The sequence below is a fragment of the Humulus lupulus genome, chromosome 3, assembly GCF_963169125.1.
Source record: "Humulus lupulus chromosome 3, drHumLupu1.1, whole genome shotgun sequence".
Lineage (NCBI taxonomy): Eukaryota > Viridiplantae > Streptophyta > Magnoliopsida > Rosales > Cannabaceae > Humulus > Humulus lupulus.
Window position 1 is genome coordinate 267,094,715 of NC_084795.1, and position 72,089 is coordinate 267,166,803.

At 38.2% G+C, this 72,089-nt stretch overlaps 2 protein-coding genes across 2 annotated transcripts; one reads left to right on the plus strand and one right to left on the minus strand.

The window, feature by feature from the left end:
* Positions 1-35,466: 35,466 nt before the first annotated feature.
* Positions 35,467-36,638, minus strand: LOC133825666 (protein ALP1-like). Its single transcript, XM_062258580.1, has 3 exons — positions 36,339-36,638; positions 36,027-36,258; positions 35,467-35,936 (listed from the first exon to the last, which is right to left on the minus strand). Exons 1-3 carry the CDS (start codon positions 36,636-36,638, stop codon positions 35,467-35,469), a joined length of 1,002 nt encoding a protein of 333 aa, XP_062114564.1.
* Positions 36,639-45,101: 8,463 nt separating this feature from the next.
* Positions 45,102-48,488, plus strand: LOC133824087 (probable serine/threonine-protein kinase PBL15). Its single transcript, XM_062256954.1, has 5 exons — positions 45,102-45,845; positions 46,383-46,518; positions 47,086-47,222; positions 47,327-47,450; positions 47,796-48,488. The coding sequence occupies exons 1-5, from the start codon at positions 45,366-45,368 to the stop codon at positions 48,251-48,253; spliced, it is 1,335 nt and encodes a 444-aa protein (XP_062112938.1). The 5' UTR covers positions 45,102-45,365; the 3' UTR covers positions 48,254-48,488.
* Positions 48,489-72,089: the final 23,601 nt, after the last annotated feature.

Sequence of the window (72,089 nt, forward strand, 5' to 3'; positions counted from 1 at the left end):
ATGTTCTATCTTTGTGAATTCAGCACGTGAACTTTTATCACTTGTGCATTATATATATATATATTTAAAAGATTCTGACGGAGTTCGCTCTTTGTGCAGCTATATTCTCGAGGACAGAGCGGTCTGTGACCCTCAGCGGTCAATACGAGACCTTGTCTAGTCTTCCTCCCGGGGAGAAAGACTATCGTTAGATTATGAACAACGCCACCATGGTGGCTTGCAAACTAATCAGCAAGGGCCAAACTTTAGCTGTGAGGACCCGAGTTCCTCTTCCCGTCATCCTCGAGCTCCCCACTTCTCAAGAGGCCTTGCCAGCCAACAAGGAAGCTGAGGAGGAAGAAAACGTGGCACTACTGGTGCGTAAAAGGCAAGCTCCTGAAGATCATCAATGGCTCGATCCTGAGCGAGCCGCGTCCAGGGCAGTAGCCGGCCCCTCCGGCCAAGGTAACCCATACCCTTACATAGAGTTAGATCGGGCTACTGCCAATTATAGGCTAATTCGATTCAACCTTAACCAGCTCATTAGTCATCATTCTACTAACCCGGACCTAAACATAACCCTCCTCCAGTGCGTAGATCATTTGGTGGTATGCTATGATCATAGCTACCCAAAAGAACCATCATAGTTGACAACGCTTTACATTTTAGATCCACCATTTTTTAGGAGTATGGAACAAACCTTAGGTCTTGGGCTTCCCTACTTCAGGGCATGTATGCCCCTAGTTTTAGGCAGTACGTAGATGAGTCCATCCCTGAGGAAGGACCTGAACACCCTAGAATCCAGGAGGTCATAGCTTTAGATTCTCCCATACCTCCGTTAATCCTAGAGTTAGAGGTTGTGCCTAGCTCGATCAATACCCCCGAGATGATCGTAATAGATTCCTCCCCTAGCTTGGAGGGTAGGATTCTTGCTCTTTTTCTTGTGTATAATATTTTTTTTTAATAATTACTTTTGTAAACTGAATCATCTTCTCGCTCTCTTTCAAGTGAAGAGATGGAACTTCCAGGAGCTCCAGATTTAAGGGGTGCTTTTAAAGTCGGTGGAACCGGAGCTGGTCCTGTGGTGAAAAGACCTAGGGTGGCCAAGAAAACAACTCTGAAGATGGGGGGTACCTCCAAATCTTCGTCTAAGGACAAGAGTGCCAGCACCGCCTAGGAGCAGCCACAAAGAGAACTTCCCCCAGCTCCAGGAACAACGGTTACTGTCCAACAAGCTCCTCCTCCTCGACACTACCTCCCTCAAATCCTTAAGTGATCCAAGGCGAGGCTCCTATTGTCCAAATCCTGATAGAGCCACACGACTTGGTCAAGATCCTCGAGGCCTTTCAGGGTATTGTGTATGAGATAGCAAGCCACACCTACAAAGCCAATGCAGGGATTTGAGGGCTATAGGGGAGCGCAGTCCTGAAGACGTCCTTGAATCTGCTATAGGGATGAACCTTATCGTGATTTCCTTTCACTCTCCTAACCTTTTCTTTTTCCTTAGTTTTTTTTTTTTTAAAAAAAATACTATTCTTAACATGCTTCATTCTTCTGCAATCTGTCTTGACCCAATATCGAAGCATAGCTCGTGTTAAAGCTAGGAACAAAAAACTCTGAGATACCCTGAGTGCCGCTCAAGAGAGCAAGCAGGACGCCAAAGCTACCCTGACTTCTTCTCAGGAGGGCGAGTGGTCTGCAAAGGCCGCCCTATCCGCCTCTTAGGCTCAGGTTGTGGAGGCAAGTCATTGCGCAGATCATTTTTAGGGTGAAACTGAAGAACTCAAGAAGAAGCTAATTGAGGTCAAGGCTAAGTCCAAGGAGGAAGTTGTTGGGCCTTCAACCAGGATGGGAACTTCTCTTTCATCCAGCCTGAGCTGTGGGATTCGTACCTTACTAGGTTCAAGATTCGGTTCTCACAAGAACCCTCAGAGACTAGCAAAGCTTCCGGAGGAGGTGACCTCATTGGAGCGTGTTGATGGAGCTCAGTGATTTTATTTCACCCTTCATATTATTATTTTTTATTTTTTTTAACAGTCCCTTGGGGCCAAAACAATTGCATTCGGGCTTCGTTTGAGGTTTTTTCTCCTTGAGATGACAATATACTTTTGAATATACACCTAACTTGTGATCTATTTGTGTTTCCCTCAGTTTATTATTTTCTCATGTTTATGAATCCTTAGACTCTTGTACATTCGAAATCTTAGGGATTGACATTTTGATCGAGATAGATTTTATCGATATCTTAGTTGTATCCAAGATTTTGCTTGCTTATTTGCGACATACCTATTAAGAATTAGGCCTCGGACCTGGTTATGTCCAGGGTTTTCAATAAACTTAATAGCATTATACCTATTAGAAATCAGACCTCGAACCTGGCTATATCTAGGGGTTTTAACAAACTTAATAGCATTAAACCTGTTAGAAATCAGGCCTTGGACCTGGTTATATCCAGGGTTTTAGTGATGTCTCAAACTTAGTTCGTGTTAGGTTTATTGAAAACTTGAGCTTTAAAAAGTCGTTGAATAATCAATTTCTCCAAACTCCTAAGTTTTTAATCATTATCCGAGTAAGCTTAAGTTTCTAAAAAATTCTCCTCGGTTATGTGCCCCCCAAGTAACCAAAACGTATAAACATTCTTGGTTGCTTTTACAATGTGAGGAATAAAACAAAGAAGTGGTTATTTAATAATCCAACTATTATTGAATTGAAATAGCTTTTATAAATAAGTCTTACATAAATGGTAACACTATTGATAATACTTTTTTAAATAAAGGGCATTTTAGGTCCATGAAACTATTTCCCCACTTAGCTAGGCTAGCCTGAAAGTTCCTTCGCGCAGGACCTCTACGATCTGATACGGTCCTTCCCAGTTCGGGCCTAACACACCATCCTTAGGATATTTATTCGCCAAAAAGACCCTTCGGAGAACCAGATTGCCTAATTCGAGTCTGCATCCCTTGACCTTTGAATTGAAATAATGAGTGATCATTTGTTGATAATGGGCGAGCTGTAACTTTCTTCGATCAGATTGAGGGATGCACTAAGCAGCTTTTTGTTATGATCTTGATCAAATTTCCTTTGTCTGTGAGTAGCCACCATTGCATTAATTGGAAGCATGACCTCGCTTCCGAAGGTTAGGGAAAAGGGGTATGTCTCGTGGAGGTTTTATGCGAGGTTCAGTAGGCCCAGAGTACTTGTGGGAGCTGCTCGGGCCATAATCCCTTGGCTTCATCTAATCTTTTCTTCAAGCTTTCCTTCAGGGTCTTATTTACAACCTCGACCTACCCATTGGCATGTGGGTATGCTACCAACGAGAAACTCTTGGTTATGCCATATTTTTCACAAAAGTTTGTGAAGAGATCAATATCAAACTGTGTTTCGTTGTCTGACACGATCTTTTTAGGGAGTCGAAATCGACATACGATATTCTTCACAATGAAATCCAAGATTCTCTTCGAGGTGATGGTTGCCAGAGGTTCAGCCTCTACCCACTTTGTGAATAATCGATTGTCACTACTGCATACCGAACCCCTCCTTTCCCCATGGGTAGGGAACCTATCAAGTCAATTCTCCATATTGTAAATGGCCAAGGGGATGAAATCATGGTTAGCTCGACTGGGGCAGCTCGGGCAACTATGGTGAAACGCTGGCATTTATCGCACTTTTGCACATATGAGATTGAGCCTTTCGTTAAAGTGGGCAAAAAATAGCCTTGTCTAAGTACCTTCAGTGCTAGGTTTTGCCCCCGGTGTGGTCTCCACTAAAGCCTTCGTGTATTTCTTGTAAAATAGTTTTTGCTTCCTCGGGCAGGACACATCGCATATGGGGCAACAAATGACCTCGATGATATAGGATTCCCTCAACTATTACATACCGTGGAGCTTGATAAAGTAGTTTTCTCGTGTCTTTTCTGTCATCAAGTAGCTTTCCAGTCGTGAGGTATTCCATTATAGGAGTCATCCAGGTTGGTCTTATTTCAATCATTTCGACCTCCACCATTTCTCCCGTTACACTCGGGCTTTCCAAGAACTCCACCAGAACTACATTCAATGTTTCAGCCTCTTTGGTTGTAGCAAGTCAAGCTAGAGCATCAGCGTTGGAATTCTGCTCGTGGGGTATCTGTTCAACAGAGCTAAACTCAAATTCATACAACTCGCCATTTACCTTAGCCAGGTAAGCTGCCATCTTGATGACTCGAGCTTGGTATTCTCCCAATATCTAATTTACTACGAGCTGGGAATCACTATAGCATTGGATGGCTTTCGCCTTCAGCTCTTTCGCCACCCTTGGCCCTACTAATAAGGCCTTAGACTCTGCTTCGTTGTTGGATGCTTCAAACCCAAACCCAAGAGTTGTATCGAACCGATGTCCTTCAGGTGAGATTAAGATTATCCTAGCTCTCGATCCGTTCTCATTTAACGATCCATCAACGAAGATTTTCCATAATTCCTGCACTGGCTCCCTTATCAGCTCGTTCTGAAAACTAGTGCACTCAGCCACAAAATCAGCAAGGGCTTGACTCTTGATTGATGTTCATGGCATGTATAATATCTCAAACTGGCTAAGTTTGATGGCCCATTTTAATAGACGCCCCGATGTTTCATGCTTTTACAATACCTGCCTTAAAGGTTGGTCAGTTAAGACATGAATACAATGGGACTGGAAATATGGTATGAGATTTTTGGAAGCCAAAATGAGACAAAATGCTAGCTTCTCTATCAGTGGGTACCATGATTCAGATTTGAGAAGCCTCTTGCTTACATAATATACGGGTTTCTGCGCCCATTTTTCTTCTCAACCTAACACGGCACTGACTGCATTCTCTGTCATGGTCAGGTAAAGAAACAGACCCTCTCCGGACGTCAGCTTTGATAGTATAAGGGGTTCAACTAGATGTGTTTTTAGATCGTGAACTGCCCGTTTTCATTCTTTGGTCCACTCAAATGTCTTGTTTCCCATGAGCAAGTTGTAGAATGGTAGACACTTCCCAGCGGATTTTGAAATGAAGCGGTTTATAGCTGCCACCCTTCCAGTTAGGCTTTGAACTTCCTTACGCGACCTGGGCGAAGGCATTTCTAACAACGACCTGATTTTTTCTAAATTCGCCTCTATCCCCCTTTTGTTGACTATGAACCCCAGAAACTTTCCAGATGCCACCCCAAAAGTGCATTTCTGGGGATTCAGCTTCATGTCGTACTTTCTCAAGATGCCAAAACATTCTTCCAAGTCAGATACATGATTATTGGCAGTCTTTGACCTGACGAGCATATCATCGACATACACCTCCATGTTTCTCCCAATCTGGTTAGCGAACGTCTTGTTGACCAATCGTTGGTATGTAGCCCCGATATTTTTCAGTCCGAATGGCATAACTTTGTAACAATATACGTTATGCTTGGTCATGAAACTGGCATGTTCTTGGTCTGCAAGGTTCATCGCGATCTGGTTATATCCAGAATACGCGTCCATGAAAGACATGAGCTCGTGACCTGCTGTGGCGTCTACCAACTGATCGATTCTTGGTAGTGAGAAACAGTCCTTGGGACAAGCCTTGTTGAGGTCGGAGAAATTGATACAGGTTCTCCACTTCCTGTTTGGCTTCGGGATCAGCTATGGGTTAGCAACCCAAATCAGGTATTTTGCTTCCCTGATAAAACCGCATTTCAGTAGGCCACTTTTTCTTCTAATGCTTCAGCTCGTACTGTCCCCAAAAGCCTCTGTTTTTAGGACTTTGCAGGCATGCTCTTGTCCAAGTTTAAGGTATGCATTACTATACTTAGACTTATTCCCACCATATCATCGTGCGACCAGGCAAAAACATCCAGATTTTTTCGTAAAAACTCGACCAGCTCCTTCTTCCTTTTGTCTTCAAGATTTTTTCCAATTTTTACAACCCTTGAAGGTTATTGGGTCGATGTTTACTTCCTCGAGCTCTTCAATTACTTGCAGCTCAGACCTGTCCTTGCCTACCCGCAGATCAAGACCATCTCATTGGGCAACCTCACCATCTTCTTCTCGAGGTTCTTCCATCCCACATGTGACTTCCACCCTCTAGGACTCCTCACCTCCATAATTTATGACCATTGTTTGTTGCCCGGGTTGTGATTTTCTCTTCATAGAAATGCTATAGCATTCTCTGGCGGCGAGCTGGTTTCCTCTTACGATGCATATCCCCGAGGTTGAGGGGAATTTCATTGCTAGGTGTCGAATTGAAGTGATGGCAACAAATGAAGTCAGTGCAGGTCGGCCCAAAATCGCGTTATATGCAGCCGGACAATCGCTTACCACGACTCGAGTATTTTGGAGACAGTTCGTGACTCTTCTCCCAATGTCACCACTAGTCCGATTGCCCCTATGGCCGCTACTCCTTCACCCGAAAACCCATACAGATTCATTGAAATCGCCTTCAAATTGGATACAGACAATCCCATCTTTTTTAGGGTGGACCTGAAAAGTAAATTTATGGAACATTCGTTATCCACCAGTATTCTCTGTACCCTTCAATTAGCGAGCTGAACGATTACCACCAGCAGATCATTGTGTGGGAATTGGACGTGGCTAGCATCCTCTTCCGTGAAAATGATTGGTTGTTTTTCCAACCGTTGTTGCTTCGATAACCGTTGCTCCAGGACAAACTCCACACTATTATGAGCCTTCAACTCATTGATATACCTCTTTTGGGCCTTGCTGCTCGTGCCCGCCAAATGTGGTCCTCCAGAAATAGTTGTTATATCTCCTCCTAATATTGGGGGAGGGTCCACCTGATTCGCCTGAGCTCCAGGTTGACCTATCGAAGCTTCTGGAATTGACTGAGGATTCTGCTCGACAGGTTGATTGGGAACTACCCGATTTCAGACGTACTGGGCCAATGGTCCAGCTTGAATGAGACTCTCAATTTCATCCTGTAGCTGCCGACAATCATCAATGTTATGATCGATGTCATTATGGAATCGGCAAAACTTTGAAAAATCTATCTTCGCTCTCTAGTGCCTTAAAGGCTCTGGATTTTCCATGGGAGGCGATTAGAATTAGCCAGGAAGATATGCTCTCGGGTGTCTGTTAGGTCGGTATAGGTAGACTTGTTCTTCTTCGTCCTGTTCTAGTCGCCCTCACCCTTCCCCTTCCTCTGGTTGTTTCCCCCTTGGTTATTTTGGGTAATGGGTTTATCCATAGCTGCAACATCCGTCATTGCTCCAATGGGTCGGAAAGGGGCCTAGCTGGTTCATGCGACAGAAGCTCGTGCCTCCTCCAGGTTTATCCACTCCTGAGCTCGGGCCAGAAATTCGTCTACGCTTTTAAATCCTTTTCTTTGGAGTTCTTGCCACAGGTTGCCTCCCACCAGGATTCCCATTCTCATTGCCATGAGCTTGGAGCTGTCATCAACATCCATAGTTCACGCAACAACATTGGAAAATCTGCTCAGGTATGCTTTCAGTGTCTCACCAGGTTGCTGCTTTACGTTGGCCAATGAATCGACTTCAACACGAGCTGCCTGTGAAGCTTGTAATGCTCTTCTAAACTCGGAGGAAAACTTCTTCCACAAATTTCAAGAAATTTCACACCATATACCAAAAATATGTAAGATATGAGAAAAAAAAACCAAAAACTAGCATATCTCTATTTCTTTAGGTTTTTAACTAATCTATGACATCTTTGTCCTGGTTGGCGAGAGTCAAAAATACCACTAGTTAAATAAAGTTGTAAACTTATTTAATAATGGACACCATCATTAACAGCCTACTATTCAATCAAAATAAGAAAACAAAATCTCTTATTTTATGAGCTAGACCCACAGTTTTGATAATCAATAGATTTAGTCCTAGTAGTCACCGTAGGGGTGAGTCTAGTAGAATTTGACCTGTAATTATCTATCTTTCGAAATCTAACCTTGTCAAAATAACTAATGAACACCTTCCACAGGGAGACAAATCAAAGCGTCTCGAGGCCCCATTAAGCTATTGACATTGTTAAACTAACGGTGGAGATCGAATATATTTATTAAAATAAGCTCATTATAAAAATAGTATTTTTTATTATTAATTTTCAAAAATTAATGACTATGGTTCTCCAAAATATTGTAAAATTAAAATTTTGAAACCAAAGTCCTATAATCTTCTATTAATTCTAAAGTGTCACATTGAAACAATTCTATTAAATTAGAATTAATTTGTTGCTAATCAATATTTAGGTTTAACTATCATAATGAACTTATACAATTAAGTCTAACTCAGGCAAATGGGTCTTAACAATTGGGCTTGCATGGAAGAGGGTTGGGTCCAGTATGTCGTTCCCACTACTAAGGTCCCCTATACTTCCATACAAGGTCCAAAAGACAGGAATTTAAACCTTCGTTTTATTAATTGTTATTAATTGATTAGGCCCACTATAGTCCGCAAAGCAAATAGGCCTTCACAAGTGGAACCACCCATAAGAGAGAAATTTAAACTTTATAGTTTCTAATGAGCCCAAATAAAACTTATCATTTTATGAATATTTTATTTGGCAAAATCCATATATTAAGCAAACATATGGTCCACTATATGCATCTAAGCCCAATTGCGAAAATACCACATATAGTGCAAACAGACATATTATAATTGGATGGGCCAAATCATGTTACTATATTTGCACGTCTATGAATTTTATGCAAAAATACCACAATTAATTTTCTAGAATTTATAAAAAAAAATCGAATTAATTAAATTTTTACAAAAATAAGTCAATTTAAATTAAATTTATCAACAATTAACAAAAGTTAATTTAAATTTCATTTATCAACAATCAACTTAGTTTAGGTTAATTTGAAAACTATTAATTAAATTTAAATAGGATTTATCAACAATTAACCACAGTTTTAAATCTCATTTATTAAATAAATATTTTATTAATTTGTTTGAAAAACGTAATATTTTAAAAATCTAACCAGTTATAAATTTTTAAAACAAATATCATCTGCTGTTTTAAAAAAAATATCTTAAACAGTTAAACAAATTCAAATATCTATAAAAATTATCTACTCAGCAAATTTTCAAATTTAAAATAATTTAAATATTAAAATCCATAGAATAATCAGATATTAATATCTTCAAATATCATATTTCAAAAAAAATATCCTAATATCTGATAACTTAAGTCTAATATTTTAATATATTAAAATATTTAAAATTAATTAGTTAACCTATTTTTAAATTTGAATTTGAATCTTTGTAGGAAATATCTATTTTTAAAAGATCAAACAACAAAAATATCGTATTTCAAAAAAGATATTTTTAAATAATAGAAAAGATTTGATATTTTTGTATTAACCTATTAAAAATACATTCAAAAATAAAATTTTAAGAAGAAACAAAATTAACGCAGGCTGCGGCCAAAAAAAGTTGGTGGCCGCAACCATAGGAGTATCTAGGAAAAAATTCGCGTGCTGGTCGCAGCTAGGGATTATGGTGGCCATGACCATTAGCGTCTGTCTCCCAGGGCGCTGCTAGTGAAAACTGGTGGCCGCGGCCACGGCCCAAGAAAAAAAAATTAATAAAATTTGTGTAATTTTTCAAGCCAAAAACATTTTCTAAATAATTTTTACCATGTTTTACATCAAATAAAACATTTATATAAAAATTATTTGCAAATAAAACACAACAAAATAACCCCAAATATGCTAATAATTACATAAAATTCAATATGCATCATAAAAACATGAAATCCACTCAATTACTTAACACATCAAATAATTCAATTTTACCATGTTCATGCATGAAAATAAAATTACCATAGGCTCGGAGGCCCATTGTTAGGAAAACTTATACAGGATTTTGTTTATTTTCATGTAAATCTTATATTAAACAAATTAATATAAGAAAATCTAGAACATGTTTCTAAAACTGAATTCATACAGAGATAATAATAAGAACACTTACATTATTGTGCAGCGGAATGATCGAATCATTCCTTCAGTTTCTCTAACCCTTGTACCCTTTTTGTCACACGGTATCACCAAGAAATTGAGCTGCTCTTCAATTTTCTTCACAACCTTCCAAAGTATCCTTAGAATCACCAAGACTAGAGTGGGCAATTCTCAACACACGAGATAGATACAATAAGAAGAAGAATAGAAGAGAAAAATTGAGGCTTAGAAAATGACTTATGTTGTAGAGAGCATCAAGACTAGATCTTCTGATTTTCTCAAAAACCAGTCTTTTCATCTTTCACTCAATATTCTTTTTATAGGCTCAATTAGGTCATTTATTTAATTAAAAAATCAATAAAATAATATCCAATAATCAACCCTAGGTTGAAATTATTATGGGCCATAAGCCCGTGAAATTTTCCTTTTAATTATAAGCCTGTTGGACTTAAAATCAATGACTGTATTATTTTCTATTGATTAATTATTAAATAATTATTTAAATCCTTTATCGAATTAATTATTTATAATTTGAACCTTGATTTAAACTTATTTATAAATTTAGATACCAATTTATATTAATTAATAAATCTGCCTTAATTTCTCTTTATTCTCTAAATTATATAACTTTGTGAAACTATCCAAAAATGACCTGGTAAACTTTGATAATTCTAATTGATAATTAAATCAATTAATTGAGACTATCTACATGATTTTATACAAGGTACAGTGGGGGCCATGGGCCTATGAAATCAAGCTCCAATAAGTTATCATAAATTTAACAAATAAATTTACTAACTTATTAATTCATCGTGACTCAACTAAAGACTCATAATTGCACTCTTGATTATCCATTGTTACAACCATAATTGTCACTCAATCATCTATAGACGATCTACAATGAGATGAGACTAAAATATCGTTTTATCCCTCATTGTATTTTATCCGTGAAACACTTAGTTCCTTGTAAATGATATTTCAGTAAACTAATATTAATTACCGAAATGAGATCTCTATCATTTAGAACCTTGAACCAAACTAAAAGGAAACCATTGTTGCACTTCTTCATTAGAAGCTATAGATGTTCATATCTATGATTAACACTCCCACTCAATTATACTACCGAGTTCCCAAGATGTAAGTATGGGCTAGTTCGTAGGGTAAGCTGGTAACGAACAAGTCAAAGAACTCAAATAATACAATCAATTAGAATACTAACCACTCAAAATTGAGATTGAATTGACCCATGGTCAACTATATGATATGACTAGAATAGATAATAACGATATGTTTACTTATCCTATCTACTGTCAATATTGGTCCAGTCCGAAGTAACAAATACATCCGATCTTATCTACTTTGCTAATGTTTTAGAAAGAACATAACACTGTGATGTGGAAGTAGATCATATCGTAGATTGGCAAGTCAATGTAAATCCGGTTCACTGAGTAATCTTAGGACTCACTTATTTTGAACATATAATCATATTTATATTCCACTGTGATTACGTCACTATAAATATGATTAGCTATATGTTCAGGATTTAATAGAACACTACAACAAATTTGATATACAATGACTCCCTACAATGTCTTACACCAATGGTGTAAGACATTAAAACTTATCAAGGGTTTTAAATGTCTAATGGTGTAAGACATTGAAAGTTTTTATTAATGGCTACAACTGGAAGACATTAAAAATGGTGGAAGACGTTGGAAATAGGCTGGAGAAATGGCCAGGGGTACATCCAACGTCTCCCACTGAGAGACGTGCCACGTGTCCCACGTCTCCAGTGGGAGACGTTGGATGTCCCCCTGGCCACTTTAAGCCCCTTTTCCTTCTTCTTCCCTCCTCATTCGAACATACAGCAAAAACTAGAGAGCAAAAACGAGAAGGGGCTGCGTTTTTAGGGTTTTAAAGGTAAGTTTTTTTTTTTTTAATTTTCTTGAATTTTAGTTAATTATTTGGGAAAAAAAAATCATAGGTTTAGCATTAGAATGAGTAATATACATGATTTGGTGTTAGTTTTATATTTTTATGCATTTTTTTCTATACATTGTATTTATTAGTTTTTTCATGAAGTTTTTTTAAAGATTTATGATTTCTTGGATTTTTTTTTTAATTTAACCTATCACATTGTATAAATTTCATTAGAGTATATATGTTCATGATTTTTTTTTAATTTTTATAATTTTTTATTTCAAAATTTAGATATATTTTTGTATATATATTTAAATTTTTTTTTAAATTGTAACTATTTTGTTATATATATAGTTATGTTAAAATAAATTTATTAAATAATTTTTAAAATATAAATATATGAAATTTTTTATGTTTTTGTTGATTATTAAGTTTTTAGGTTATGAAATTTTTTATTGATTTTTTGTTTAGGTTATAATTAGTGGCGCATTGGAGGTTTTTTTATTTGTTTACCAATCATTTACTATTATTAGATATTTAGTGATATTTGTTTAGTAATGTTTAACATATTAATTAATTTAATTTCATAGGTTGTGATTTTGGTGGTGAGATTTTAGAGAGTATTTTGCATCAAATTTCTATATCAATCACACATTTGAGGTAATTAAGTTTCTAAAATTACAATAATAAGTTATATATTGCTAGATATTTAGTGATATTTTATTTATTATTTATTAATTTAATTATATTGGTTTGTGGATTTAATAGCGAATTCGATGACTATGTGTAGTCATTTTGCTAGCTTTTGGATTATTAATTGCAAGAGGTAAATATATATTCTCTTACTTCTACTTTTAATATTATTAAACAAATGTTAGAGGAGTTTGAATATCTTAAATATTCATCCATAGTGAAGTAGGTTCTGAGATTAAAATTGTGTGCTGCGGTGATAACGGAAGGTTGAGAACTTGTGTGTTTTAGTGAAGTAGGTTATGAGAAATTTGGTTGTGTGCTGCAGAGCTATAAGGAAGAAACTTATTGTATGTTATTTGAATTGTTTGTTTTTCTATAAACATGCAGATGGTTAGATCACTATTATAGGGGAAATGTTGCCCGATTTTATCTAGGATAATAAACAATTAGTTTTATATAGACATCCTATAAGGAAGAAACTTATTGTATGTTGTTTGAATTATTTGTTTTGCTATTCACATGCAGATGGTTAGGTCACTATTATAGGGGAAATGCTACCCGATTTTATTTAGGATAATAAACGATTAGTTTTATATAGAGATCCAACTTTATCAAGTGCTTATTTAGTGTCGTTTCTTTTCTTTTTGATAGACATAGGAGAATATATGGATAAACAATGGATGTCAGCGAATAGGTTATCTGCGGAATATAGGAACAGGGTCGATTTGTTCTTAAGGTTTTGTTCAGAAAATGTGAAAGACCCAAATTTTACTTATTGTCCATGTCTTAAGTGTGGAAATGTTAAAAAGATGGATCTTAAAAAGATTAAAGAACACTTATATTTCAATGGGATCGACAAGAGTTACACAATTTGGTTTTACCATGGGGAGATAGCTCCTATTGCTCCAACTCTGCCAAGTAGACAAAAAGGAGTGAGGAGAAATATAGTAGAGGAGAACTGGGATCCATTAGATGAAATGATTGACGACGCACATTTTGGATCAGGAGTAGACCCAAATAAGTTTGAGACACTCCTTAATGATGCTGAGAAACCAATTTACCCTGGTTGTACAAGATTTACAAAATTATCTGCGCTTCTTAGGTTGTACAATCTAAAAGCTAAACATGCCTGGAGTGATAAAAGCATTACTGATTTATTTAGTTTTTTGAAGGAGTTATTGCCTGAAGATAATGAAATTTCAATTTCATTTTATGAGTCAAAGAAGACGTTATGCTCATTAGGCATGCAGTACGAAAAAATTCATGCATGTCCTAATGATTGCATATTATATCGAAATAGCTTTGCAGACGCAAAATCGTGTCCTACTTGTGGTGAGTCACGATGGCAAAAGAAAAGAAATGGTGACAATGTCAAGGAAGGAGTACCTGCCAAAGTTTTGTGGTACCTTCCGCCAATTCCTCGTTTCATCTGATTGTTTAGAACTGTCGAACATGCTAAAAGTTTGTCTTGGCATGCTAATGAAAGAATAAAGGATGGTAAATTAAGACATCCAGCTGACACCCTAGCTTGGAAAAGAGTTGATTTGAAGTGGCCTTCTTTTGGAAATGAATCTCATAATATTCGTCTAGGTCTTTCGACTGACGGGTATAATCCACACGCATCTCTTAGCAGTAAGTATAGTTGTTGGCCTGTTATGCTTGTTATTTACAATCTACCCCCATGGTTGTGTATGAAGAGAAATTTTACGCTTTTGACCTTGTTGATATCAGGACCTAAACAACCTGGTAATGACATTGACGTCATTCTAGCTCTTCTTATAGATGACTTGAAAACTTTGTGGGATGAAGGGGTTAAGGTTTATGATGCGTATAGGCAGGAAGAATTTAATCTTAGAACGGTCTTATTATGGACAATTAATGACTTTCCTGCTTATGGAAATTTATCTAGGTTTAATGTGAAAGGATATAAGGCTTCCCCCGTTTGTGAAGAAAAAACATGTTCTGAATACTTGAAACACTCTCGGAAAATATGTTATATGGAACATAGGAAGTTCTTGCCTAATACGCATAAACTTCGAACATGGAAGAAAGCATTCATTGGTAAACAAGAGTTTGAGGAGGCTCCTGAGCCATTGAATGGGATCCAAGTACTTGAGAAGATGTCTAAAATTGTGTTCAAGTTAGGGAAGCCTAAAATTCGTACACCTACAAAGATGAAATGTAGTCGTAAGGCTATGGTTGTGGAGGAGCCAAAAGGGTGTTATAAAAAGAAATATGTTTTCTTTGAACTTGAATATTGGCCTTTCTTACTTATACGCCATAATTTAGATGTTATGCACATAGAGAAAAATGTATGTGATAGTTTGATTGAAACTTTGTTGAATATTCCTGGGAAAACTAAGGATGAATTTAAGGCTAGACAAGACTTGGTTGCAATGGGTATAGGGGATGAATTAACTCCAAAACCAGATAAGAGACTAACATATTTATCTCTTGTTGCTTACACTCTTACTAAAGAGGAAAGAATGGAAATTTGCAGATGTTTGTTTAATATAAAAGTTCCAGAGGGATATTCCTCAAATATAAGGTCATTGGTCGACATGAAAAGTTGTATTCTGACTGGTATGAAATCTCATGATTGTCATATTCTAATGCAGCATTTAATACCAGTGGCCATTCGATCTGTGTTGCCTAGGAAGGTTCGAGATGTAATCACAAGGTTATGCTTGTTTTTCAAGTCATTGTGTTGTAAGGTGATTGATCCACTTAAGTTACCTAAGTTAAGAGATGAAATTGTTGAGGTCATTGTGTCATTGTTAATATAATGATCCATTTGACAATTCACTTGGTTAGAGAACTAAGATATTGTGGTCCCGTTTATTTAAGATGGATGTATCCATTTGAGCAATATATGAAGATTATTAAGGGGTATGTTAGGAATAGAAGTCGGCTAGAAGGATGCATTGTCGAATGCTATATTGTAGAAGAGGCAGTTGAATTTTGTTATGAATACCTGACTGGTGTACAAAGAATTGGGTTAAATGATGTTGAAAATGTTGAGATTCAGAGTCGTCGTGGTAGCGTTGCATGCACAGTAAGTCGAGATATACTAGATGAAGCGCATCGTCTTGTGTTGCAGAATATAAATGAAATTCAACCTTATATCGAGTGAGTTATATTCATATAATACTTTTAGTTTAAGTTGTGTAATTTTGTATGTTCACTTGTTTAACAACATATGTATAATTGAAGGGAACATTTTAATTGGATACAGACCAAATTTCCATCCAAGTCAAGGAACTCAAAATGGTTACAAGACGAACATTATCGAACTTTTAGTACTTGGATAAAACAAAAGGTAAATTGTGTTAATTATGGAAAGTTGTCATTAATTGGTAATTACAAGATGACATGGTTGGTTGTTTTTAGTGATTTGTTTTTGGTATGCTGATTTAATAGGTTGTGGCAGAATTACAAAACACATCAAATAAGGTTTCAAACATCGCTAAGTGGATTTCTCGAGGACCTTCTGTTAATGTCATCAAGTTTTCATCATACATGATTAATGGTACTCTATTTAACACTAGGGAGCGCGATAACAACAGAAACACACAAAACAGTGGTGTTAGCCTTGTTGCTAAAACTGTGCAAGTCTCTAGTGCAAAAGATAAAAATCCAGTTGAATGTGATATGACTTTTTATGGAGTAGTTAATGAAATTTGGGAGTTAGATTATATCACAACTCGAGTACCTGTTTTCTTTTGTGATTGGTTAAAAGTGACAGCGGCATAATATATGAAGATTATGGTTTCACATTAGTTAATCTAAAATGAATTGGGCACAAATCTGATAGATTTATATTAGCTTCACGAGCCAAACAAGTATTTTATGTGAATGATCCTTCAGACAACCAATGGTCAATTGTTCTTCCAACGCAAACAAGAGAATGGAACATTAAAGATGGTGATTTACATGATATACCTCTCGAAGAAGAACTTGTCACATTCACCGCTCTAGAAGATAATGATGAAGTTGATGATGATTGTATTTGTTTCTGTGAAAACGGTGAAGGATTATGGGTTGATGATAATGGGTCTTGAGGTACCATTTAAAGAGTTTGATATGTTTATGATATGTGAAATTTTTAGTTTCATATTTTTGTTTCATCTTTTTGTTTGATCTTTAATTTAAATGTTTGTATAACTTTTTTTTTTATGATTATGAGGTTCCAAAATTGTTATAATAATTATATTTATATTTTACAGATGAAGGGTGATCCTTTTGGTGGTAGTTCTGATGAGGGGAGCATCGCCCTCATTCTCAGCCAGTGGAACAAGAACAAAAAACTGTAAGAGGACGTACATGGATGTCTAAAAACACCAAAAAAAAGGAGTGAAGGACATCTTACACCTGTTGAATACAACGAGTATGGTCAAATAGTTGGTGAGACTAGAAGCAATGTTTCATCACAACTTGGAGCTATTGTTTGAGCCACCGTGTCCATCAACACTACCACTTGGAACGACATTAGTATGGTGGATAAAAATATAATATGGGATACAATGAAGGTATGATTTTATTAATTATAATTCACTTAATGTTTTTAAAATATATATTGTTTTGATAATATGATTCTTATTACTTTCAAACTTGCAGAAAACTTATGATTTGGACCACAAACATAAGAAACAAATGTTGATGGACGCGGGAAAGTACTTCTGAAATTGGAAGACTAATCTCACAAGGGTGCAATGTATGACGCTATGAAAAAATTCCCAAATGAGTTCCCGTCAGCTATTCCACTTGGATTTGAGAATGTCATAACTCCAAATGAATGGTTAAATTTTATGAACTCAAGATTAACTCCCGAGTGGCGTAGAAAGAGAGAAGAGATGCAAAATTATCGAGCATTGAATAAATACAATCACAACCTCTCTAGAGGAGGCTATGTGTGTATTGAAGAGATGTTAATGGAACAAAGTGGGAAAAGTCTGACTGAACTTGACAGGGCAGACTTGTGGAGCATAGGTCATCGGAATGCAAAAGGAGAGCTAGTTTGAGAGGCCTCTGAGATTCAAAAAAATATTTTAAGTGTTCATATTTAATAATGTTGATATATCAAATTATATATTAGCTTCTATATATAACTTTCTGTGAATATTATTTCACAGGATCATTACCGACAACTCCAAGCTGAGGGTAAATGGGCACCTGATGGCCCTGATGATGTGCTGACGAGGGCGTTGGGCATCCCTGAGCCCCAAGGACGTGTTAGGGCTGGAGGACACGGTGTGTCCCGCACAGTATACTGGAATACTCCAACACCTACCTCAAAGAAAAATAAATCGAAAGCCTCTTCTTCGAATGACGACATTAGAAAGGAGTTTGAAGAAAGATTTCGAAAACAAGAAGAAGAGCATCGTCAACAAGCACAACGTCTATAAGAGCGCCTTCAGAAACAAGATGAGCTCTTGAGAAAATTCATGGCCCAACAGAGTGGGTCGGGATCCAACGTTGGAGTCCCACCAGCACCACCATCATACTATGTGCCTGACCCACCAGTGCCACCAGCGCATGCATCCTACTATACTCCTGACCCACTAGTGCCTCAAGCAGAAGAAAAAATTATTGCACTACAACCGCTTTTGCAAGAGGTAATTAAACTTTCTTGAATATTTTGAAACCAAATAAATTTCTTTACTGTTTCAACATGCTTATTTGTATATAATATGTTTCTTGCGCAGGGCCGAGCATGCCAATTAGCAATTGGTTCGGTTTCAAACGTTGTTGCATCAGGTAAACTCATTGAAAGAGAGGCAGGCAACAACTACCAAGTTATGATTACTAGCGTTATTAAGCCAACTTGTCCTCTCCCTTTTGCATATCCTGATTTGGACATGTACATAGTTGCTCAAGCCATTGGGACGCCAATAGCGTGGCCTAAGGATTTGGTCATTATATCTGAAGATATATATCAGGAGGTGTTGACGCCGTTTTTCGTCAACAGTGAAAGAAGAGCACGTAAACAATAATCAGTAATGGCCAATAACAATATGATAATACAAACACGATTTTTTACGTGGTTCAGCAGTTAAAATCTGCCTTGTCCACGAGTCTTTCTTATTAAGACTTAAGAATATCTCTGAAAATCTTTCAAGGATGAAATCTCCAGAGTTTTCCTTAGGCTCCAAAAAATTTCGGTCCTTTACAATGGTACATGACCTCTCTATTTATAGAGAAGATTGCAGAATACTATCCCACATATTTCGGGTAGTTACTCTATATTTGCAAATAGATTAAATGGCATTAAATGCCTGCAATCCGATGTAAAAGGAAACGTCCCCTGAAGACCAGGGGGCGTATAACTAATCAAACAATATCCCTTGATTGTAGGGGATTTTCAGTAATAAATGTAGACTGCGTCTTGCTATTGATGACTCATTAGGATATTCAAAGTTATTATCCTATATCACCAAGGCCATATTCTCCCAGGTTTCTCACTGACTTTCGAGCTATGACACTTCCCGAGGCCACATGGCTTCGAGCTCGTATGCGCATCAGGCTCGGACCTCTTGATCCGAGGTCATCCCAGAGAGCAGATGCACCTCGGGGCCTATCCTTCGAGCTCGTGAGGATTTCGAGGCTACCATCTTCGAAGTCGTCTCTGCTTTGTAGGCTCGTTGTTTAGCTTTCGAACATATTCCAGACTTTACGAGTTCATTCATTATGAATCCAGCTTTCGAGGTCACAATCCTCATGGCTCGAAATCTTGGTATAACATCTTGCCCCCTCAAAAGTATTTGTTCGAATCCTATAAGAAGGAAACTTTTGAACTACCTTCTTCGAGAACCGTACCGTCACATACTTGAGAATGGACACGTGTCAGTCGGGTATTGCTTATTCAGGGTACTCGAGTACCTTGGAAATCTGCCCACGATCATTCGTCTGCCACCTTTTCGGTACCATCATGTCATCAATCCCTAACCGTTGGATTTTGTGAGGATTCTGGCCAATGGCTCAGATTAATCCTTTTTATCACTTTTTTCCCTCTATATATATAAGGTCTTCTTCTTCCTCTTATTTTACACGCATCAGAAGCAAAAGAAAAGGGACAAAACCAGAGGTCATCCCAGAGAACTTCTTGCTTGTGCATGTTCTCTCAGCCGAAAAAACAAAGGACCTCTAGTTTGTTCGAGACCGTGAGCTTATATCTGCAACCTCTCCTTCAGTCAACGATTTCTCTGCAATCGCCATTATTGTATAAGTGTCTGATATTTATATATATATATTTATCAGTTTCCGGGTTTAGCTGTTTTTGTTCCTGGGAATGCACTAGTTTATTTCACAGTTTGATATTCTAGGATGCTTCGGCCAATAGGTATTTAGATTTAGGTCTTCCCATTACTGGTTCTAAATCCAGTTTATATGTAGAACAAACCCAAACATGATCTTTTTTTTTTCTGGGTTTGCAAAATTTAAAAAACGTATCTTGCACACCAAGATATTTGGGTGAAAAATCTTGGTTTTAAAGAATGAACTATACCCAATGTTACCTTTTCTGAATAACCGCCACCTTTTTTCCCTGAAATTTCGAGATTTTCAATAAATTATGTCCACACTCCTCCTTTTTCCCGTAGAATACACGTTCTGACTCTTTAATAGGGTCTTAATATCAAGCTCGTTTTGTTCTTAAACTCCGAGCTTGCCATGTCAAGCTCGTAATTCTCAGACTCTTGCATGCGTGGCCCTCACCATTTTTTCTTTCTTGCTAGATGTCACAGACTCTGGAAAGACTGTGGGGGTCATTGCTGGCAATCCCTTACTCTCCCAAAACCCCGAGCCCAGAGTCGCTGTTTGCTCGGAATCAACATCTCATTCGCGAGTACGATCTCGAGCGCGAGCAGGAGGATATCCGAGCTCATTATCGCCGCCAAATTAACGAGGTCATAGAAAAGAAGAGGAGAACTCTTCGGGAGGCCCTTTATCCAGAGTCCAATTCAGGGCCTAGGCCAATCCCCCTCGACCCCGCATTAAAGGTCACCATCGCGTATAGTCTGGGAGAATTCCAATTTTCATTGATGGGGGAGCCTTCTTCCTCGCAGCCGAGGAGAGAATTTTTTGAGGCTGAGCACTACTGGAGCTCGGTCACCTCAATAATTCAGGTAACAGACATCCTGGCATTACATGGCCTTAGGTTGTCAAGCTCCTTGAGATGTCGAGCTCCAACATCTAGTGAACGAAGCTGCCATGCTCCAGGGACAGGAAACCCTGACAGTAGGCTGAGGTATGCGGCATGGAGCCAGGAACACATGAAGGCGGGAGCGCTACTGCCTTTGAAGTCTTTCTTCAAGGACTTCACGGACTTTGTTGGGTTGTCCCCGTTCCAGCTTAACACCAATTCTTACAGGGTCCTATCAGCCCTAAGGTCGTTATACCACGAGCTGAAATAGGAAGGACCTTCACCACAGGAGATTTTATATCTCTTTTGTCTGAAAAGCAACCCCTCCCAAGTTCGGGGAGGAGACGACTTCTATTATCTCTCAAGCTATCCCAAAGAAAAAAAAGGTCTTCGAGGATCTCCCTAACCATCCACCAGACTTTAAGAAAGCCTTCTTCTGGACAGATGGCTTGTCCCCGTCTCGATACTACTCATTCAGACGGATTCGTAAGTATTCCAGCTTTCTTTATCTCTGTGATCGGGCTTTGGTTTGTAGGTTTGTACTTAGCTAAAATGTCTTATTTTCCAGCCAATTTTCACCGTCCTACCCCCGACATCACGATGAAGGAGCATAGAGAGACCCTGCTCCAACTCCCTTACGGCCAGAGGTCTCTCTCGTACCTTTCACATGAGAGTAAGCTCCGAGCTTGCGGGCTTTTGGGAGATGGCCAGTCCACCTCGGACTGGTCCAACAAGAAGTATGATCATTGGGAGCAAGTGCCTTTGCCCACAGGCATCCTTCCCCCGAGGAGAGAGGTAAGGCCTCCACCTCCAGCTTGCCGAAGGAGTCCACCGTCGGGGAATGAGGCTAATGTTGAAGCCTCGAGCTCAGACTCGGATGAAGAAGGTAAAGTCATCCTTACCTCGAGAATGTGGTCCCCCACCTTATTAAAGCATAAACCCGATAGGTTAGTTTCATGCCCGTATGATAGATACCACTTTTACATATGGACTCGGGTAGACAATCGAGTTCATAGGTTTAATAGTTGGCTCAGGAAGTATGACACCATGTACAGTCCAAACGAGGTGTGGAACGGGATAGCCGTCCAATACGAGACCAATGATTATAGGGACCTTTCAAGGTTGACGCCTACCTATAGAGAAGGTACTCCCCCCGCCTCCTCTGAAGATGGGGGAATTTCATGGTCCTCGAGCTCGAGCTCGGGGGGGAGTTCCAGTTAGGTTTCTTCTATCACTGCTTTGTATATCTATGCGATCTTGAATCACCTTATATACTATTCCCTCTTTTTGTTATGATTCACATTGTGGTGTGACTATGCAGGCAATATGGACTCCGACCTCGACAACATCATCGAGAGTGGTGGCGCCAAAAGGAGTAAGCGTCCCAGGGCGGGGTCGCGAAAGGTGGACCGGCTTGATAAAGTCCCCAAGAGGACCGAGAAGACACCTCCTCCCCCAGCTCCGCCTGTTACCAGTTCCATCACGGCGCCGTCTTCGCAGGTCGGTGCCTCAACCGTGGCACCGAATTCGCAGATCGATGCCTCTATCATGACCGGGTCCCAACTTCTTGTAGTGGTTCAGCCGACACTCGGTCCACTTCCTAGAAAGCCTTCGGCTTCTCGAACTCAGAAGCTGTCAGTTTCTACCCACATGGAGGAGTATGTAATTGACAATACGGCTGGGTCCCATGGGTCTACGCTGGGCTCGGATGTTATGTCCCGAATCGGCCAGAGCTTTAGCAGTCTCGAAGCTCCTGAATGTCAATACCTGAACAACGCTCGAGATTGCACTGCCCTCTATGAGAAGAGTATCGAGCTTGCTGCCGCGGTAAGTTTTCTTCTACTTCTTAGTTATATTTACACAGTCCTGGCATTAATGACGTTTCGTTTTTTTTTTTTTTTAGTCTCTTGCCTTCACTGCCCAGCTCAACTATAGGTTGAACAACGAGATCCACTTGAACAAGTCTTATGCTCAGGAGGCAAAGGATCTTCAACTCAAGGTGAGTGACGACCTGAAGGCAGCAAACGACAAGCTTGAGGCAGGAGCCGAGGAGCTTAAGGCCAAAGCGTCCGAGCTTGAGAGGCTGAATACTAGGCTCGCGGGGCTCGAGAAAGAGAATGCCAGGCTCGCGGAGCTTGAGAAGAAGAACGCTCGGCTCCAAGAGGCTAACAAAAATCTCAAAGAAGATCAAGCCGCTACCTTTGACATAATTGAGGGCGAGAAGGCTCGTCTCCTTGCTGAATATAAGGAGAAGAAGGATCAGGCGGTTGACTCAACCATGTACAGAATGTGGGCCAACAACGAAGACCTGGACACCAGCTTCTTAGGTCCTCTTGAGGCGAAGCTTCTGGATAAGTGGAATGCTCGGCTCGAGGCGGAAGAGGCTGCTCGGGAGGCTGCCTCCAAAGGTGCTCAAGAGGATAGTCATGCTATTCGTCCTGAGAGGTCCAGTGCTGCTGATGCTGAGAAGGCCAAGGAGACTCCTCCATCTTGAATCTGATCTCGGGGAAATCTTATCTTGGGGCTGCGTCCCCTTATTTTTGTAATTACTTTAATTTATGCCCACAGGGCTGATACAATTTCTTTTTATACTGACTTAATATATGCTTTACATTTCTTGGCTCGAAATATTTTGCACATTTTATATCGATGAATCATTTATGTTTATTTATTCATACAAACATAGTTTGGATTTAGGCTCGAGACTCGATGCATTCATGCATCGCTTGCTCGAATTATCTGCTTCCGATCTCGTTATTCATCAAGGTCGGATATTACTTTAACCATGAACCCGAAAGTACTTAAATGGTATGTAATGTGAATGGTTTAGTTATATCTTTTTGCTTAGTTACTTTTTCTCGTCCTCGGTTTTTACTCCAAGGTTAAGAGTTCGAAACTATTTTCCCTTAAGATATTCCAGCCTCGATCTCGACTTATCTCGAGGTAGGTTTAGGTTCCTACTTATCGTCGATTAGTTTTGGCTGGTTTGCTCCAAACCTGTTAAGTTTGCACATCTGGTTAAATCCAAACGTTATTATCTTTTGATAATTTGGTTGTCCAAGCTATTTAAGCTCGCGTATCTGGTTACATCCAAATACTTTTATGTTTTTGATAGTTCGGTTATGTCCAAACTATCTAAGCTCGCGTATCTGGTTATATCCAAATACTTTTATGTTTTTCGTGTATGTTATTTTATTTTTTAAGCTAATGGTATATATACCCATGATGCCCCCTTAATACCCTATGAGTGTGACCATAGGTTATTAAATTAAGAGAGATTGCAAAAATAAAAAGAGATAACATATTGAACGATATAGATCTTTATTTGATGAAATTCAAAAGCAGACAAATTAATACAGACTGAAAATCATGGTTACAGGCAACACTTTTCCTATACTATTGGTAGTAAGGTCTTAGGTGTTCGCCATTCCATGCTCGCGGTACCAGGCTCCCATCCAATCTTGCTAGCTTGTAAACTCCGGGCCGGATGATTGACTCTATCTGGTACGGTCCTTCCCAATTAGGCCCGAGCACACCAGCTGCCAGATCTCGTGTTGCTAAAAATACGTGTCTCAACACCAGATCTCCCATTCTTAACTTTCGATCTCGAACCCTCTTGTGGAAATACCTGGTGGCTCGTTGCTGGTAGGCAGCATTTCTTAGCTGAGCTTCTTCTCTCTTTTCTTCAATCAAGTCTAAGGTTTCCTCGAGCTGAGTGTGGTTTGACTTTTGGTCATAAATTTGAGTTCGGATTGTTGGGATTTCGACCTCAATAGGCAACATTGCCTCGCAGCCGTACGCTAAAGAGAATGGGGTATGCCCCATTGATGTTCGAGCTGTGGTTCTATATCCCCATAGGACTTGGGGAAATTCTTCGGGCCAACGTCCCTTCGCTTCCTCCAACTTTTTCTTTAATGAACTTTTAAGAGTTTTGTTTACAGCCTCGACCAGGCCATTTGCCTGAGGATGAGCCACTGACGAAAAACTCTTTATTATTCCGTTCTTTTCACAAAAGTTGGTAAACAAGTCGCTATCGAACTGGGTTCCGTTATCGGACACAATCTTCCTCGGTACCCCATATCGGCATACAATTTTCTTTACCACGAAGTCAAGGACTTTTTTGGAAGTTATTGTAGCCAGCGGTTCAGCTTCCATCCATTTTGTGAAGTAATCCACCGTGACTACAGCATATTTTACTCCACCTTTGCCAGTTGGGAGAGAGCCAATGAGGTCGATTCCCCATACTGCGAATGGCCATGGGGATGTCAACATGGTCAGCTCGGATGGTGGAGCTCGAGGAATCATGGCGAATCTCTGGCATTTGTCGCATTTTTTTACGTATTCGAAAGAATCTGACTTAATGGTGGGCCAAAAATATCCTTGGCGTATAATTTTCTTGGATAGGCTATGCCCCCCAGTATGGTCTCCACAGAACCCTTCGTGAATTTCTTCGATGATCCTCTTGGCTTCGGGAGGAGTTACGCATCGTAGTAATGGCACGGAATACCCACTTCTATATAGCTTTCCATCCATCATGGTGTATCGGGGGAGCTAATACATTAACTTTTGGGCCTGGTTCCGGTCTTTTGGAAGGACACTGGTCTCAAGATATTCCACTATCGGGGTCATCCACGTTGGCTCGGACTCAATCATACATACGTCCTCCTCCTCCGGCTCGTTAATGCTAGGTGCCGAGACGTGTTCTATGGGGACAACGTTCAGTTCATCATTCTCAGTGGAGGTAGCGAGCCGAGCTAAAGCATCTGCATTTGAGTTCCGTTCTCGGGGAACCTGTTCGATTGTATAAAATTCGAAACACTCCAATGCGGATTTTTCCTTCTCCAAATAAGCCGCCATTCTCGTGCCACGAGCCTAGTATTCTCCTAGGATTTGGTTAACAACGAGCTGGGAATCGCTGTGGCAATGTATTGCTTTAGCTTTGAGCTCCTTGGCTATACGAAGCCCCGCCAGTAAAGCCTCGTATTCGGCTTCATTATTTGACGCTTTGAAGTTGAATCTCAAGGCAGAATGAAATCTGCTTCATGCGGGGGGTAATCAAAATGATTCCTGCCCCCGATCCATTTTCATTGGATGAGCCATCGACGTATAGTTTCCACAGCTCGTGGGCCGGGGTAATGACTTCGTCGTTGGTCATACCAGTACATTCCACTATAAAGTCCGCCAACGCCTGCGCCTTAATGGTCGTCCTCGGGTGGTAGGTGATCTCGAACTGTCCGAGCTCAACAGCCCATTTAAGAAGTCGACCTGAAGCCTCCGGTTTGGACAAGACTTGTCGAAGTGGTTGATCAGTCAACACATGGATGGGATATGCTTGGAAGTAGGGACGGAGTTTACGAGATGAATGAATTAGACTAAGCGCTAGCTTCTCCATCAGGGGGTATCTCGACTCTACCCCCAATAATCTTTTACTAACGTAGTAAACGGGTCTTTCTACCTTATCTTCTTCTCGAACGAGCACTGCGCTTATTGCATGTTCGGTGGTGGAAAGGTATAGGTACAATACTTCTCCCGTTTCAGGTTTTGATAAGATAGGGGGTTCGGTGAGGTGCTTTTTAAGTTCCTGGAATGCCAGCTCGCACTCCTCTGTCCATTCAAACTTCTTTCCACCTCTCAAAAGGTTAAAAAACGGGAGACAACGGTCCGTGGACTTCGAAATAAACCTACTCAGGGCCGCCATCCTGCCAGTCAAACTTTGGACATCCTTGTGTCTTCAAGGTGAGGGCATGTCAATCAGGGCCTTGATCTTGTCGGGGTTAGCTTCTATTCCACGAGCGTTTACGATAAAGCCCAAGAATTTTCCTGATGATACCCCGAAAGTGCACTTCTGAGGATTCAGTTTCATGTTATACTTTCGGAGCACGCCAAAACACTCTTCGAGGTCATCAACATGGTTATCGTTAAGTTGAGACTTGACAAGCATGTCGTCAACATAAACCTCCATGTTGTTGCCTATCTGTTCTGAAAACATCATGTTCACGAGCTGCTGGTATGTGGCCCCAGCATTCTTGAGCCCGAATGGCATGACATTGTAACAGTATAACCCCTTATCCGTTATGAAGCTCGTATGTTCTTGGTCGGGGGCATGCATGGGAATCTGGTTATATCCAGAATAGGCATCCATGAAGGACATCAGGCCATGCCCCACCGTGGCATCCACGAGCTGGTCAATCCTTGGTAACGGAAAACAGTCTTTCGGGCAAGCTTTGTTGAGGTCCGAGTAGTCAATACAGGTTCGCCACGTCCCATTAGGCTTTGGGACCAACACCGGATTGGCTACCCAGTCAGGGTAAAAAGCGTCCCTAATAAATTGGTTTGCTTTCAACCTATCGACCTCCTCTTTCAGTGCCTTCTTTTTGTCTTCGTCCAGTTGTCTTCGCTTTTGTTGCTTCGGAGGGAAGCTTTTGTCTATATTCAGCGCGTGGCTAGCTATATTCAGACTTATTCCCACCATGTCCGAGTGTGACCACGCGAAGACATCCTGGTTCTTCTTCAAGAAGCAAATTAGTTGCTATTTTGTCTCATCTTGGAGGTATTTTCCAACCTTCACCTTTTTTGAGGGGTCGGTTTCTGCGAGCTGAATTTCTTCGAGCTCTTCTAAGGGTTCGAGGTCAGCTTTTTCCTCAACCCTTGAATCGATCTCTTCATCAATCTCTAAGACCGTCACGTCTTTGTTTTGAATGATGGCGTCTGTTTCTTTCCTCTCAAGGAGATGTTGTAGCACTCCCTCCCAGCTAATTGATCTCCCTTTAATGTCCTGACGCCGCTAGGGGTCGGGAACTTAAGGGCCAGATGCCTTACTGATGAGACTACCCCCAGCCCGACCAGGGCGGGTCTCCCGAGCAGAATATTGTAGGCTGAAGGTAGATCCACTACCACGAATTCCATCATCTTAGTTGTCGAGACTGGATAGTCTCCTAAGGTTACGGGGAGCTCGATGGAGCCCATGCAAGCGGTTCTTTCTCCTGAAAAGCCGTATAAAGTTGTTGCACATGCTTTCAGGTCACGAAGGGAGAGTCCCATCTTCTCGAGGGTTGCTTTATAGAGGATGTTAACTGAGCTCCCATTGTCTATAAGAACTCGGTGGACCCTCTTATTTGCCAGCTGGAGAGTGATGACCAGCGGATCATGGTGAGGAAACTGAACATGGGACGCGTCTTCCTCAGTAAAAGTGATTGGTTGGGATTCAATTCTCTGACTTTTTGGAGCTCTAGGTTTGGGTTCGTAGGGAGACCCGTCCCCGGTCCTCAGCTCGTTAACATATCTTTTTTGGGCATTTCTGGCCGTTCCTGCGGGGTGAGGCCCTCCCGAGATGGTTATTACGTCCTCTCCATCAATCGGCGGGGGCCTATCCTCTTCCTGAGTTCAGGAATTATTGTTTGGTGCGGGCTGCAATGCGGCAACTCTCTGGTTCGCGGTCGCCCGATTAGTACTCTGGTTCTTGACATATTGTCTAAAGTAACCTCTCGAGATCAATCCTTCGATCTCGTCTTTCAGCTGTCGACATTCATCGGTAGTATGCCCGGTGTCTCTGTGAAATCGGCAATACTTGCTCGAATCCCTCTTGGACTTTTGATTTCTCATCGGGTCCGAACGCCTAAAGGGGACCTGGTTTTCATTAGCCAGGTATATGTTCTCCCGAGACTCGTTGAGCTCGGTGTATACTCTATACACGGAGAAATATCTCTCCCCCTTCTTTTTCTTTCCTCCTTCGGCCTCGGGGTTGCTTCCTTCGTTCTTTTTTCTTTTGGAAGGGTTTTCCACAGCAGGCTTTGAAGCTACTGGGTCTGCCGAGGTTGAGGCAGAGTTTACATTTAGCGTTGTAGTTTCGGGCTGGGAAGTCACATTAAGTGTCGATCTCGCTTCCTCTACATTGACAAACCTCTGCGCTCGTCTATTAAACTCAGCAAGGGACTTAACCGATTTTCTTTGCATATCGTCCCAGAGGACGCTTCAGGGCATTACTCCATCCTGGATAGCCATTAAGTGTCCACTGTCATCCACGTTCTGAGCTCGGGCGACTTCCAAGTTAAACCTTGTTAGGTAACTTTTTAATGTTTCGCCTGGTTGTTGCCGAACATTAGTTAGGGTTGACGCCTCAGGTCGAACCCCCACCATGGCTTTGAACTGCTTTTTGAAGTCCTTAGACAGCTGTTCCCAAGAGGTTATTGAATGTCTCTTATATTTTTCGAACCAGCTTTTAGCTGGTCCTGTCAATGATGCTGGAAATAACATGCATCTGAGCTTGTAACCCACGTTACTGGCTCTCATTATGGTGTTGAACGTACTCAGATGACTATATGGGTCGGTTTTTCCCTCGAACATCGGGACGTGAGGGATCCGAAACCCTTGTGGAAATGGGGTGTTGGAAATATGGGGAGTAAACGGTTCAAGCTCCTCATCAGAATCTTCATATCGATCATGCTCTTGCTCGTTTTTCAAAAGCCTGAATGCCTTTTCCAGCTGATCGATTCTCTCTTGGACTGGGTCCGCGAGAGGCAAAGTCTGGAATCGGTTGTTGTCGATCACAATTCCAGGCTTGCGTCTCCGTAAAGGATCTTTATGCCTATTCAAGCGATCCCTCAGGTCCGGATTTAACGGGTCAACATTTCCCCGACTCTGATTCAGGTGTTCTCGTAGGTCGGGGCGATTTCTGCGGCTTCCAGTATTCTTACGACCTCGGTCATGCTTGCTAACCGACCTGGTGTCTCCAGAATCGTCGTTGGTAAAACTCATCGCATAGTTATTTCAAGATGGATTTCTTCCATGCCGCCTTGTCTCCGCCGTGCGAGACCGGGATGTTTGACTTCTTTCTGATGGGGCGCCTCTCCGTTCCTGGAAAGTCTCCCCGTTTCCTTGTCTCTCTCCCGCACGCCTTTCGCCCTGATCTCGAATTGGTTGAGCATTCCTGGGAGGGGGCGAAGGATATATTGGTGATGGAGGGAACCGTATGGGTGACGGTGGCTGCCACCCATTTCGTGGCCTAGACGGTCCGGAGTTTGCCCGAGATGGATTGGTTGCATTTGGTGCGCTCCCAGGGATTTGAGTCCGAGCCTCTGCAGGAGCTCGGTTGTTCTCAGTTCCCACAGGTACTTCCATAGGTGGATTAACCGAGGCCCTAGCCCGAGTACTTCTCTGGGGCCTAGGAGGAGCGGATGGCTCTATGGGTGCCGGAGGTTGAGCCGGCCTTCTCGTGGCAGCATCTTTCCATGGGCACCCATGGGGCCTACGGGGAGGAACGTGTACGTCCCTTGGAAGAGGGGATTGGTTTTCACGCGGAGGCGGGGGCTGAGCCACCTGCGCCTCTGCAGCTATCCTTGCCAACTCCTCATTCCTCTTGTTGGCCTCTGCCAACTGCTATTTCAGTTGCCGGTTCTCGAGTTCCACTATAGGAACATATCGCTCAGGATTGTAGTACATATCCTCATCTCTTGGTGGAGGAGGTGGTCCCCTAGAATCGGAGGATCCACTCCTTTCTTCGACATCTGGGTTTTCCATCAGCTGTTTCCTAGGACGTCTTGGATAATTATCTTCAGGTGTATTCTGATTATTAGTGGCCATGACTTTTTCAGGAATGAATGCTTAAGGCTCTCAATGAAAGCACCAAACTGTTGACGCCGTTTTTCGTCAACAGTGAAAGAAGAGCACGTAAACAATAATCAGTAATGGCCAATAACAATATGATAATACAAACACGATTTTTTACGTGGTTCAGCAGTTAAAATATGCCTAGTCCACGAGTCTTTCTTATTAAGACTTAAGAATATCTCTGAAAATCTTTCAAGGATGAAATCTCCAGAGTTTTCCTTAGGCTCCAAAAAAGTTCGGTCCTTTACAATGGTACATGACCTCTCTATTTATAGAGAAGATTGCAGAATACTATCCCACATATTTCAGGTAGTTACTCTATATTTGCAAATAGATTAAATGACATTAAATGCCTGCAATCCGATGTAAAAGGAAACGTCCCCTTAAGACCAGGGGGCGTATAACTAATCAAATAATATCCCCTGATTGTAGGGGATTTTCAATACTAAATGTAGACCGCGTCTTGCTATTGATGACTCATTAGGATATTCAAAGTTATTATCCTATATCACCAAGGCCATATTCTCCCAGGTTTCTCACTGACTTTCGAGCTATGACACTTCCCGAGGCCACATGGCTTCGAGCTCGTATGCGCATCAGGCTCGGACCTCTTGATCCGAGGTCATCCCAGAGAGCAGATGCACCTCGGGGCCTATCCTTTGAGCTCGTGAGGATTTCGAGGCTACCATCTTCGAAGTCATCTCTGCTTCATAGGCTCGTTGTTTAGATTTCGAACATATTCCAGACTTTATGAGTTCATTCATTATGAATCCAGCTTTCGAGGTCACAATCCTCGTGGCTCGAAATTTTGGTATAACAGGAGGTGATGCCAAATTTTTACATAATTATCTTTATAATTCTATATTTATTTGTTTGCATTCTTTTTTAATTGTTGATATTGTTGTATACAGGCTCCCTCTACAAGTAGGACCAGATCACAACGACCAAAAGCTCCATCAACACAACAACCACGAGAAAGAAGATGACCACAAACTCCTGCAACACAATTGCCCCACACTCCATTGGAACGATTACAAAATATCGTATCTCATTGGGCTGATGGCGAGTGTGTCAATCTAGGCATAGAGTCTGAAGTTTTTTATCAGGATATGTCTCACTGTTATATATTTAAGGATGAGATACTTTAGTTTGCTCGAAAGGAGAAGATTGGACAAGCAGTGGTCGTTAGCTACATGAGGTATATATCTCACAAAGTTCGTTCATTTAATTTTCTAATTTGATTTATTCAATCATATAACAATTTTCATATTTTTGTATTAGGTTCATGTAACGACCGAAATTCGCTAATAAGGCTTAAGGGCCTTGATTAGTGTGCCTAGAGGGCATAATGGGAATTATGTGTGATTTTAATGAGTAAGATACGTGATTATGATTTAAAGCATGTTGTATGACTGTTTGAATATTTGAGATGCATGACTATGTGTATTAGTATGCATGTAGGCCCTGATCAGGTTAGAAGGGCATAATTGTAATTTTGGCCATTATGGGCATAATTGTATTGATTTATGTGATAATTGTTGAGACCACATTATTATGTGGGTATATCTGTGATCTGTGACTCAAGACGATCCTAGTGAGCAAAGTAGCGAAAAAGTTAAGGCGGGGATTTATACCCGGCTCGGGGTGAGTCTAGGGGTATAAATGGGAATTTAGTGAGTATACTGGAGTCTATTTTGACGTTAAGGAATATTATTGGTGATTAATTAGGTATCGAGAGTTAAGCGGGAAATATTAGAGACACTCGAGGAGTTAGCGGGAATTGGGTAAAATGACTATAATGCCCTTAAGTGGATTAAAGGGTTAGAAATAAAAGGGAGGGGATTAAGGTCATTTGGCTTTCTAAAGATGGGAATTACTGAAGCTTTATGTTATTGGAAGTTGTAGAAAAATATAGAAGTCTGAGGAAAGAAAGAAAAGAAGGAAAAGGAAGAAAAAGAAAGGGAGAAAACAGAGAGAGTTTTCTAAGGTCGGTTTATGCCTCCTTCATCAGTTTCTTGAGGATTTTTGGAGCAAAGCTCAGAGGAGAGCTGGGTTAGGCTGAGCATCAAGGATCCTAAGCTAGGTTTGAGGAATTGGCAGAGGTTTAGCAAGAACTCACCAACACTTGAGGTAAAATTCTATAAGTTTCTTCAGTTCTGGTTTTGGTTCTTAGCTAAGATATCTAAGCTGTGTTGATGGGGAATTTTAGGAAAGTTGGAGCCAAGGGTTGAGGAAGAGCAAGCCAAGGAGGTCTAGAGGCAACTTGAGGTCGAAATTCCACCAAAGGTATAAATTCTAAGCTTCTAACTTTGATGTTTAACTGGTTTATGCTGAGTTTTAATGTCTAGAAGTGGCTATGGTGAATTTTGAGATTAGGGATGCATGTGTTTGAGTTCTAGGTATTTGGGGTGCTTGGGATGAGTGGAGTATGTTCATAAGGTTTTTTTTTAGTTTGATAAAGGTTTGGAGAAGTTTTGGTTGAGTTTGGTTCGAGGAAATCGCAGGAAGGGAAATTTGGAGTTTGCCTGTCTATGACTAGCGCTACAGCGCTAGCCTTTGGGCGCTGTAGCACTAGGTCAAGCTTCCTGGGGGATTTTGCTTCTGTTTGTAGCGCTGTAGCACCCTCCAATGAGCGCTGTAGCGCTGGCCTTCTTTCAGAAAGGGATTTTAGGGTTATTTGCAAGGGTTTGGGGTTTGATTCCACCACCTTGTTTGGTGGAACTAGGACTTCCCGGGGGCTCGGGATTGGCCCCAAGGCTAGGTTTTGAACTTGAGGATCGATGATGAATTTGGCCTATGGTTGTGTTTAGGTGAGCGCTAGGGCTCGAGGGGGATCATGCTCAAGGAGTCGAGTGATCAAAGCTAGCATATCGAAAGGTAAGAAAATTGCACCCGGTTGTATATTTGTGATGGGACTAAGTGCTCCCGATGTTTGTATTATGTCAATGATGGTATCATGCCATGGGACATGTGTTAGCGGCCTAAGAGTGTCGTACACAATATTTGCGCACAGGGCGCGGCTTGGCCATTGGTAGCCGAGGATAGCTTAATATTTACTGATCTCGGTTTAAGCGGGCTGGAGTTAGTAGGGTAACGGAGGGAGCGGCCTGAGGGCGCTAGCCCTAGTTATCATTTGTGAACTGATATATGATATGAGTTGATATGTTTAGTATGTTGAATACTTGATTACATTGAATGATTATATGGTTGAGAACATGTGATGCAATATGAGATATTGATTTGTCTGTTGATTGCTTATGCTCTGTTGTTGTGTTTTCTTGCTAGGCCTTGGCTCACGGGTGCTACGTGGTGCAGGTAAAGGGAAAGGCAAGCTGGACCAATCCTGAGATGGAGAGCTGCAGGGTTGAATGTACATAGCCAGCTGTTCGATCGCCATGGTCGAGGAGTGGATCAGGACAGGGATTGCTTAAACGTCTGTTTTGCCTTAATATGGCTTGTTATTGTATCTAAACCTTATGACTTTTGTAAACGGTCTTCAAACTTAATATTTTTGGGATCCCGTGTAAACAGGAAATGTTTCTTATGATAAATGTGGCTTTTAAGACCAAAATGTTTTAACCCTAGTTCCTTTATAGTTTCAGTAACACATTTTAAATTAAATGACTTTATTAGCAAGTCTAGCACTTTATAAGCACACAGTGTAACGGTCTTGGCTATCCAGGGCGTTACAACTTGGTATCAGAGCGTTCTAGGTTTATGGGTCCTGAAGACTAGCTGGATATGTACATTCGCCGCGAGAGACAAGCTCAACTCAGGGTTTAGTAATTGTGTATACATGATTGTGTGTTTAAATGATTTGAGTGAGATATGATTGTTGATATCTGTTTGATGAATAGGGAGCATGAGATACTGATAGGGCCTGGCCCTTGACTATTACATGATGTTATTGAGGCGTGCTTATTAGCACTGCTATGCATGTGAATGAATATCTGGATAAATTGCTATATTTTGATTGCTTGTGAATGATTGGAGTTCCAGTGATGGATCATGAAAGGATTATTACCCTATCATCATAGCCTAATTGCCGAGTCGTTGACTGCAGATTGACTTGGATAGTTATGCGTCCAAGAAAATCCACGCGACTAGCCAGCAGGTCTGGGGCTAGAGATGATGATCAGGGCCCGACTCCTCCGCCAGTCCCTGAGAACTGGCAACAGTTAATGGCCGACATGCAGGCTCGGCTTCAGAGCCAAGATGAACAGATTCGAATTCTGCAGCAGGCTCCATCTGGGAGTGTTGCCCCTATTGTGCCACCTGCAATGGTACCGGTGGCGCAGCCAGTTGAGGTTGGGAACAAGTGGGAACTGTTGTATGAGCGGTTCAGGAAGCAACAACCCCTGATCTTTGAGGGAGGACCAGATCCACTGAAGGCTGAACAGTGGATGACTATGATCACTACCATTCTTGATTTCATGAGGGTAGAAGGACATGACAGGGTGGCCTGTGCCGCTTATATGCTGAGAGAGGATGCCCGAATCTGGTGGGAGGTGGCATCACAGACCAGAGATGTTTCCGCATTGACTTGGGAAGGGTTTAAGGACTTGTTTAGTCAGAAGTACTATAATGTTGCCATCAGGGCAGCGAAGATAAATGAGTTCGTGAGGCTAGTTCAGGGCAGTATGACAGTTACAGAATATGCCCTGAAGTTTGACAGACTTGCGAAGTTTGCGCCAGATCTCGTGCCTAAAGGTTGCGTTTGGTAAAATTTTTGTTTTTAAATTTTTTAAACTCAAAAATTAAAATATATTTTTGTTTTATGTTTTTTTATTTTTATAAAATAAAAATGCGTTTGATAACCATTTTTGTTTTCTGTTTTTTTTTTAAATAAAAATAAAAATGTGTTTGGTAACTTTTATTTTTATTTTTTGTTTAAAAAAATAAAAAATAAAAAACATGTTTGGTAAATATTTTTTTTTGAAATTTTATATTTTATTTTCATTTTCTAAACTAAAAAATAAAAATATTTTTTGTGACCACTATTTACTATTTTAAAATAAAAAATAAGAAAATTATAGTAAAAAAAGATCATATTAATAATATTCAAATAATCTCAAATTTCAAAACTTAATATCTATCTAGGAGATAACACAAAATCAAGAAAGTTTACATAGTAAAATAAAAACATATGAACTGATAATTGTCCAAACTTAAAGTAAAGTATTAACAAGTCATAACAATCAACTAATGTCTTTACTCAATCTCATTATCTTCGACTAGCTCTCCATATATGGTCAGCAATTTCATCACGAACATGAGCCATTTCACATATATGAGTTCTAGAAATACTGAACTCTACACTATCAGTCAAAGTTCCATCCGTGCTTTGTAAAGTAGTGGCATGTACTTCAGAATTTCCTTCACCTCTATCAAAATATACATCTGCTTTTGCATTTGTCCTTATAAAATTATGAATCCCACAGCAAGCAATGACAATGTACTTTTGTATTCTTAGATCATATGAAGGCATTTGCTTTAGGATTGGAAAACGGGCCTTCAACACGCCGAAACACCGCTCAATGACATTTCTCAAGGAAGAGTGTCGATAATTGAAAAGCTCTTTTTTTCCTATGGGATTAAGATCTGTGTATTGGCCCAAATGATACCTTTCCCCTCGGTATGGCGAAAGAAAACCAGGCATGTTTGTATAGCCAGAATCAACAAGATAATATTTTCCTAATCCAACAATAATTCATGTTAGTTTTTACTTATAGATATTTATATAAAATAATGTCAATCAACATAATAAGTTTGATAAATACTTACCTTGGGGCAGCATTGGAAATCCATAATCTGGGTTTGTGGCACATTCTAGAAGAATCTGTGCATCATTAGCTGATCCTTCCCATCCAGGGACAACGTATGTGAACTTCATGTCAAATGAACATACACGCATAACGTTCTGAGTTGTATCCACTTTTCGACCTCGATATGGTATTTGTTCATCAATTAGAACATGCGCAGAAATATGAGTCCCATCTATAGCTCCAACACAATTCTAAAATACAAAATAAATTATTAGATTTTTTTTATTGAATATTGAAAGAAAGGAAAAAATAATAATTCAAATTTTTGTACCTTAAAAAATGGATAGAATCTTGTATCGAATCGAATTTGTGGAGGAGTTACATCAAATGAAGGTGGAGTAATTAGTTCTTTGGATAGACGACATATTGCCTTCAAAACCTTCCTAAAATAATGAGATGTGATTGAGATGGAGTGCTGAAATTGTTCAGCAACCACACGATGCCGTTCATTATGGCCAATCACAAATAAGAACATAGCCACTTGTTCTTCAACAAACAGATATCGTGAGTTCTTCAATAAAAAAATTTCTTTTAGAACACCACAAAATAGTTTGAAGACATCTTTGTTCATTCTGAACAAATCATAACACCTACTCCAATGCCTGTGCAACACTTCCATAACATATTCATGGCCTGAAAGAGCTAAATTTCTACAAGGTTGCTTAGATAGATATAATTGATTTTATTCCTCGCAAGCAAAATATAGCAAAATCTCTCCAAACTCATCATCTGAATCGTCCAGTAAATTATCCTTGTTGAACCGAGCAACGTTTAAAGACATTTTATCCTGATAGTAGAAAAAACTTTTAAATTTTACATTCAATATATAAAAATATATAAACACTCAAAGCCAAAGTCAAACCATAAAACAAAATAGGCAAAACAAGTCATCCAGTCAATAGCTAAACAAAGTCATCCAGTTAATATCTAACAAGTCATACAATCAATAGCTAAACAAAGTCATCCAGTCAATAGCTAATAAAGTCATCCAGTCAATATCTAACAAGTCATCCAGTCAATAGCTAAACAAAGTCATCCAGTCAATAGCTAATAAAGTCATCCAGTCAATAGCTGTAACGCCCTGGCTACCCCAGAACAGTTACGGTGAACGGTGGACCGGAAATTTGACTCACTACCTGAGTCCTTTGGTCAAAAACATGCTCTAAGTGTAATTAACGGGTTAAGGCATGAAACCAATGAAAAGGAAATGGATATTTTATTACAAACTGCTCTGCAGAGCTAAACAAAACATTTACAAGTGGTTCTCAGTACAAAATGGTCATTACAGTTTTAAATTTACAACCCCGCCGACCTAAGCGGCAAAAATAGGGTAAACCCCCTAGTTCCTCTGAGAACACCTTGACCATGGCAGTCAAGCGGCTGCATATGTACACACCATCACATCAGCTCTCCACTCAAGGCTAGGTGAGCTTTTCTTTCCCTTTACCTGCACCACATAGCACCCATGAGCCAAGGCCCAGCAAGAAAACATAACACTTTATATAACATTATCAAATGATTATCGTTATAATCACACTGAGCATAAAGCTTTTAAACAAATGAGCAGACACCACATGAGATCCTGACAAACCACACTGAGTGACTGACAAGCAAGTCACTAATTCAAGTGGGAGAGTGGCTGCTGAGTAAGCCACTAGCCTCCAAGCGCTTATTTCAATCATCGACCCCGGGGGTCGGTCTGGCATTAATGCTCTTTGAGCCATTCAATGCTGATAATTGATTTGATCCAATCTTACTGACTTGCGTGACACACGCCAAAGCCGTCCTGACTAATAAGTCAGCTCATCGTGACCAATGCCCAATACCACTGCCGAACCTGACTAATAAGTCACAGCCTCACAGTGATACTAGCACCCTTGTCAAACCTGACTAATAAGTCAGTGCCATGCACAAATGAGCAACATATGCTAAGCATTCCATATATAATCCATGTCCATATTCTCACATTCAACATGCCTCAGGAATATCCACGCATGTCACACTTGGGGTGCAGTTTTCTTACCTCTGGTTCGAGCAAGAACGAATAAAAGAACAACCCTGAGAACGATCGACTTTTTGGTCCTTTAGCGGTTACCTGGTCATAACCAAATCATGGGATTCCATCAACAAAATGAATAATAAAAGGTTCCCAAACCAAAACCTAACCTCCGGGACCTCAAACACTACTCAACCGGGTAGTAGGTTCAATCCCGAGGCCTTAGGCTTGCATCCCCGAGCCAAAACACTCTCTTTGGCCAAAAATTCCTTAAGGGCCGCGGCCCTCCTTGGCCATGCCGCGGCCCGCCCCTCAAACAGAGCCGCCCAAACTCAGATTTCACCAAGGGCCGCGGCACACCCTGGCCATGCCGCGGCGCAACGCCCTTTTCAGCCAAACCCCTGTTTTCCTTCCTCTACGATTTCACTTAGAACCAACCCTTCAAACCCAACTTAAACACCACCCAAACCTCTCTTAAACACCCATTAAAACCCCTGAACAACACTCAAAACTCTCCCTCATCATAACTCAAGGCAACCCCTTAAAACCTCCATAAATTCCAACAATCCTCCATAAAGACACAAACTGAAACTTATATTTAAAACAGGGCAAAACCAGAAAAGTTATGATCAAAGCTTACCTCAAACTTAGTATTGAACCCTCTCCAATGGCTGAACCAAAACCACAACCTTAGCCCCTTGATTTCCTAGCTTAGCTCCACACTTAAGCTCAAAATTCCAAAGAAGAGAACTATGGAGATGAATGTACGGGAAGGAGAAGATGAAGCAAACTCTGTTTTGGGTTCTATTTCACAGCCATCCATACATCATATATATCCTAAACACAAATGACCATTATACCCCTAGGTATAATAAAGCTTCTAAAACCAACTCAAGGGCATTTTGACATTTTCCACCTACACCGTCAATGATAATTGACGCTTCCCAATTCCCGCTAATCTCAATATTCTCAAACACCATTATTTCACATCCCGTTACCCTTTAATACCCGGTAGCACTCTAACCATTAAAAGCACCCCGAGGCTCACCCCGAGCCCCGAGCTTAAGCCCGTTATGACCAAACCGATATTTAACATTCCTTGATCGTCTCATGCCAAATAGCTCGAACAAACCCACATTATAATGTGGTCTCAAATTATATCACCAACATGTGAATAAATAATCAATTTACCCTCAACGGGTCAAATTACCATCACACCCCCTATATAAAGAAATATGGACTCACATGCATGCATTTCACATCATATCATAATATAATCAATACATACATGCATTTTATCAACTAATAACATAATTAAGCAAGTACGGCCCTCCCGGCCTACTGTTCACACCGTTAAACACAACGGAGAATTCGGGGCATTACAATAGCTTAACAAAGTCATCCAGTCAAAAGCTAAACAAAACTAAAGTTAATAGCTAAATAAAGTCATCTTGTTCATAGCTAAACAAAGTCTAAACTTTTTCACTTCAAATTCAGCAACCAATCTATTCTTCTATGCTCTGGCATCTTTAGAAACAATGCTCTGGACACCTCATTCTCAAACTTCTCAATAGCTTTTGCGTATACTTCTCCACTAATTCCATCAATTTGATTAAGAGCTTCAACACTCTCATCCAATAAGTAATGTGATGCAGATGTTGCCATTGATCTCTCTATCAATTCTGTCTTTCGCTTTGCAATTTCATTATATGTTGCCAGTGCATCTGCCAAAGCTGATGAGAACTTTGCTCTTTTTACTGATCAAGAGTTCGAAGTGGTTGTTGATTTACCTCTTCTTTTGCTACCATCCTCATCAAAACCACTTTCCTCATTCATAGTAGAAGGACTTATCGACGTTGCATCATCATCATTATTATCTCCATTATTAGAAGGACTTCGAGTTGAAGGATGAGCATTGGAACCAGTTGCAGTAGTATCACTAAAGATAGTGCATAATTTCTCATAAAACTTACAACCTTTCTTTCTAAATCTTTTAGCAGACTTGTTAACCTACATGAAATGAAATTATATTGATAAAATATACTAATACCTATCAAAATAAATCAAGCATAAAATCCATTTTAAATAATTTTTACCCGAATAAGTTTATCCCAAACTTCATCTGTCGCACTAACTTCTCCAGTCACTGCATTGTATCCCATACCAGCCTCTTTCAGTAAAGACTTAAAATCCTTATGCTTTTGCTTTAATTGATTGTATTTGTTCTTTAGTTGCATATCACTATAATTTCTTTTTCCTTGTCCACAAAGCTCTTCCTTTATATATTTCCATGATTGCTTGGTAAAGGTTGTGGTATTCTTATTTCCCTTTAAGACTTCTTCTTCCATAAGTTCAATGAAAATTTCTTCATGATTTTGAGTCCAAACAGAAGCCTCATCATTATTCTCAATAATAAGAACTTTATTATCAACACCTGCCATCTAGGTAAGACCTAAAGATTCAATAAGAATTCTAAATGCAAATATAAGACTATTCCTAAAGAAACAACCATTTCAAGAACATTATTTGAATGACTAAACATTCCTAAACATTATTAAGATCAGAATTTGAATAATATTAAGTTAATCATTTATTAACACTAACAGAATCTGTTACAATAATATTATTTGAATGACTAAACATTATTAAGATCAGAATTTGAATAATATTAAGTTAATCTTTTATTAACACTAACAGAATCTGTTACAATAATATTAAGTTACCAAACCACCAAGTACATTATTTGAATGACTAAACATTCCTAAACATATCAAATAACAAATGTAAGGTTATTCTATATGTGTCAACATATTATGGGAGGCTGTGGAGTGACCGGAGTGTGTAGTGGATTCAGTGAAACTTGTTTTTTTTTTTTGGTTGTATTGCTGTTTAGTTGGGTGGTGGGCAAGTGATTGAAAGACATAATATATAGTTTGGTTAGATGATGCGAATTTCTTAGAAATGACATGCCTGAGCTGTAATGGTTCCTTGCATAAAATACAACTAGATTGACTCTAGTCACTGCTAGTTAGAGCTCTTTAGAGAGAAACATATATTTTAACACAAATAAATAAATGCAGAGTTGAACTAAATTACTGGTGGAAACATATATTTTAACACAAATATAAGACATTACAAAGAAAAGTCAACAGAAATAGAATTTAAAAGAACTCATTTGATTCAATACATTGCCAAAAAAAAAAAATGTTTGACAATACAAGTGGGCTTATCTAATCCACTTCTAATAATTGGAGCCCAGTGTATTATTACACACTATTAGATGATCAAATATTTGGACCAACCAACATGAAAGAAAGATCTACAAACACACTCACACAAAGAGATTTAGAACTAAAATGCTAGATATGAAATGGGTTTGTAAAAAAAACAGGTAATGTTTCTTCTTGTATTGTGGAAGCTCTCCCTCGAATCTTCACCAAATGGGCAGCTTTTTTTTGAAGGTTTTGGATCCTTTTGTTATCACATCATCTGTTTTAATGAACATGAAGAGTTGTGTGAATGCCTATTTGTTTATTTTTCTTTTCATGGATGAACTGTACTTGCTTTGTTTTCTCTATTTTTCCATCATTAAAGTTCTAATGATATTGAGATTTGTACTTCTATGCCTCAGGATTATGCTAAAATCTGTTGTACATAATGTTTAGCGAATTCTCATTTGAGGTTGCTATAATTTCAAAAAAAATTCTGCAATTGATAATTTGAGTTTGTTTGATAAGGACCAACACCATGAACCCTTGCTTAGATGTTCAACCTTATATAACTTGTACAAATTTAATTGTCCTAGAATTTTTTTTTTTCATTTTGTTCTTGTACTTTTGGTCAGCTATACAAAAGAATCTGGCTTTATGAAGGAATCACTTTCACCAGTGTATGGACAAGAAGAAGAAGCTGCAGCTAAATGAACACAAAAGAAAGATTCCTCTAGAATGAACATGCCAATTGCTATTAATTCAATGTCACACCAACAATGACTCCAAAAATCAAATTTAGCTATACTTATTCATGATTCAGTTTTAGGATTTCCACTTTTGATACAATTTTTTTTAGGAGTACTAAACAAGTCTCCTTTAGAAAAAAAATTTCTTTTGACATCTCGTAAATGATTGCAAGTCCAGAACTGAAGCAAAAAAATTTCTAATAAAATCAGACCTCATTCTTCAATTAATTGAAATTAGTTTTCTCAATTAAATTGATTGCTTATATCCAATATCAATTATTCTATATACTAAAAAAACATAGTGAATGTAACCAAAATATGAGTAGATGAACAACTCTAGGATTTTGACAGAGCAACCAAAATCAAAGAAATTCAAACAACAAGGAATCTGGATTTGAAATTGCGGGAGTTGGAAAACCACTGCAATATATGGCTGCATATGATATGATGGTATGTTTCTATATGAAAACTTGAGTTGATACTTCAACATATAAATTTGTTTTATGTATTCTTAACTTAAAAAGCATGAAGATTTCAAGTTAAACTTTGTATTTGAACCAAAGATTTGATTAGTTTCTTACTTCATATCAGGTACTAAGTCCATTTTTTTTGCAGTATTATTCTCAATTATTTGATATGTGACTTATATCCTGCATTAGACTATTTGTTTTGCATGCCAAATATGAAGATTTTGTCAAAGTTTACATTCAAGTCATTTCATATTGCTCAGTTGTTACTATATTATAGTATTCAATAAAAGAAAACGTGTATATGGAACTCTTAAAACATGGATGGAGGTAATCATACACATAAAAGGGACATTACATCACATCTTGAGAAAGAATCAATGAAGATAGAAAGTCTTGAAAAAAAGATGCTTTTTTGCAATGGCAGTGGCAGAGAATCATATCATAAAAGCTCCACCAACTCACTAAACTCATGAGAGAACAAAGTCGAAAAGTAAGATCCACCCACATAAGAAAAAGAAAAACAAACAAAAATCTAGCTGCCAAACAGCCAGTAAAACCATAATGCAGAAATCCACAAATGCAAATGGAATCAGATTCAAAGAGTGGCAGCAAAACTTTATCGCAGATCTACAATGGAGGAACAACCATAATGAAAGAAATATGTAATATATTTATATGATTGGATTGGAAGAGAGTGTACCTTAAGTAAAGCAAAGGGATCAGGGCCAAAGAGGTCTTTGATATGAAATTGAAATTTCCAAGCTTAGATCATCAATTCTCCTTCATAAAGCACATGTAATAAGAGAGTAAGCACTTCATATTTACAACAACATAACCTAATGATATGTCGAATGTGATGGCAACTAATGCAACATGTAATATGGATCTATCAAAAGATCAACATTGTTAAAGACAAAGATGAGTTGGCCATCATACCTCCCATAAGTGGAGGCTGAATGAAGCTAAATTTAATAATAAATGTTCGAACAATTCATAACATTGTTTCATATAAAAAATAAGGAAAAAAGAGAGCTTGAAAATGCAATAGATACCCTGGCTGGTAACATTGGTATTTGTAAAAAAACTCTTCCATATAATTTTCTGTTTTCAGAATATAAGTCAATAGCCCTTCATTCCAACATATGATCAAGCTAGATTCACTTTTAGCTAACCAATAGATAGGTAATTTATTTTATTAGGAAACTAAGAAAGCTCACTTTCTCCCCCTATTTGGCACTAATCCATCAAGAGAGGAGTAGAATCCGAGAGGCCTTGAGTTATCGGATAGATTAGAAAATTTGGAGTTATCATCATAATGGACAAATAACACGACAGGGTAGCATGCCTACATCTATAAAAGAACCAACTATAAAACAAGCAATGATTGAGCACAACCCATCAAAGCAATTCAAAATCTCATATGTATCTATCAAAAGCTCAACAAAAGATATCATCAAAAAATCAAAGAATAGACTAATTACCCATAAAAAAATCAACATTACTAGCATAAATCAAAGAAATACAAAAACAATTTTAATGGCCTTCAAAATCATAAATACCCATATATACCATGTGAGAGAGAGATAAATCAGATGAGAGAGGGAGAGAGAGATTGAAAAATAGATCATATACGCGTGAACGAATGAGATGAAAATCATTCCTGAAGAAATCAGAGTGGAGAATAATAAACCTTGAAAGTCTGAAGAAGAAATCGCCATTGTTGAGCGGAGGAAGACTCAGAAGCGTGAGGAAGGTGAGAGAAATGAAAACACGTTTCTTAAAATTTTAAAAGCATCAAAATTATGTTTTCAAAATTTAATTATTTTTATTTTATTTTTTAAAAATAAAAAGCACAAATGAATTACCGAACGTGTTTTCATACTATTTTTTCAGATTTTTATTAAAAAAAAAAAATTTTTTTTTTTAATAGTTACCGAACATACCCAAAATTTTATCAAACGCAACTTATGGTGTTGTTTGGTAACACTTAAAAAAATAGTTTTTTATTTAATTAATTAAAAATTTCATAATTAAATATAAAACATGTTTGGTATCTTAATTTTTATTTATTATTTTTTTAAAATTTAACTAAAATTCATTAAATTTGAAAATAATTTTTTTTTTCATTTTCAAAATATTTTTAAACCATTTTTTACTTTTTCGTTTTTTTGTTTCATTTTAATATGATGTTTAACCGTGTGACAATTTAAAATTTAAATGGTTTTCTTGGGTAATTCAAATTTAAGTATTATTAATATTCTAGTGGAGGACAATGTATGTGATATATGATATTTTAAAATTTCTAAAATTAAATATTTTTTAAATAATTAATTACCGAATAAGAATTCAAATCGATAATTAATAAAAAGTCGGTGGAGACAACATTCTAGCACAAAGCTGTTATAATTTTACACACGACCAGACAAGGGTAAGGACAAATAAGCCCTAAAAATGGAGAGCATGTGTCGTACGGGTTAGGTGAGGTGATGTAAGTCTACTAATTCAACCCATATCGACCGTCCGATCAACAATAATCAACGGCACAAATATGCTAAGTCTGTGGAGAAACTAGACAAAGAATTAATAAAGACAAACTCACTTTCAGTAAGATTAGTGAAGAAGATATTGATTAAAGTAAGAAGAATGAGACTTGAAACAGAAAAATAGCCAAAACTAGTTGAGTAGTTAGAGAGCAGGTGGAGAAACCCAATCCATGGAACCGGTAGCCATGGCTGTTAATAGTAGTGGAGCAGTTGAAGAAGAAGAAGAACCCTATGAACAAGATACTAACAATACCTCTGGGCTTTTACATAAGAAGAAATCGAGCTTCGCTCCTACTCTGCGAAGAAAAACCCCCAAAATCCTATATCCGCCATGACCTCACCCAATTCGACTATGAATTCCTCTTCCGCCGCTACCACGCCGCGCGACAAGAACTCTAAGCAGCCGTGGCGGCCGGCGTTCGCGACGAGCTGTTGCTCCGCCGAGGACAAAACGATGTTCAGCAAGCTCAGCCTGTGCCGAAATTCGAAATCGACGGAGCTTTCGTCGAAGAATATCGGTCCGATTCCTTCGTTCCGGAGATTTTCGTTCTCGGATTTGAGCCGGTCGTCTTCGACGCGTATTAACGAAGACTTGGCGCAGAATTTCGGGGCCGAGTTGTATGATTTTCAACTGAGTGAATTGCGCGCCGTAACTCAGAACTTTTCGAGCAATTACTTGTTGGGAGAAGGAGGGTTTGGGACTGTGCATAAGGGTTATGTGGATGAGAATCTGAGGCAGGGCTTGAAGCCTCAGCCTGTGGCCGTTAAGCTTCTCGACATTGAAGGTCTCCAAGGTCACCGGGAATGGCTTGTAAGTGTTTTTAAAATAAAAAAAAAATGCATTTTTAATATGAATTTCTGGCGGTTATTGAAATTACATACAATCATTTTGTTTACATTTTTTCTTAGCAACAGTCATTGAACAGAATTTACACGGACCATTTCAATGTTTAGTTGAGTTTTTTTTTTATTCATATATATACACACAAATACACAAATAGTATCTACTGCCTATAAGCCTCCTGTGTTAAATTTTTTTTTTCTTTTAAAACGTTTCTCAATTTCTTTTCCTTTTTCATTATATATAAATAAGTGTTTATTTTATTTTAAATTTGTAGCTTCTAGCTCATATCTCACACAATTTCACACTCAAAATTTGTGCAAACTTTGAAAAATATTTATGAAACACCATAATTGTTAATAGTTTGCTTTATTTGAGACCATTCATTTGTTAGAAATTTTAATCAGAGATCATCAAGATTTTATGTGATTTTTTTTTATACTTTTAATTTGGATATGGGGATGCTAAGAACTTATGATATAATATGTTAAATAATAATGGATGCAGGCAGAAGTGATATTTCTGGGGCAACTGAGGCACATAAATTTAGTGAAGTTGATTGGATATTGTTGTGAAGATGAAGAAAGGTTACTGGTTTATGAATTTATGCCCCGTGGAAGCTTAGAGAATCACTTGTTCAAAAGTAAGTTGACATCTTTTTTCTTCTTCCTACTTATTTCTATATATATGCATACATAATAGAGTTAAAACTGATCGATAATAAAACATGTATATCTATAATTTAGAATGAGCTAGCTACTTTCATTTGTACACATAATCATGAATGTTTTCACATATAGAATTTGATATCGGTCTAGTAGAGATATATAGTTAACTCTTAACTTAATGGGTATTATTTAGAATATTAAGTGAATTTTCATGTAGTAATAATTATACCACTTATGGTTTATATATGTTACTGGCCACAAGATAATTTCTAGTATTGCTACGTTATGTACTTTATTGCCCATGTAGGAACTTTTCGGGATATGTTGTTCAGTATCTTTATACTGTGTAGGCTGTAATTTACCAACATAATGCACTAGATACTAGTGTTGAAGCCACAGGCATGTATTAAGAAAAATGTCATATCATTGTATATTTGATATCTCCTAATCAATACTAGTATATGTGTATGTGTGGTGGGGTTATATATTAAGAAAAATGTCATATCATTGAAAAACTCTTGTTAATATCGTTGTGATTCCAGGACTGTCAGTGTCATTACCATGGGGAACAAGGTTAAGAATTGCAATTGGAGCAGCCAAAGGTCTTGCTTTCTTGCATGGAGCTGAAAATCCTGTCATATATCGCGATTTCAAAACTTCAAATGTCTTACTAGACTCTGTAATATACATATTTTTCTTCTCAATTTTCCTATTATTAAGTTATGAAGCTCGATCTTTTACATAGTTTTGATTGTGATGTTGTTTGTAAATTCTTGTTAACAGGATTTCACAGCCAAATTATCAGATTTTGGACTTGCAAAGATGGGACCAGAAGGATCAGAAACTCATGTCACTACAAGAGTCATGGGCACCTATGGATACGCTGCACCCGAGTACGTCTCAACAGGTAACAATGCTACTAAATCTGTCATGTATTTGCAAATTTTAAGTTGATGATGACTGAAAATTGAAATATTATTGGATAAGATTTTCACTTCTAGAGATCAAAATTAAAAATATTATCACACAAGCGAAGTAGATCCACAAAATTTGTATTTTGGTGATGCATCTAATGAGCTTGATGGTAGTGCTCATAATCATGTGTGCGCAAACTTCATATATCGGTCAAGAACTAGTGATTTTGATTGAGACAAGTGATGGAACAAAGGTGTTGAAACAAGTGATCAATGTCCCGTTATTGGTATAGATACGGAAAATTCACAATAAATTGTATTATTGAATGAATTTACAGGGCATTTGACAACCAAAAGTGACATATATAGCTTTGGAGTGGTGCTGCTAGAGCTACTAACAGGGCGAAGAGCAATGGAAAAATCAAGGCCAAAAGGAGAGCAAAACCTTGTGGATTGGGTAAAACCATACTTGACTAGTGCAAGGAGGTTGCGTTATGTTATGGACCCAAGACTTCAAGGCCAATATTCTGTGAAGGGAGCAAAGGAAATGGCCTTATTGGCATTGCATTGCATTAGTTTGAACCCAAAAGACAGACCTAAGATGCCAACCATTATTGAAACTCTTGAAAGTCTTCAACATCTCAAGGACATGGCTGTCACTTGTGGCCAATGGCCGGTGTCGGTGTCGCCCTCCAAGTCCGCCAGAACTGGAGTCTCTACAAAAGTTAAGATGGAGTTTAGAGGTGGGAATTTCAGGAAATCGTCTCCAATTTTTAATCCAACACAGAAAACATGAGCATAAAGCTTTTTCTTCAGTCTTGACCAGTCAAAACTGTCGCAATTGTAAGATAGTAGTAGTAAGTATTTTGTAAGTGGCGAGTTTGAGGCAGCCGGTGACTTGTAATGTATTTTAAGTTACCATGTATATAGTATATATGCACGTACTTACATACATGAAACCTCTATTTTTGTGTTTAAAATAAAATGTTATCATGCAAATTAATGGAAGTTTGAACGAGCCTCAAGTAAAATCTCGTTCTCTAAGGAATGGGCACGGCCAATGTGATCACAACGTAGTGCTGCCCTCAAAATAGGAAGTTCCTTCTCTAAGTGACACTATTAATATTTAGAGATGTGCCAAAATAGTTAGACATCTAATTCTAATTGGATTGGATTAAAAGTATTATTGGTATTAAAAATGTTATTGGCAGTGTTACCATAATTTGAAATTAAAAAAAAAACAATTGAACTAATGGCTACTTAAGTTGTTTCATCCTCTATGATGTTGAATTAAATAGGATTTTTGCATGGATTTATTATTATAAATTATTAATATGAAAATATGGTCTCAAAACTTTAATTATTATTTTTAAAAAGTTATTGACTTTGGCCAAAACCAATAGATGAACCGATCAAATTCAATAGATAATTGGATTGAACTAGATTAGTTTACTTATATTAATTGGATTATCTTACATCTAATTATTAATTGGATTGGATTGCATTGGTTATATGGCTAAAAGAGTTGGATTTCAACCAATGAACACCCCTACATTCAAATACTTGTTATAGATGTATCTTAAATCAAAACTAAAGGCTTGGTTGACTAGGCTTTGGCTTTGGGCGTTGGACTTCTCAAAATTACTTTTTCAAGAAGCTATAATGTTTAACTTCTTTTTCTTAAAGTGTTTTTTAGACTAAAAAACCAAAGCACATAGTTAATCCAATCAATGTTTAAAATGACTTCTAAGCTTTAAAAACCCAACCAATCAAGGCCTAAGCTTAAGAGTGTATTATTTGTAGCAACTGCACAAAATAATATCACATTTACACTCATTGCATAAAGTTTGGTTGATAGTGAGAATAAATGCCCTGTTTGGTATGGGGAAAGAAATCTATTTTTATTATTTTCCTTTGTTTGATAAGAAATTAACCCTATGTTGAAAGACAGAGAACGTAAAATAAATTTATTTTTTAGTTGTTTAGTGTGTAGGAGCTAGGAAGGAAAGAAAATTGATTTATTCAAAAGTTTCTAAATTACCCTTAAATTATTAATATAATTTTTTTTAACAATACTTTAGTATGTGTTTTTATAGAACTTTTCTCTCCAAAAGTTTTTGTGAGCCTTTTTCAATATGAATATTTGTATGACAAGTCTCTAAATTTTACACGTTTTGGCAAATTGGTCCCCAAACTTTCTGTTTTAATGCAAATACGTCCTTAAGACTAACACTGTTAAAAATTTTGTTAAACGAAATGCATTAAATGTAATTTGGTCCCTAAACTGTGTATATTTTGAATATATTTTAAACTTTTGATGTTAAACATAGAATTAAAATTAAACTAAAAAAATATAAATTTATATTAACAAAAAATAATAATAAAAAATATATAATAAAGTTTTTTATACCAAATTTTTTGGCATTTATGATGTTTCATTAATTGAAAATTAGAAATGGATGATGAATAGAACTAATAGCGTTCCTATTATCACAAAGCACAAAGTAGTTCTTGTTCTCACAAAGCACAAAGTAGTTCCTTTTCTCACAAAGCACAAAGCAGTTTTTTTTCTCACAAAGTACAAAACAATTCATGTTCTCACAAAGTACAAAGCAAACTACCAAACGCTAACATAAGAGATTTGGTCGCGTAGCCACATTCTTCAACCTCTATTCGCACAAGGCAAACCATCACACGTTAACAGGAGGATCATGTTCGTTTAACACATACTATACGCACTACCAGAATTAGCAAAGGAGTACAAATGTGTCATTTATCAAAATGTAATTGTATTTGTGTTGTAATGTATTATTTATGGGCCAAGCCCAATAATTTAGGCCCATGATCTAAATGTAACCCTAAACTCATCACTATAAATAAGACGAGATGGGATAGAAACAATGGGCAATTCATAATGTGGAAATTCCATTATTGTATAAACAATCCTTATGTAATGTAAAAGAAAATGGGGAATGTAGAACAACCAGTAACGTAAGTTCATCGAAAACTATAGTTCTCCAAGCTTAAATATCAATAAAAGTGACTAAGTGGATGTAGGTCATCTTTTTGGGCCCGAACCACTATAAAATATGGTGTTATTTAATTTATCATATCTTTATACTTGAATCCATGCTCTTATGTTCTCAAGTTGATGAAATGTCAAAAATTTGATGCTTTCATTGAGAGAGCAGATTCAAGATGAAGAGATTCAATCTGATGAAGTCTGCAAATAAAACTTTGATGCTATAATCTTCAACAAACCCCCAACTTTGTCAAGGACCAAATTAGTCCACCTGTTCGTTTGTACTTAGGCCATCTGCGGTACAATTGCAAATCGTAAACAAATGCCATATTCTTCCAAGAAAAATCGCAGATCTATATGAAAAAATCCTTTCACTTAATTGCGTACAAATTGGGGCACGAGGCTGAAGTTAAAAATCTCGCAATTCCGACTTGCAAGGTGGAGCGATCGCGGTTGTTCTAGCAGAGTCGAAACAAAGAATGGGTAACTTGGTCACTCACTTTTCCTACGACGAATGACTAGGATTCAAAATGAAGACTATTAGCAAGATTCGAACTCATACGAGCATGTTCTCACTCCTAAGAGAAAGCCTGTTCTCACATCTATGTACAAGAATCTTGTTCGCCCTGTATCACAGGCAATTGCGAGATGATGTATACGAGCTATCAAGGACATCAACTAGCAGAATCCATGGCACCTAAGTTCAAATTCAAGCTTTCATGGCAGTGATTCTGTTCGTTTATGGGTCACTATAATTAGTATGTGTGAATGGAGCTTTAAAAACAAAAGGATCTTATGGAACTAACAACTCAAAATCATTGGTGACAATTCCGAGATCAGAGACATTCGAGCCATAAATAGAATTTATCTTCGAGCTGAACCATATGCACCCTTCGAGCTAACCCATATAAGTTGTACGAGTTGTTCGCCTCTTTACACAAGTTATCCGAGCAGTATCCGGTACTCATACCCGAGCTGGTCATCACTCCACACAAGTCATTCGATCCATAAACGGAGTTCATCTCCGAACTAAACCTTAGAGTACAATCCGAGCTGAAACTATAACATAGAAATTCTTGTTCTCAACTATACATGTGTAAAACGAGTAGACAAGCAATTTCCAGGTTTTTGAGATGACATATGCACCTATTCGAGATGGCTTAGTGTTCGAGATCTTGTCCCTAAATAGAAGCTCATGCTACGTGAACAGGAAAGGAAGGTTAGGCTCAGGATCATTTTGAGGTCGCCACAAAGCCATGTTCACACACACAAGGGACAATTCGAATTGAGCAAAGATGGTTAGATCTTTTTTCTCAAAAGACTTGCTAGCTCGACTTAACCCTTCAATGAAACCTTTTCGCCCATGCATTTTTACAAGGGGCAAACTAGAAGAAGGGAATACAACTCGAATGATTATGCTCGAACTATTTTGAGGTCAAGTTTGGATGGATGGATTAAGAGCTTATGAAGACAAATCGAAATTTTGCAAGCTCGAAGACATTAGACTTCTGTACAAAGCAAGGTTGTTCTAGCTTATATTGGCATATGGAATGAACATATTCCAAAGAATAATCAAAGGAGCCTGTTCGTTTATAGTGCATTGGCTACCTTGTGAAAAACGAACATGACACTCAAAAAGATTGGAACATATTTTGACTTTTTCGTGTATATTTCATTATTCAAAGGAGAACTTGTTCGTCTATAGTGCATCGTTCAAATAAGAACATGTTCGCCCATGGTGTATTGTAAAAAGAAGAACATGTTCGCCCATGGTGTATCGAAAAAAGAAGAACATGTCGCCTGTGGTGTATTGTACAAAGAAGAACCTGTTCGCCCATAGTGCATTGTACGCAGCAAACAGAAAAGTAAGAATATGATTAGTACTCCTAAAAGTTACCATAACAAGTCTGGTCATTCACAAACCTTCATAAAAGGCTAATAAAGCATATTTTGATATGTTTGTCCAACAATGTACATAGAGATTGAACAGGAACAAAGATTAATCCTACTCACTTATGGCATGAAGACGTACTCTGCTCGACAACCACAAAAGAAGTATGTTCACTCATGTATCTTAGCAAGGAACTGACAGAGTAAAAAAAATGATGTATGTCATAACCAAGACTTTAACGCCCTAATTTCTCATAAATTATCGAGAACACAGCATTGGATCATAAACATTGCTCTTTTATTGAATGAAAATTTAAAATAAGTAAATGGATCCATGGTTTTACAAAAATAAAATAATTGTCTTTAACATACTAAATTGAGCAATATTAAATAAAACTTTAACAGAAACATGCTTTAATAAAAATAGGCCCGCTTGATCTTCCTTGACTATATGGTCCCCACGAGTACATCACGAAGCTCTTAGGTCCCACTCGCCACTGGCCTTTTTATCTTTAATTGACTGAATCAACAACATCATAAGGGGTGAGCTTCTAAGCCCAGTAAGGAAAATACAAACAAGAGTCAGTCATATAATCAAGCATATCATAAACTTCACAAGAGTCATAACAGAACTTATTTATATTAATCATACAACATCATAAAACCCTAGGTCATATCATAGCCTAAGTCATAAGCATAAATCATAATCTAAGTCATAGTTTAGAGAAGGCTTAGGCTAGGACTCAACACTAGGATCCTTGATTTGGCTTGGGGAGTTGGCAAAGGATACTCATCACTTGAGGTAAGGTTTTGAGGTTGATATTCAGTTCTTGGTTTTGGTATTGAATTGGTTTTCTAAGTTGAGTTTCTTTGGGAATTCTAGGGAATTAAACCTAAGGGTTTGAGGAGGTGAAGGCTAACCAAGTGTGGAAGGTAACCTAGGTTGAGCTCATCCATCAAAGGTAAGAAACTCTGGTTTTAAGTTTTGTGATTTCAGTTTAATTCTGTTGAGTTTTTGAACTCTAAGTTCAGCCATGGTGAATTTTGTGTTTTGGGGTGCATGTAATTGAATTATTGGTGGTTAGGTTGTTTGGGATGAGTTGATGATGTTGGGAGGCTTGTTTTCAAGTTTGGTTGAGTTTTAGAAAGGTTTGGCTCGAGGAAATTCGAAGGAGGAAAATCTGTGCTGGGTTGTGTTGTGACTAGCGCTGTAGCGCTAGTCATTGGGCGCTACAACACTAGGCCCTGAAGTTCCAGAGCCTTTTGGCTTTGCTTGTAGCGCTATAGCGCTCTCCTTAGGGCGCTGTAGCGCTACCCTGTTCCCAGAAAGGGGTTTTTGGGTTATTTCTTAGGGTTTTTGCCCGGGGGCTTGGGGTTTGATTCCACCACCCCGTTTGGTGGAATTAGGGCTTCCCGAGGGCTCGGGATTGGTCCCGAGGCTAGGTTTTGGAATTGAAGTTTGGAGTTGGTTCTAACTTGTGTCCGTGACTAGGTGTACGCTAAGGCTCAGACGATCGTGCTTGAGAATCGAGTTGAATAAAGCTATTGGAATCTAAAGGTAAGAAAACTGCACCCGGTTATGTGTTTGTGATGGGACTAAGAGTTCCCTATATCTGTATGATGTTATAGATTGTATTATGCCATGGGACATGTGATAAACGACCTAAGGGTGCCGTAAATAATATTTGCACACAGGGCGCAACTCGGCCATTAGAAGCTGAGGACAAATTAATATTCACTGAGCTCGGTTTAAGCGGGCCAGAGTCAGTGGGATAAATAGATGGTGCAGCCTAAGGGCGTTAACCCTGGTTATCATGTGTAATTGATTACTGATATGAATTATGTACTTGGTATGCTGAATACTTGAATAACGCGAATGTTTGGACTATTGAGTATATGTTTATACTGCATGAGTTATCTGGTTGTTTGCTTAATGTTTATGCTCTGTTATAGTGTTTTCTGGCTGGGCCTTGGCTCACAGGTGCTACGTGGTGCAGGTAAAGGCAAGGGAAAGTTGGGCCAGTCCTGAGATGGAGAGCTTTGGGGCTGAATGTACATAGTTAGCTGATCGGCCGCCACGGCCGAGGAGTGATACAGGACGAGGAAAGCCTAATTGTCTGTTTTTCCTTAAAGCGGCTAGTAATTGTATTTTAGTCCCGAAATTTTGTAAACTGTCTTTTAACTCTACTACTTCTGGGATCCCATGTAAAAGAAAATGTTTGATTATAAGAAATGTAACTTTTGAGACCAAAATCTTTTAACCCTAGTTCAACTATAGTTTCAGTAACACGTTTCTAATTAAATGACTTGATTAGCAAGTCTTGCACCTTTATAAACACACAATGTAACAGTCTTGGCTATCTAGGGCGTTACAGTTACATTGTGCATTTTAAACAGTGCTAAACTCGCTAATCGAGCCATTTGGTCATAATTGTGTAACTAAGTGTGATTAGCGATTTAGGGTTAAATTTTTTGGTTAAGATACAATGTTTCACTAAAACGTTTACCATATACATTGGGATCCCAAAATATAATTTAAAGGTTAATTACAACAAAAGATTTAAAACTAGCCGACTTAAGCAGCAAAATATGGTTTAACCCTAGTTCCTCTTTAAACCCTTGGCCGTGGCGGTCGAGTAGCCACATATGTACACATCGTCACCTAAGCTCTCCAACTCAAAGATGGTCAAGCTTTCTTTTGCCTTTACCTACACCACATAGCACCCGTGAGTCGAAGCTCAACAAGAAAACTCAATATGCTCATGAATAGGCAATAACATGTTACTAAATCACAATAGGCATGCCTAGCAGTAATAACCCTACTCATGCATGCAAGCATGTACAAATAAAGGTTTGTGGAATCCTGCGCTCTGAGTAGATGACTAATAAGTCTATAGCTCTGAGGTAGATGACTAATAAGTCTTTCTGTATAGATGACTAATAAGTCTATCACTGTTAGATGACTGATAAGTCTATCTCTGTTAGATGACTGATAAGTATATCTCTGAGGTAGGTGACTAGTAAGTATATCTATATAGATGACTAATAAGTCTCTCTGAGGTAGACGACTAATAAGTCTCTCTCTGAATAGACGATTAATAAGTCATACTCTGTTTGGATGACTGATAAGCCTATCTCTGTTTGGATGACTGATAAGTCTATCTATGTTTGGATGACTGATAAGTCTATCTCTGTATAGATGACTGATAAGTCTATCTTTGTGTAGATGACCGATAAGTCTAATTCTGGGTAGATGACTGGTAAGTCTATCTCTGTGTAGATGACTGATAAGTCTATCTTTGAGGTCCCATACCCTCCTAGCCAGGTGATGTGTAGGTCACCTTAGCCTTTTGGCTCTGGCTCTAAATAACTAGCCTTTAGACTAGACAAACGCTTTTGTTTTTCATCGAACTTAAGGTCGGTCAAGCATTTCATGCTTCTGATGATAATGCTTATGTCGATTAGATCTAATCTTCTCAGCTTGTGTTAAACACGCTAATACCGTTCTTGACTCATAAGCCAATACCATACGACCAGTGCTCAGTACTACTGCTGATCTTGACTGATAAGTCACAACTTCACAATCAATACTGACACCAATGCCAATCCCTGACTAATAAGTCAGTGCTTCCTCAATGAGGTAATGCAAACAGACATATATCATATGTCAAATATTCAAACATAAGGCTTTTATCATGCTTAATCAATAATCAGAAGCATAATTATAATCACGCACAAATACAGAGACTCAAGCTCTAATCAATCTCATATTCAACATTCATGACATGCCCTAATCTCATGTATTTTATGCATCACATACTAGGTGCAGTTTTCTTACCTTTCGTCCAAGCACAGGTTACTAATGAACGACCCCAAGTATGATCCTAATTCCAAGCCCCTAGCGATAACCTAGTCACAACCATAAATGGTGTTTCAATGAGTTCAAGTTCCAACACCCAATCCCGGGACCAAATCCGCACTCTCGGGACCTCCAATTCCACCAAACAAGGTGGTGGAATCATCCCCCGAGCCCTCCAGTCAAAATCCCAAAAAGTACCAAAAAACCACATTCTGAAGACTATGTAGCGCTACAACGCTACAAACAGAATCAAAATCCCCCAAGACAGAGCACCTAGCGCTGTAGCGCTACCACCCTAGTGCTACAGCCCCCAAACCAGAAATTCTGGGTTCCAGCTTCGTGTTCTTCGAGCTTCAAAGCTACAAATCCGACCCCAACGGGTTCCTAGCCCCTCAAATTAACATTTTGATCCCACCAAACATTCACCCAATAACTTAGCAACATTATAACAACATCAAATACTCAAAATCCCCATAGGAACTCAGAATCCAAGTCTTGAGTTTGCAAAACTCAAGAACACCAAGAACATTGAATAAACTCGGAATTCAAAGCTTAAATTACCTCTGATTATGCTGTTCCTCGCCAAATCCTCTAGCTAATAAGCTTCTAATCTTCCCTAGAATCGCTATGCCTCAATCCTCGCTTGAATCCGAGTCCTAAAACTCAAGTTTCCTTCGAAAATGCGATTGGTGTCAAAAATGGAACTTTGAGGGAGAGAGAACGTTCTTTTATAATTCTAACAGGTTGCTTCAAGCTTAAGTAACCTCAAGCAAATACTAATGCTCGGGGTCCCGAAAACGCCCCGGGGGGTAAAATAGTCAAAATTCCCATAATTTTCTCCTGATCTCATTAACTCCCAATTTATCATCAAATATTTATTCCCATTACCCAATAACCCGGTAATGTACTAAATACCCAATATTCCCCTTGACTCACTCTGAGTCAAGTATGAATCCAGTTGTGAATTTCCCACTAGCTTGCCTCCTAGGATCGTCTCGTGATGAGTAACCCTAGCATAACCAAATAATAATGAAGCACCACACACATGCCACATATATGCCAAATATACCCAAAATGGCCAAAATATGAAAATCACCCAATTAATCAAAAATTGGTTCACATGCATATTTAATACACCTAAACATGCATATCAAGTCATATTATGATATAACTTACATAATCACATAATGATACACATAAATATCACATAATTTCGAAATTTGCCATCCTGACCCCCTAATAAAGGCCCTAAGCCTTAATAGGAAATTTGGGTCATTACAATATGCTTCAAACCCTAACTCCCTTCCTTGATTTTCTCCACACTTTTTAAAAATCAAATCTTCCCTCCACTATATCATTTTTTCCAGCCTAGTCTTACTCCCTTCTTGTTGTTACATCATTTCCAAGTATGCCACATAGTCTCCATTTGGTTCAAACTTTAATCAAAGTCCAAACTACTATCCTATATCTCGTAACTCTGGACCCTTCTGTAGTAAAATTAATCTAACTGAAGCTATAGGAGTCTGATTTAAACTATTTTTATACCGTTAGAAAGCTAATTCAATTATCTACAATTTTTTAGAAATACTATTTTTCCAAAATCATGATATACCTTGGTCAAAACTAGGTCCAAAGTTACAGCACCCTAAAGTTACGAAATCGTCAGTTACTTATCTAACTCTTAGTTCAACCATCACACTACTATTTCTACTTAGTTATTTGACTACTTAAATTAAATCTTTTAAATCCTCATTTATCTGACTCTTTTTGACACATAGTCACTTAATTCAAATAGATCTAATCTTGCCTATCTTTAAAATTTAAAAAGAGTCAAATCCTTTCCTATTTTTTTGTGCCAAACCTAAGACTAAACTATTTTTGTTTTCATTTTAATTCTAATACTTGGACTTAGTTTGATGCTACATGTTCACTTCTTAACCCATCAAATAACATGTGCATTTAATACTTAAAACTATATACTAATTTAATCATATGCTAAAATAATTATAATTGCCCAAACTATAATTATTTCTAAGTCATAAAATCATAACTTAAATAATTTAAACTTAAAGCAATCTTTATTCCACAACTCAAGTCATAACTAAATCTAACCTAAGATCATATTTATGGAGCATATAAGAAAATAATATCCTTGGTTATTACAATCTTCCCCCCTTAAAGAAATTTCGTCCTCGAAATTTTACTTCCCAAATACATTGGGATACCGCTCCCTTATATCTTCTTCCAATTCTCATGTTGCCTTTCTATCATTGCTATTGCTCCACAAGATTTTAACTATAGGGATACTTTTGGACCTTAACTTCTTAGTTTCCCGCTCTAGAACGCGTACTGGTCGTTCTTCATCACTGAAATCTTGTTTTAAGTTTAGAGTCTTGTAATCGAGCACATGGGATGGATTTGATACATATTTTCTCAACATTGATAGATGAAAAACATTATGCGTTTCAACTAATGATGATGGTAAGGCCAACCAATATGCTACTTGCCCTACTTTGTCCAATATCTTAAATGAACCTATAAACCTCAAGCTTAACTTTCCTTTCTTTCTGAAACACGTAATTCCATTAATTGGAGATACTCTAAGAAAATCTCGATCGCCTATTGCAAACTCAACGTCCCGTCTTTTAGCATCGGCGTAACTTTTCTGGCGACTTTGAGTAGCGACCATTCTATGTCTTATCTTTTCTACCGAGTTTGTTGCTTCTCTTACAACTTTTGGTCCTAAATACTATTTTTCACCGATATCGTCCCAATGAAGTGGTGATCGACACTTCCGTCCACATAACATCTCATAAGGTGCCGTGCCTATTGTAGCCTAATAATTGTTGTTGTAAGAGAACTCTATTAAGGGTAGATACTTGATCCACGATCCTGAGAAGTCTAATGCACACGCCCTAAGCATATCTTCTAAAATTTGAATGGCATGTTCTGACTGACCATCAGTTTGAGGGTGAAATGCTGTACTTAACTTTAACTTAGTGCCCATTGCACGCTGTAGACTTTCCCAGAACTTTAAGGTAAAAATTGATCCTCTATCAGAGACTATCGTTTTTGAAATTCCATGTAGTCTCACTATTTTTGCCACGTAAAGCTCTGCGTATTGTTCCGCATTGAAAATGGTTCTTACTGGTAAGAAATGAGTGAATTTCGTAATTCCATTTATAATCACCCACACAGAGTCATGCTAATTGGCGGTTCTTGGTAACCCCATCATGAAGTCCATCGCTATATCCTCCCATTTCCATTTGGGAATCTCTAACGGTTGTAATGTTCCAGCGAGTCTCTGATGTTCAACCTTAACTTGTTGGCATGTAAGGCATTTTGCTACAAATTCTACTATGTCTTTCTTCATTCCCAACCACTAGTACATTGTCTTGACATCGTTTTACATCTTGGTCAATCCCAGATGAAGTGAATACAGAGTGGTGTGCACTTCTCGCATGATACTTTCTCTTAATCCGTCTTGATTCGACACACACTCGATTTCTATATCGTAGGATACCTTCCTTTGTTAAGACAATGGATTCTTGAAGATCCATAGTCCGTCCTGGGTTCTTGAAGATCCACCTGAGAATATCAAACCCATTGGTTGCAAGTGGATATTCAAGAAGAAAAGAGGAACGGATGGGAAAGTAGAGACTTTCAAAGCAAGGCCTGTAGCAAAAGGTTACACACAGAAAGAAGGGGTTGACTATCCATTAGCCACGCTAAAATCCATTCGTATACTCTTGTCCATAGCTGCGTGCATGGATTACAAGATCTGGAAAATGGATTTCAAAACAACTTTTCTGAATGGCTACCTTGACAAAACCATTTACATGTCTCAAGCAGAAGGGTTCAAATTAAAAAGATCAAGAGCAAAAGGTTTGCAAGCTTCTTAGGTCCATGCATGGACTCAAACAAACTTCGAGATCTTGGAATCTTAGATTTCATGACACAAGTAAAACATTTGGCTTTTGAACAAAATGTTGACGAATCTTATGTCTATAAACAAATCAAAGATGGTATAGTAGTATTCCTCATTCTTTACATAGATGATATATTACTGTTGGATATGATGTAACATCATTATCAAGGGTAAAGAACTGGTTAGCTGAACAATTCCAAATGAAAGATTTGGGAGAAGCCAAGTATGTTATGGGCATTAAGACTCTTAGAGATAGACAGAACAAAACTTAGGCACTGTCTCAAGCAACTTATATTGATAAGGTGCTGGAACGCTTTAATAAGCAAAACTTCAAAAAGGGTGATATGCCAACCCATTATGGAGTATTCATTTCCAAGGAGTAGTGTCCCAAAACACCTCAGGAAGAGGAAGAGGAGACAATATCCCTATGCCTCAGCAGTAGGCAGTCTGATGTACGCCATGTTGTGTACAAGACCTGACATATGTTATGCAGTAGGGATAGTCATCCGTTATCAATCCAATCCTGGATTGAGTCATTGGATTGCAGTGAATAATATTCTCAAGTATCTTAGAAATACTAGAAATTATATGCTTGTATATTCAGGTGGAGACCTGAACCCTACTTGTGACAAAGATAGTCAGAAATAGACTTCTGGATCAGTGTTTATTCTTGGAGGAGGAGCATTAGTCTGGCAAAGTATTAAACAAACTAGCAGTGCAGACTCCACCATGGAAGCCGAGTAAATAGCGGCTTGTGAAGCAGCCAAGGAGGCTGAGTGGCTCAAAAGGTTCTACTCCGATCTGAAAGTTGTTCCAGAAGTGGAGAAACCACTTGTTCTTCACTGTGACAACAGTGGAGCAGTGGCTAATTCTAAAGAACCAAGAAGCCACAAGAGGGGAAAGCATATAGAGCGCAAATACCACTTGGTCAGAGAAATCGTACATAGAGGAGATGTGTCCATTCTGAAAAATCGCATCAGAACACAACCTAGCAGACCCGTTCACGAAGACGCTTCCTGCAAAGCAATTCGAGGGCCATGTACGTAATATGGGATTGAGAGAAATGCCTTACTTGCTTTAAGTACAAGTGGGAGATTGTTAGGAGTATGTCCTAAAAGCATGTAAAAGACATTTGTCATTTCTATGAATAAAAAAATACAATGGTTTATTATTGTTATATTTGGATTAAAAAATTATTGTTTGAATAATTTTGTAAATATCAGAAAATTTTCATATTCATTATTGAGGATGTGATCTTGTATTAGTACGAGAGAATTAAGATCACATGAATGAATAAAAATAGTCAACAAAAACAAATTAAACTTAAGGAATTCTTTAATTGGGGTTGTAAGTACGGTTTGTTGAGTATCATGATGATACAAATAATCTAGATTCGGATTATTGATGTGGTAAGACATCTCGGTAAAGGTGCTTTATGTAATATGATTATATATGACATGGACCAATATGAATAAAAGTCTTTATCCAAAAACCATTTAATAATAAAGACTTGTAATTCATATCATAACTGATGATCATTTATAGATCAACCTAAATCCTGAGTGTTCATGAACTCTTGTTCATGTTTATTAAATCTTTTGATTCATTCGTTAAGGTCTCTTCATAGAATGAGGCTAATGACTTTTGTTTTGGAGATTTAATATCATGGGTGGCTGGGAACATGTAGAGTCCAAGAACTTTACTTAGCTAAGATAGATAGTAGTATGATAGTATTTATAGCATTATCTTTGTTACTTTGGATTTTTGGTTCAGACCGGGAGTTATTTGGACACTCATAACAGTACTTATAGATTTTCTAAGTTTAACCTATAGTTTAAGAATATTAAGTATAACCTAAGGTTTGATTAATGTGACTGATATTAAGGATTATATTATTATATTATAAGGTTTAGACATCAACCAATAGGATTTTAAGCACATGTTTTGAATGGTAATTAAGGATTAAGATTTTTGAGGATTAAATATAATAAGGAGTAAAGTTTGAATGTTATAGGGTCAGTCAGCAGCTTTGAGTACGTTGAGGGCTTAGTCAAGGCTGTTTACTCCATTCAAACTTAGCTAAAAATGTGTAATTTCGTGTTTAAATATTCAGCGTGTGCCGATATATCGCAGCTATAGGGGGTGATATGTCGCAGCACGTAGATACGGAAAACACGAAACGATGCACGGTCGCCTCGGGCATACTGGCCCAGGCGATATATCGCCTACAGGGGGCGATATATCGCCTCCTTCAGCATGGATTCAAACTCTTTTGAATTTATTTCCTTTCAGCCATTCAAACTCCTTCAACAGTCCAGCATCTTGTGAACGAGTCTTCAGCCTCTGCTGAACGATTATTCAAATGATTTTCACATAAAAAGCCATTATTTTTATTCAAGTAAAATCAAGATATTTTCATTCCCAAACTCTATAAATAGGACCTAGTACCCAGCCATTATTCACCATTTGCTCTAAGTTCAGAAGCTGCTAGTGTTAAGTGAGTGTGAGAGTGTAAACACTTGGTTTGGGGAAAAACTATAAGCTTAAACATCATAAGCTTATCAAACACTTTGGGAAGTGAGTTCTATAGTATTTCGGTGAAGGTTAGATTGATCTTGCAATCTTTGAGGTAAACCCAAAACTCTAGTTCCTTTCTGTATTTTATGTTATTTCAAAACCTTCTACTCAGTCCACTAACCTTATTCTTATTTTGGTTAGGGAATCCAAGCTCTTAAGCATATAAGTTGGTAAGTATGTTTTTATGGTTTAGTCTTTCCATCTCTTTCATTTCATCTCCTTTCTTTAGACTCACTCTTTCTTATGGTTTTAGGAGTGTTCCAAAAGTCCCAACTCAGTCCATAATCCTGGTAACTTTGGTAAGGAAATAGGCTAGAATCAACATGTTATGTGATTATGTTATCTATATGTTTTATGTTATTAAAAGTGTTATGATATATGTGTATGTTTGTAGGCTTGGGCATATGACCCATATGACTAACAAGACCCCAAATGGGTTATGGGCATATGACCTACTTAGCTAGTAGGACCCCATTAACCCCATGGGCATATGCTTGTTTAGCCTATGGGACCCCAAGTAATAATGGCCATTATAATAAGTGTATGTTATATGTATTATGTTAAGTCTTTATGTTTTCTTATGAAATTATGTATGTGACTTTGTGTTAGATTTTCCTTACTGGGCATTAGGCTCACTCCTTTCTGTTTATGTGCAGGAAAATAAGTTTAGAGGCGGAAAGATTCGTGACGCTTGGAGAATGTGTATCGATGGTGAATGGAGTCAAGGGGCCGAGCGTTATTCGATTCGAGGATGTAGTCTTGTTTATGCTTTTATGGTTTTAAATGTATTTTCCGCATTTTCTATGTAACTCTTTTTAGTTTTTAAGTTATTTTTGTTTTAAAGACAATGGGTACCCATATCCTACTTATGAAAGTAACTTTTGTTTTATAAGTTTTCTAATAAAATTATGGTATTTTCGCAAATGTAAGTTTTAGTAAGAATTTGTATGTATAGTTTCATTAATGGTCCAAATAGTCTAGATTAGTGGGTCGTTACAGAACATGTATTAACAATACGGAATCTAATATTTCCTAACGGATCGTATATTAGTTCCCTTAAGGGTTAATTCTGGAACTGAATGATTTTGAGCTTAAATCTATAATTAGATTATAGATTAATTATTCACTAGTGAATTAATGATACTTAAGGAATAAGAAGTAAATTAGAGAAGTAAAATGGTAATTATTCCATTCTAATTTATGAACTAATTAATTAGAGAGTTGAACTATTGTAAGATGGTTATATCAATGGACAGCTTAGAATAAGATTTCTGTAAAACTATATCTATAACATAAAGAGTGCAATTATGAATTTATAGTGGAGAAATATCATAATTAATAAATTAACTATTATAATTAAAGAGTTTAATTATTTAGTTTCAATTTATTGGAGCTTAATGTTATAGGTCCATGGTCCCCAAAATAGCTCAAACAAACACTGACAAAGGTAAATACAAAAATGGGCAAAAGGACTTATTTGATAAGTAAAATATTTTTCTATGCATCAAACACAATTATTGTATAATTATGTGTAATTAATTAATTGATTTAACAAAAATATAATTAATTTTGAATTAATTTATTTTTGGGATTTTTGGTATTTAAATAATAATAAAAATTGGGAAAAATCACATGCCTTCCTTGGCATGTGGTACATGTGTAGCACAGTACACAGTCACTGTGCTACACACATAAGAAGCTCTTGGTAGTTTCTTGGTTCCACAATTTTATTTATTTAAATATTAAATAACTAATGAGACATTATAATATGATTAAAATATTATTATTTAAACATAATCTGATAACTGATTAGTTATTTTAAAATTGTTTAAAATAAGTAATATTTTATTTTTAATATATTGGATATATTAAATATAGGATATTAGTTTTTCAGAACGATACTTTTCGGGGATAGAAAAGATATCGTGAAATCTCTATGAGAGAAAGAGAACAGTGATACAAGCATAGGTCATTGTTCTTCACAAACTTAGGTCCGAACTTTATCAGATCTCATGTGTTGAGAACATCTGATAAATAGATTTAGCCTATTATTTTGTATAGCGAGCCCACAGTCGTTCTTTGTGTGCTGAGAACATTTTGGAAGATCTTGGTGTGAGATCTCAAGGATTTTTGCCATACAAAAAGATAGCAGCAAGGAAGGACTTGAGGTAATTTTCTATTCATATCTTTGATTCAATATATATATGTATGTGAAGAAGTAGATCTAGAAATCTTGTGGGGTTAAATTAACAATTTTGATTGTTGTTCCGCTGCGTATAATCTCTGATTTGATCTATAAAAACCAACAAGGAGCACTTTAAACTCTTGTGGTCCGTATAGATCTTGTACTTCTCTCTGTACAGATAATGCCTCCAAATCTTCAAAACGAAGACCACTGCTGCCAACTCCAAGACATAGGTCGGGTACCTTTGTTCGTACTCCTTTAGCTGTCTCGAGGCATATGCGACCACCTTTCCATCTTGCATCAAAACACATCCAAGTCCTTGTTTTGACGCATCGCAATATACTACATACTTGCCCTTGTCATCTGGGATGCATAGAACTGGGGTTGTTATGAGATTGTCCTTTAGCGTTTGGACGCTTTCTTCGCACTTTTTCGTCCATACAAATCTTTGTTGCTTCCTTGTCAAATTTGTTAAGGGCGTAGCTATTTTGGAGAACCCTTCAACAAATCGTCTGTAGTATCCTGATAAGCCCAGAAAAATTCTTACTTCGGTGATGCTATTAGGCTTGGGCCAGTCTTTCACAACTTCTATCTTAGTTAGGTCTACTTCTACGCCATTTTTGGATACGATGTGTCCTAAAAATGCCACATTCTCTAGCCAGAATTCACATTTCTTAAACTTCGCATAGAATTGGTGTTTCTTGAGCCTTTCTAATGTCAGTCGCAGCTGCCCTTCATGTTCGGCTTCTGTCTTTGAGTAGATTAGTATGTCGTCAATGAATACCACCACGAACTTATCCAAGTAATCCTTAAATACTCGATTCATGAGGTCCATGAACGCGGCTGATGTGTTTGTTAATCCAAATGACATTACTAAGAGCTCATAATGTCCATATCGAGTCCTAAAACCGTCTTTGGGATATCCTCTTCTCGTACTCTTAGTTGGTGATATCTTGACTGTAGATCTATCTTTGAGAACACCGTGGATCCTTGCAATTGATCAAAAGATCGTCTATTCGAGGCAAATGATACTTGTTCTTAATTGTCACTTTGTTTAGCTCTCGATAATCAATGCACATCCTCATGCTCCCGCCATTAATCTTGACAAAATGCACTGATGCACCCCAAGGCAAAAAGCTTGGTCTAATGAAACCCTTGTCTAAAAGCTCTTGCAGTTGTATCTTTAATTCCTTAAGCTCCATCGGTGCCATCCTATATGGAGTTTTTGATATTGGTGCCACTTCCGGTGCCAACTCTATTTTGAACTCGATCTCCCTACTCCAAGGTAATCTTGGTAGATCTTCTGGAAATACCTCGGGAAATTTGCATACAATATGTACATCTTTTGGTTCGAGCTGCATCTCTTGCGACTTGTCCACCACGCTGGCTAGAAATTCCTGACAACCGCTATTGATTAACCATTGAGCTTTGAGAGCTGAGACTATTGGTATGTGAGTTTGGGAAACTTCTTCTTTAAAGGTAAATTGTTCTCCGCCATCTGATTGAAAGTTGACTGTCTTACCCTTACAGTCAATTGTTGCCCCATATTTTTCTAATCAATCCATTCTTAATATCATATCATAGTTCTTAAGGTCTAACTCGATCAAATCTACTGGTAATTCTCTTCCTTCAATTCTAACTACAACACTATGCAGCCCTCTACTAGATATCATTCTTTCCCCCGAGGGTAATTCCATGACAAACTTATCTCTAAAAAGTTTGCATGAATTATCTAAGATATCAATCATATTCATAGAGACAAAGGAATGTGTTACTCCTAAATCGAGTAAAACATCGAATTTCTTGCCAGAGATTGTGATCTGACTTGATACTACTGTATTGCTAGTTTCCGCCTTACCTTATGTAAGAGTGAAAACTCTGGCTGGTATTAGTTTTTCGTCCTTCTTTTGGTCTCTCAATTTTGGGTAGTCTTTCTTGAGATGACCTCCATCTCCACAATTGAAGCAACCTCTAGTCTTATATCGGCATTCTCCTTAATGTTTTCTCTATAGATTGGGCATTGAGGATATTCTATGTAAGGCTTCTTATTCCCATTGCCTTCCAACGTAGTTTTCCCTTTTTTGTCTGCCTTTTGGTTATGACCACCATCGTGTTTCCTTTTGTGGTTGCTTTATTCATGATTGCTTTTCTTGGCGTCCTTCCTAGCCCTTTCCTTCCAGATTTTATCCTCCGCCTGCTCGGCTTCCTGAGCTATTTTTTCTGCGTATGTGGTTATTCCCCGAACTAACTTTACATCTTGGGCTATCATTGCCTTCAACCCTTTTACAAATCTTTGAATTCATAATGTATCAATGGGTACCATGTCTGCTATGAACTTGGCCGGTCGATCGAATTTTATGGCGTATTTCGTCATAGTCAAACTCCCTTGAGTTAACGCAATGAATTCATCCACTCTTGTGGCTAGAATAGCAGGCCTTTAGTATTTCTTATGGAATACTTGGATAAACTCTTCCCAAGTCATGACATTGACATCTCGGGTCTGCTTCACTATATCCCACTAGATGCAGGCGTCTTTCATGAGTAAGCTTGAGGCGCATGAGATTCGATCCTCGTTTCCCAAGTGCATATGTTCCAATATGGATTCTACCGAACGAAGCCATTCTTCGGCTTCTTCCTTTGATTTCTTGTTCGTTCAGTCTTTTGGATCTTCTTAGTTCCTACTCCATTTTCTTTTCTCTTTCCCTCGAAAGAGAAAATTGTAAAAACCAAGACAAACAAACAAAAAAGTTATAACCTAGCCTATTGTACTACTATCTATTAGGTCCATATATCTATTAAAACTATCCTATTACAATTAAGTCCAACTCGGGTAAATGGACCTTAACAATTGAATCTTCCATGGAGGAGAGCTGGGTTCAGTATATCGTACCGACTACTAAGGCCCCCTAACTTCCACTTGGACCCAAAAGACAAGAATTTTAACCCTTGCCTTATTAATTGTTATTCATTTTAATTAGATCCAATCTAATAATGCAAAGCAAATGGGTCTTCACAAATGGGCTAACCCATAAGAGAGGAGTTTAAACCTTACACTTTCAATTGAATCCAAAATTCTTAACATTTACTAACAATATAAATAAAAGGAAAGAAAATAACATGTTTTATTAAAATAAGAAATTAATTAGAAACTAGTGAAAACTTCTAAAAAGAATAACATAAAATAAAACTTAACGATGTGTCCTTATATTCCTTTAATCCTCCACTTTGAATCCTTCTTCTAGCATATCTTGAGTAAAATCCCCATAATCCTCTTGGGTGTAGATAAATCTTGAAGTGAAAGGAACTTGACTTAGAAATCTTTCCCTAAGGTTGTCTGGTAATTGATGAACCATTTCTCCTATTTCTCCATTTGGTAGGATTATATCTTCAAATATTCTAAAATTTTGTGAAAACCTATCCATAAATGTATCATACTTATCTTCAATAGGTACGCTATGATCAAACAAAACCTCATTCCATGCTATCTACAAGCTTGGCTCTACTAATGGTAATTTAAGTGCATAAGAACAAAAAAATCATGCGATTTATTCTTAAAAATACTCTTTCGAATTCTGATACATCATCAAGGTCTTTGATTCTCCTTATCGTCTTAACCTTCCTAATAACGTTAGGGTTCATGGTGCTATGTTCTAGAAATGAGTCATAAAGAAAACCATTATTTCACATAACAAACATATTTCATAAATCATACTGTTGACCCTCGATTTGGTCAACGACACAGAGTCAAATAAACGATAAAGAACAAAAGGAAAACAAGAAGAGAATCAAATGGAAAGAAAATGACACAAACTATTTATAGTGGTTCGGCCCCAACTAGATGGTAATGACCTACATCCACTTAGTGTTCTTATTGATATTGAATCCCAATATTGTGATCAATGAACTAGGGTTCACAAGTTTCACAAGCCTTGAGAGGATTACAATTTCGGTGGATAATCACACTGTGCTCTTTTCTCCGAATACCAAGATCAAAAGTTCAAAAGTCCCTCCCTTTTACTCTTTGATTCTTATTTATAGGCTCAAGAAGGTTACATGGGCCAACGGACCTTAATTGCAATTAAGATTTGTGTATCAAGGTAATAAAGGAAAATACAATTAATGCAAATATTACAAGCTTGCGTATCCAAAAGGAAATAGATGAAAGTGTGCGACCAGACTGGTCGCTCCTAAGCATGAGGCTTGACAAATCAATAACAATCTGGTTGATAGTTGAATAGGACTCATTCATTTAAAGTTGCCACGTCCCTGCCACGTGTAGGTCAATCCTGCCATGTCACCATGAGCAGTTTTAGGGTAAACAATTTCCCCCAAGTTTATTTTACTGCGACCAGCATAAATTAAACTTGAGCGACCGTCTTTTCGTATGCCCTATCAAATCTGTCAGAGCCGCCCATGCCTTCTCAAAAAGGGCAACCAATCATGTCTTTTCGGTTTCTGAAAAGTGGTCTAATGGCTATTACATTTACCCATGTCTCGGAAAGTTACCCCTTATGATTACCTTGGTAACTGCTCCTCGATTAATATAAATAACCCCTCAAAATCATTTTTCACTTTTTACGTTTCACCTTATTCTCAAGAACACCGAAGAACAAGGCGTAAAAACTCAGAAACCCAGACGACCTTGACGATCCACGAAGCTCCTACCCAGCCAAATCGACTTAGCGTCTCAAAAATTTACTCCAACTTTTATCCAAGTAAGTTTCTCAAACTTTTCAGTCGTTGAGATGCCATGCAATATCTGTTTCATATCTATTTCTCTTGAATGTTCTTGACTGTTTTTGAAAAAAATTGTTTCGGGGTAAAAAGGGCATGCAGATGTTAGCCTAATATGGTAGGAAAATAACACTTTGCAGGGGTTAGGAATCTGTTTAGTAGTCAGGATTATTAACTTAGGGTGTAAAATCGAAGTAAAAATTTGATTTTTAAGCTTGTAGAAAAAATTGGGTTGTTCCCGCCCCTTCAGAGTCGAAAAGTTTTTTCTAAAAAACTTTTCACTTCTGCTTTTTAATCTGTTTTCTGAACTGTTCGCTTAGATTTCAGTGTTTTTGCTAGAATGTTGTTGGTCGTATAAAAGTTTAACGTTTATACACGAGCAACGTTATTCCAACTTTCACACTTCTTGATCTTTTGGTCGTTGATTCTCATCTCCCCTTCTCAGCTCACAGATTGTCATGCATGATCCGTGGGGAGGTGGGAGGCCAATTGACGATGACCTGCTAGCTCAACTGCTCGAAGACGAAGAACAACCGTCGTTGCTGACCCAAGAAATTCCTTTCTCTTGCAACCCTTCAGATAATCCTTCGACCAGACCGTAAAACATGGGTCGAGTAAAATCCACTGCCCAAAAGAAAAGGCAAACAAACACTCCTGCCAAACAACCTGCTCCTCAGGCTGAAATTATTTCAGCCAGACCTCCACCCAAAAACACACCCCAGCCAGAAATCCAAACAAAGGCTTAACTCCGGGATGTCCTTCGACCAGAGGTCGAATGGTACGTGGTACCTCCTAGCAACATCACTGTTAGGATGGTAGGAAACTATCTCAAAAAGTACGGACTTTGTGGGATAACCCTAACTAAACCTTCCATCGACCAGCGGGCAAACTTGCCTGGGGGCACCTACAACTCCTGGTCAAGATTCCATATTGAGGCAGGGGCAACCTTGCCTCTTCATCCATTTTTCCAGGGGTTAGCCAACTATTTCGAGGTCGCCCCCTTCCAAATGACCCCAAATGGATATAGAGTGCTTTATGTTCTCTATATCTTGTACAACCACAAGAAGTGGCTTGTGCCTACACCGCATGAGATCAATTACCTATTTGATCTCAAGTCCAACCCCAATCACAACAACATGGGGTTTTTTCATATTTGTCATCAGGAATCTGCTCGCACTTTCTTGAGTGAGACCACCTACAAGTCCAATGTAGGAAAGTATTTCCAGGAGTACTTTTTAACTACAGACCTGGTCGCCAACAACTTGGCCTTCACTGAAGGAGGTAAATTCTTTATTCACTGGTCGCTTAAATTCCCTTAGCTTTCCCGCGCGTTTCTTAGAACTTTTATGCCGTTCAGGTCCATGGCATCGACCAACTCCTACTCCGGATATGGAAATACGAACAACATCTTTGGCCAGCATGACTGGCATAGAAAAAAGCGTCAAAGAGCTGGTTACAGAGGCCAATCTAAGGCTGGTCAGTCTTCTAGCACCTCACTAGGATGTGAGGGAATCAACGGCGGGGAGTGCTACTGGTGGAGAAGTTCCCGAGCAGCACCAAGACGTGTCACAACCTTTGAGGAGGAGGAAAACTGGGGTGACAATCAGGGAACCCTCCAGTACCCCGCAAGTAGCTGCTCCCCCTGCTCCTTTGGGAAAGGGCAAAAAGAAAGTTTATGAACACCCTGCGCCCATTGATGAATCTTCAGATAAGAACGGTACTGACCTCTCACTCTTAGACAGTTTTCCCATTCCCTGTCATTTATTTGACGGGGACAGCAACTTTAAATACACACCCAATTTAATTTCAGATTTCTTCCAGGTAGTGAGTGAGTGTAGCGGTAGTACAGTAAATAATGTAGCGACCGGTAGTTATAGCTCGGGTATTTTACGTATGGTTTCCCTGCTCTTATTTCCTTGACATAGTAGTACATCTATTCATATTGTCTAACTGCTAGTATGTTTTCTTACTTGTAGCTATGTCATTTGAAGATATGTTCGAGCTTTATAGCGTACTCGTCGCTCCTCTGAGCAAAAAAAAAAAAAAAAGAGCATGCAACACCGTGGAGAGAGCAGCAAGACCCCTCCAACGAAAAAAGGCTCGGACTGGGGATCCTCCAGTAGTAGTTCCTTCAAAGGAAACAACGCCCCCTCCGTCTCCCCTCGACCAGACGTCTCCCCCAGCACCAGTCGACCAGACACCTCCTGACCAAACTGGAGATGTCCTGACAAATGCCATGGTTGGCTCGGCCAAAGAGAGAATGACCAAACTCTCAAGGCACAAACACAACCAAGAGACCATTGTCAGCATAGACTCCATGAAGGTCGACCAGATAATTAATCGAGCGCTGAACGAAATAGCCAGCGTAAGCTGCTATCTATTGTTGAGCCTTTATTTAATTATTTTTTCATTTTCTGCCATCACTTTATCTTTTTGT

Coding starts and splice junctions, on each gene's coding strand:
- LOC133825666 (XM_062258580.1), bottom strand. CDS start 36,638: ATGAACAAAGATGTCTTCAAACTATTTTGTGGTGTTCTAAAAGAAATT. Junction 36,259..36,338: donor GATTCTATCCATTTTTTAAG/GTACAAAAATTT, acceptor TTTGTATTTTAG/AATTGTGTTGGAGCTATAGA. Junction 35,937..36,026: donor ATTTCCAATGCTGCCCCAAG/GTAAGTATTTAT, acceptor TTGTTGGATTAG/GAAAATATTATCTTGTTGAT.
- LOC133824087 (XM_062256954.1), top strand. CDS start 45,366: ATGACCTCACCCAATTCGACTATGAATTCCTCTTCCGCCGCTACCACG. Junction 45,846..46,382: donor AAGGTCACCGGGAATGGCTT/GTAAGTGTTTTT, acceptor TAATGGATGCAG/GCAGAAGTGATATTTCTGGG. Junction 47,223..47,326: donor CAAATGTCTTACTAGACTCT/GTAATATACATA, acceptor TCTTGTTAACAG/GATTTCACAGCCAAATTATC.